The 62,578-nt window shown below is 43.1% G+C and overlaps 1 long non-coding RNA gene across 1 annotated transcript; it reads right to left on the reverse strand.

Moving 5' to 3' along the window:
• Positions 1 to 23,666: 23,666 nt before the first annotated feature.
• Positions 23,667 to 60,310, reverse strand: LOC137622971 (uncharacterized). Its single transcript, XR_011040536.1, has 3 exons — positions 60,158 to 60,310; positions 32,077 to 32,228; positions 23,667 to 24,325 (listed from the first exon to the last, which is right to left on the reverse strand). It is a non-coding gene; the product is annotated as an uncharacterized lncRNA (long non-coding RNA).
• Between the last annotated feature and the right edge of the window lie 2,268 nt (positions 60,311 to 62,578).

Consider the following 62,578-nt stretch of genomic DNA (forward strand, 5'->3'; position numbering starts at 1 on the left):
CATGAGACCACTATCTTGTCTGCTACAAAGTGAATGTTTAGAAAAATTTAAGGGGATGCCAACATCAATCTACCTATCAGTTTTTTTTATTACCTGTTTAAACATAAGCTTGACTAAATATATTAGCTATAGGAGAAATTTGAAATGAAGAGGGGGAAGGGGGAAATATTACATAGGAGCGAGAGATAATCAGGCAATTGAGAAGGGAGTTTTGTGGTTAGACAGGCAACAAAAGCATTGTGGGTAGCTAGGAGACAGACAAGCTGGGGAGGAGGGGATTAAGGGTAAATAAGAAACAGCCAAATTAAGTTAGGGAGAAGGATAAAGGTAGATAAACAGTCAAATCAATTTAGGTAGATAGAGAGAGATAGAGATAGCCATGGTGGGAATGAGGGAGGAGACAGCCATGGTGAGAGAGAGAGAGGAGACAGCCATGGTGAGAGAGAGGGGAGGAGACAGCCAGGTGAGAGAGAGGGGAGGAGACAGCCAAGGTGAGAGAGACGATAATAGGGAGGTGAGAGACGATAAGAGGGAGGGGAGGAGACAGCCATGGTGAGAGAGGGACGAGACAGCCAAGGAGAGAGACGATAAGAGGGAGGGGAGGAGACAGCCATGGTGAGAGAGGAAGGAGACAGCCATGGTGAGAGAGAGAGAGAGAGACAGCCATGGTGAGAGAGAAGGGAGGAGACAGCCAGGTGTGAGAGAGGGACGAGACAGCCAAGGTGAGAGACGATAAGAGGGAGGGGAGGAGACAGCCATGGTGAGAGAGAGAGAGACAGCCATGGTGAGAGAGAAGCCAGGTGAGAGAGGGACGAGACAGCCAAGGTGAGAGACGATAAGAGGGAGGGGAGGAGACAGCCATGGTGAGAGAGGGACGAGACAGCCAAGGTGAGAGACGATAAGAGGGAGGGGAGGAGACAGCCATGGTGAGAGAGGGAAGAGACAGCCATGGTGAGAGAGAGAGAAACAGCCATGGTGAGAGAGAAGGGAGGAGACAGCCAGGTGAGAGAGAGGGGAGGAGACAGACAAGGTGAGAGAGACGATAAGAGGGAGGGGAGGAGACAGCCAAGGTGAGAGACGATAAGAGGGAGGGGAGGAGACAGCCAAGGTGAGAGACGATAAGAGGGAGGGGAGGAGACAGCCAAGGTGAGAGACGATAAGAGGGAGGGGAGGAGACAGCCAAGGTGAGAGACGATAAGAGGGAGGGGAGGAGACAGCCAAGGTGAGAGACGATAAGAGGGAGGGGAGGAGACAGCCAAGGTGAGAGACGATAAGAGGGAGGGGAGGAGACAGCCAAGGTGAGAGACGATAAGAGGGAGGGGAGGAGACAGCCAAGGTGAGAGACGATAAGAGGGAGGGGAGGAGACAGCCAAGGTGAGAGACGATAAGAGGGAGGGGAGGAGACAGCCAAGGTGAGAGACGATAAGAGGGAGGGGAGGAGACAGCCAAGGTGAGAGACGATAAGAGGGAGGGGAGGAGACAGCCAAGGTGAGAGACGATAAGAGGGAGGGGAGGAGACAGCCAAGGTGAGAGACGATAAGAGGGAGGGGAGGAGAAAGGCAAGGTGAGAGAGAAGACAGCAAAGCTAAGTATGACAAAGAGAGGGAGATAGAGTTTGGTTAAGGGTAAATAGGAAACAGCCAAGAGAGAGAGAAAGAGATGGTGAGAAAAGACAGGGAAGGAGACAGCCATGGTGAGAGTGAGAGATATGATAAGAGGGATGGAAGGAGACAGCAAAGGTGACAAAGGAGAGAGAGAGAGAGAGAGAGAGAGAGAGAGAGAGAGAGGATAATTTTGATTAATAATTTGAGTGAGTTCAACATTTTTTGGTTGTACATGAAAGAGAGAGAGAGAGAGAGAGAGAGAGAGAGAGAGAGAGTTAGAGAGGAGAGATAAGAAACAACTCAGACGAGAGAGAGAGAGAGAGAGAGAGACTCGTATACCAAAATAGCTTTAAAAAATCAGAGAAAAGATAAACTACACAAATGAACTTGACTATCCTTAGAAGTGTCAATGTCTATACTATACTGAAATACAAAACTAAAAAATAATTTCTAACAATCTAGATACTAAACTCTGTAACATAATTCTTATCTACTTTATACCTCTCTAATAAAGTAATATCCAAATTATGATAATACCCAAGCTGTGTATGCAATATACCATGAAAGGAATTCCAACAAGTTATCAGTAGTTTGTCGTTTCATAAAACATACAGTACTACAAATATGTCGATTGACAATAATTGCCTTTCATAACTTTTAGATGTTGGTTCTGGCATGAACTGAAAGTTATCTAGAAATATTAGAAATAAAAATGATCTTCCTAGGCTTAATTATATGGCTGCCAACTAGTATAGTTGCTCATTATAATCTAGCCTTCTATAGAAAGATGGCACAATTTTACTTTAGTGCTTCTTCTTTGTAGAGGCAAGTTTATCCTACATTTCCCGATTCTACATAAAAGCTTCATCGATGGCTTTGAAACCTCAGCTTTTGCCTCATCAGACTGTTATTTTCTTAGCTTCCCAAATGACAAGTTTGAAACCAGTGTCAACCAACATTTAACGAACGAACGAACGAGAGAGAGAGAGAGAGAGAGAGAGAGAGAGAGAGAGAGAGAGAGAGAGAGAGAGAGAGAAGAGAGAGAGAGAGAGAGAGAGAGAAAGAGAGAATTTTCTCTAAATTAAATGCAGTCACAACTCTTCTTAGATGAATGTTTATACTTGCTTCTTCCTAAAAGTCTTAATCCCATTTTCTAGTTTTAGGGTAACTTAATAAAATATCTTGACAAAATAATTCTGTTCCCCAATATACATCCACACCCCTGTAATTAGCAATGTTGTACACCAAAGTCCCTGTAAGTAGCTACATCTTAATTCATGGGGCTGTAACAGCAAAAGACTTTCAATGTTATGTTCACATCTCCTTCTGCTATGCACATCTGACTTCTTGCTTTAATATTATGATCCAATTTAACCCTATTAAGAAGTCAGCCTATTAGAGAGTCCCCCACTTACTAGTAACTGTATATTTATTATTAGTTCTGCTTCATAATAGTGCCAAGACCTTCACGAAATCAATTGCCGTAAATCAATCTAACTATCGGTTTTACAGTTTAGTATATTGAAATCACTGTACAGTAGTCTTCAAGCATTTCTGCAATTATAGTTTTTCTCTGGTGCGAATGCAAATCTCTTGTAAACATTACTACGTCATCAATGTCTTTCTTATACCTTAAAGATTTATATAATGTATTTTGAATGTTTTACGGAAGTTTCTAGCCTTAAGAATAAATTCTGAAACCCTGATTACAACCCCTTCTTCCTTCTCCATCTTTAATCAAGACTTCAAAAATTTACAACAAATAAAGAATTTTTTCTTTGATCCTGGATATACAAAAAATATTCCCTGAATGCTGACATTAATACAACTCTTGGCAAAACTTTGGCTGAAGATTTTTTATTACCATTTTATTTAAAAAATGAAATGTCACTGAAGCCACTCTAGAGCGTATTCACTGGAAATTTATTCAAGTCGATAAAACCTACTGTATAACTGTTTCAAACATACCTTGCAATAACAAGTAGATAATTCTATTATATTGAGAGAGAGAGAGAGAGAGAGAGAGAGAGAGAGAGAGAGACCAACTTTAGTCTTAATAAGATGTTCACAATTCTTTTTGTTATCTAAAGTTAAGGGTAAAATTCTATACATAAAGTCGATCTATATCTATACCAGCAATGTTAGAACTACGAAAAGCAAAAAATACAGTATATCAATTAGTTAGCATAATCTTAAAACTCTAGAACTTCTTAAATGGTATATTGCATGCACATTTTCCAATTTATAGATAAAAGATAAGTAGGAGTTAAGTTGTCCTCTAGATAATTAACTTTTTTCTTTAAATTCCCAACCAAAAGATTAAAGTCTCAAGCCTGTCAATTATTCTAAATTCTATCTGACCAGAGGTAAACTTTCTACAATATTCTCTACCAACAAACCCTTTCTTCCTTACTTGTCGACTTCCCATGTCACACGATTGTTTGCTTTATCATAGAAAGAATGTCTAAAGTGATCATCGTGATGCTTTAGCCCTTCTACTATTTCAGATACAAGGTATGACTGAAGCCCAAAGACCAATTGGACGTTTGCGAAACAAGCTGGTACCCCCCCTTTAAAGAGGCACAAGGATCCTTTGATGTAATAAAAGAATATCGCAATGGAAGACCAAGAGTGACATTTCAAGAAACTAAGATTATTGATTTCAAAGTTGACTTGGTTATCTTTTCCTCAAGAATTACTTTACTACTTGAATAGTTGAAATACAATATCATGGACTTTTCTTTTATTATATTTACTGTACTTATTTATGGTAAATTAAATGAAGCTCAGTAAGATCCACATTCTGTATACTTAAATCTGTAGCCCACACATGACCACCAAATAATCATCCTTACCTGTTTTGTGCTGATTCAATTGTATTACACAACTTACATTCATGATGAACTAACTATAATAGTATGAAAACCGTAGAATCAATGTAATATACTGTGTTACCTGTCTCGTTAAACTAGTCATGGAAACGTAAAATGTTACACTAATTATTCACGTGATTCCTGACTTGTCTACTCAGTTCCACAAGATTACAAAAATCATTCCACTAACAAATCTGTCACAGAAAACACGAAAGAGCTTTTGCATTGTCAAGTGAACAAGAATACATCAAATGGAATAAACATGAAAACACAGATCTCTCCCATTGAACAACTGATTTCCTCAGAAAATCCTGTTACAAACATCATGAACTGAACCTTTACCCTAATGACAACATCTGCTCAGCTGCCTTACGCTGAGAACACTCACTCGTCCTCCTTCAGCCAAAGCAATGCTGGCTTTGAAGAGTTCTCTTTCTCTTTATTAAATCTTTCCAATTTTATTTATCTACAATACACAAGACAAAAGTATGAAAATGAACATCAGTAGTTATGCAATGAATTCAATTTTAGGACGTTCTGTACATACAGATTATCTTTACATGACATTTAGTTCTCATTTAACCCTCAAAACATAAAAATTCAACAGAAAAAATATAATTCAAAAGTTTTCACTTAGCATTCAGGAAATAATTACTTAATGCACAAAAAAAAAAAAAAAAACATATTACAAAATTTGTATGGTCTTCAATTGGGACCAATAATCATAAAATACAAATAACCAGTTTCTAAAAATAAAGCATTTGCTTTTACTTTGAATGATTAACGTGTGGCCTAGTTTCAAACTGGAAAAAAAATTTGATTTTCTTCATCCTATAACTTATTAAAAATAACAAATAGGTTAACTCCAATTCTGATCATATCTGGTAATGTTTGGATGAGGATAGTTCTCGTGATTATAACAGGCTACTCTTCATTCACAAGATCATTACTCTCACTTAAAACTATGAAAAAACTGCTTGAAAATTGCTCTACTTCATTGGAATTGCTGTCTGATCCTCTATTGGTGCTTGCATGCATGGATGGTTGAACAAAACTTGAAACTAGTGGTTATTCAAATAATAAAAAATTGGTTGAAATCACAGCTTACATTGATAATTTATATCATTCAAAAATAATTGGGGTTTCAAATTAATGCAGTTAAAACAAGTGTGAGAGATTTGTTACAGCTACCTTTAAATGAATTAAAATACAGTATACTGTTTCTAAAACTAACCTGATTCTTCCATATAATACCATTACTTACAATTAACCCCTTTTTTTGTGGTTTCAAAAATCACCTCTAGATGCTTCCATCCTCAAAAGTGAGTGATCGAGTTCACCACTGTCTTCAACCATCTCAAGTGACCAATTATGCTTTTTTTATACAGATTTTGCAAGAAATACAAGGGCCAAGATGTCGGAATTATAGAGTATTAGTTCCACACCAAACCAACAACTTATATTAGCCACAGATATTGATGTAGATGGGATAGATCATACTGATAAGTAAGATTCTATAATCACGACCTATGAGATACCAAGTTTCTCAGGTTTCATGCTCATCATCAGCATTGTCTTTCAAAAACATACAGGGGATTCTATGACAGAAAACTTGATATGCAAAACTATCTTTAGATTCTATACTCTGAGCTAAGATCAGACCTGTTGGAATATGCAGCAGGTTAGGAGACCAGTACCGTACTGTCATATGACTTTCCCAGGACTGACTAATGGAGCTAAAGGCAGGAGTTATCCAAGATGTAAAGAATGCCAATACAGATAAAAAGAGGTAAAATAAGGTGATAAAAGATCCAGAACCTCTCCTGAAATGAGCTCCAATGGTCATGTGACCACCCTCAGACATAACCACTACTAGTTATTCATGTGTATGTTATTTCTTTGGGATAAAACCTTGCTGACTTTGTTTGGTAATTCTAGATGCAATGTATGAAAGCTGGTAAACAGTCTGGTAAAGTTAAAAACCTCGCCCCAGAGATAAGCAACATCTATCATTTCTTACGGGCCCTTAGAAATAGCTGTCAATGTCAAATTGGGTTAATTACAATATATTTACTTCTAATACAGCTCTTGGACTGATTTAGAAATGATGGACTTTAAAAATAAATGTCCATGCTATACTGGGATATATCTCTTGGACAAGTAGTCTGTGAATATTTATATTATCTGGAGATTAAGTTTCCCTGCAGATATCAAAGAACAGCTATAAAAAAGCAGAGCAGACACTTCAAGTACAGCAGTGGGAATCTGGCTTCCAAGACTTCATCCCCTACTAAAATAAGGTGTGGTAGTGAACACTGGTTCTTTCAAGTTAGGTTCAAGTACCACATCATTCAGGAAAGGCTTCCATTATGGCTCCTGTCAATGGTGGTGGAAATGAAGCTGGAGTGGCTTTGCTCATTGGAGTGCCTTTAAAAATTAGAGAAAAGGGACTTGTGACAGTTCTATTAATTTCTATGGACAAAGTTGGACCAGGTTTGTCACTGCTACGAGCGCTAGCAATGGCATAGATGAAAACGAGGAAATGGTGAAGCAAGGAATCCTTTACCCTAAATGATTACACAGCTCCAAAACATATAGAATCTTTATACACTTATTATAATATGTACCTGCCACATAGCAAAGATGAACACACCTCTTTACCTACATCCTCATGTTGCCTCGACAGAAGTATGGAACAGAGCCTTTAGTAATTGCCTGTCCGGCAATGGAAGCTCCAGAAATTAAAGTGACTAAAGAAAGGCCTGGAACAGAAATCCAGACAATGTGCCAAAGCAGAAATGGGAGAAACATCCATTTTTTTGCAAAATACATTCACATGAGCTCATTACTTAATATGTGAGCAATAGGTTGACATTATCAAAGCAAATTTATCAGTAGAAATGTATATGCTTTGAAATGATGCCATATACTTCAATGCTCAGGCACATTACTTGCTGGGTGATGCAATACATTAATATACTGAATAAACAAACTACTAATGCTCTGGTGACTATTGGAAAAATGAAGAGCACAATAATTACTCAAATATTGCACATATCACTTATAAGATTGGCTCAAGATAAAGAGAAGAAAGACAGAGATGAGGAGAATGGAAGATGAAATATCATTGGAAGGAGAAAGGATTAATGAGGTGGAATAATTTGAATATTTAGGAACTATGATCTCTAATACAGGATCTTTAGAACTTGAGTTTAATGAAAGATTGAAAAAAGCAAATCAGATAATGGCTAGGTTAAGTAAAATTTGGAAATCAAATTGGCTGAAGTTACCTTTAAAAAATCAGGCTTTAGATCAGTTTAGTGAGATCAGTGTTACTGTATGGACATGAATCGTGGTATGACAATGACAAAGCCCTCAGAAGAATATTGGGGATAAATGGCAGGACAAGATTAGAAATTAAACTAAGAGATCACTCGAGTGCCATACGTAGATGAGATCATGGTGAGGGGTAGGTGGAGATGGTTTGGACTCCACAAGGCACTAGAAGAGTTGGAAGACCCAGGCCTACATGGCCGAGGACTATGAAGCATGAAGTAGAGGATGATGAATGGAGAAATGGATTTTCATTATAAAATGAAATTTCATTGCATACTTACCGAACAATTATATAGCAGTAGGTTCCCTACGACGGCAGACAATAGATTCAAAACTACCGCGGTGGCGCCGCCATCGCTGATGTGGGTGACGTCATCTCCCTCCAATCGAGGGAGCTACAGGTACAACTGTCCAGGTAACATCAATTCGTTCTGCCCAGCCATCCACTAGTGGGGAGGACGGAGGGCTTTAATTAATAATTGTTTGGTAAGTATGCAATAAAATTTCATTTTATAATGAAAATCCATTTATATTGCAGTGTCTTACCGAACAATTATATAGCTGATTACCCATTGCAAGGATGGGGGCTGTGAATGTAAGTTTTACTTCAACAATCGTATACAATTCTTGAAAATAAAGTATACCCAAAAGCACTGTTGGTGCCTGTTGTACCTTACCTTGTAAGAGAGCTACTGCAGGAGAATACGGCCTCTGGTCGGTGCTCATCTTACATATTAGAAGGCTTGGAATATGACCAATGGGTGCCTCTACAGGGAGTGGAAGATCCTCATAGTCATAGTGTTCACTGCTGACTGAACGAAGATACAAGAAAATATCGCCCTTGCCTTGGGCTAAGACCAGAAATAACCAACACGAAAAAACTGTCACCTACATCGAAATAAAAACCTTTACCCACCAAAACTAACACTAAAATGATTGGCGAGTACTCCAGGTGCATTGTACCCCAGACTTCCCTTTAACTCGCCAACCTTGGTACAAGGCGAAACATAGGCTAACAGAGGGAGCAACCCCCTATGTTGTTCATCCCAACATCATGCCAGCTACCGAATGCGGACTGAGAAACTTACAATCTTCAAACACTGTTTCGATTTCTTTCAAATAAAGCATAGCAAACATATTTAGACCTCCCAAAGGGTACTTTGTAGGATAGCGGATAGAGACTAGTTGTGTCGAAAAGTGAGAGAAGTTGCTACCCGCTCGAACTTCGTACGCTTTCACTCTCTAAGGAAACACTGCGTTGTTAGCTAGAGAATGTGCTTCTACAATCAACCCTCTCAGAACACTTTGTTCTGAGGAGATAATATCTTAATGCCCGCACGGGACATAGGAGTCGTTCTTCTTCTTCCTGGCCTATCAAGTCTTGTCAGGTTTTTGAGAACAAATTTTCGTGGCCACGGATTAGAAAAGTTGCATGAATAATGTATGTGCGACGAATCGCAACATTATTGCTGAAAGAATTTTGATCGTTGATTAACTGTAATATTTTCTTGAAAGAAAGTGAACATGTTCTCAAGCAAAATATACAGTTAAAGAGGCGATCATTTCACCTTTGGTTTACCCCTCCTCTACCTCGCGGTTTTGTCTTGGCTAGAGCGCATGCTCCAGGACGGCCTACGGCCTTCATGAATTTTAAACAACACCCATTGAAGTTCTGCAAACACTTCTCAGGAACGAGTTTCCCGAAAAGGGTGAAGTCTCGTATGTGGGAGTTTGCTTCAAGAATGCCAGACAATTGCCATCGACCGCTTACCCGAAGGGGTTGCCATCGAACGCTTTCTCGCTAGTGAGAAAAACTACTTACTTTTACTTTTATTTTAGGGGTTTATTTCTTGCCCTCCATCAGACACTATGAGTCTGTTCAGGCGGGCCTTGATGTGTGAAAATAATTTCTTTCCAGTTTATATTTCGCTCTGTATCTTTTCAGTTATTCGCTAGCATTTGTATTCAGGCTTAATAGTTTTCAGATCACTTTTATAACACTTTCCAAAGAGATAAGTCCTCAGGTTTTTCTTGAAAGTTGCTACCGTCTAAATCACGCAAATCCTGTCAGGGAAATGAACTGGAATGTAAAGAATTTTTTATTCCTCGCTCATTTCCGTCTGCTAACCAAACCACTTGAAGTGGGAAGGTGGAGGAAAAAAATAACGGTGGTTCGTTCGAAAATGAAAGGATCGGTGCTGGCGAAACCAGACTAGCTGATATAGTAATCAGCTGGGAACGTAGAGTGACGTAACAAGTCACACCTTTGGAAGGCCCATCCCATAGAGGGGGGGAGGTCGACCCATAGTTTTCAGAAACCTCTGGATCGCGGAAACCGAGAGATTCGGACGAGAACCTAGGGGTTCAGAATCTATTTGTGAATACCATTCTCACGACCTTAAGGAACGTTGTGCCGAGAACCCGCTGATTCCTGACGGAATTTTCAGGAATCGTGATATGTGACCAGGACCCAAAGGAACTGTGTCATAGTTACCAGTAGAGATTTGTAAACCCTTAGGCAGCAGGCATCCCTCTGTCATCAGAGTAAAACTCTTGATGACGATGGGCGCGCGCGAACAATTCACGTTATGAGAGTTCGAAAACTCTGTCTTAAGAGTAAAACTCTTGTGCACTCATGAACACTTCGAGAATTCAAACAACCCTGTTATAAGAGTTGTTCGCGCATTTCACTGATTGCGTGCGCCTAGTTGTTCGTGCGCACCAAGTTGTTCGTGCGCACCACGTTGGTCGTGTGAGCCAATATGGTCCTGCATGTCACATATCCATTCTAACGGCAGTACTTGAAGAAGGCGACTTAGTCCGTTCTCCAACACGTTCATTTTCCATTGAACAAATCGAGGGATCAGCGTAACCTGACCAGGTGAAACCACTTTCCAAGAGGAGTTAATGCTCGCGTAAATACTTGCGGTGCTGTCGAGAGGCCGAGGCAGAGATCGAAACTGGTAGGTCTTGCCCATGAACACAAACCGAAGGTATTTCCTGGAGTCCTGTTGAATTAGAATGTAGAAGTATGCGTCCTGCATATCTAGGACTACCATCCAGTCCCCTTGACGAAGGGATTCCAACACTGAACGAGTCGTTTCCATATTGAATTTGGTCTCCAGGGCTCTGCCCCTCTGCGACTCCATTCCTCCCAAAAAAGGCTCATTCTGCCCCATATCGGAGCATGAAGGATTGAAAAATCACTTGGATGATTTCGTGACGGGTTTGGTTGAGGACTTGGTTGGGTGTCGTAAATTCGATCGAGGCCTGACGCACAGTCTAGACCTACCCCCTCGAAAGGGTTTCTTCTGCAAGGGTGATTCCGAGGCGGTAGTCGTCACAGTCGAGGTTTTAACCCGCTTAGAAGACTGGGCAAGCAAGTCATTAGTAGACTTCTTTTCCAGTGCGGACAGAATTTTGGCCACCATTTCTTCGGGAAACAGATGATCCTTGTCGAGAGGAGAAAACATAAGTGCGGACTTCTGAGGCGAAGCGACTCCTTTCGAAACAAAAGAACACCAGAGTGTCTTTTCTTGAGAGTTCCGAATGCAAAGAGAGAGGCCAGCTCATCGCAACCATCCTGAACTGATTTGTTGGCACATGACAAAACCCCAAGCCAGTCCGATGCCAGGTCTTCCTGAAGAGTAGGGCAATCCTCTATTTTCGCAGCGAGGACTCCGATCGTCCAGTCCAGGAAACTCATAATTTTTAAAATCTTGAAAATATTCTTTACCAAATGGTCCAACTAGGGTGATGTAAAGAATATTTTAGCTGCTGCAAATGCGGACCTTCTAGTTGCATCCACCAAGCCAGAGAAGTCCCCCTGGCAGGAGGCAGAAAATCCCATAGGTTCCTGGTTACTTATTGCTCACTCTGCAAAATAAGTTTGCGGGCACTATCACTTTATAGATAGGTGAAAAGCTTCTAAGCTTATTCTTATTATTGTTATTGAGTTTAGATTACCGTAGAACGTATACCTCTTCTTAATAAGCTTCGACAAAGGATAGGCGAAAGTTGCTTTCCTGAGTTCTCTCTTGACCTTCAACCAATCTTCTATATCACGAAGCGAATGTTTAGCAGCCTTGGAAAGAACGAGCTTCAGGAGAAGAGGATTGAAATTATTCCTTCTCATCAGGAAGATGGAAGCAGTTGGGAGCGGCTGCTACGAAGTAATCTGGATACATGTCGAGAAGGTAGCGTAAAAGTTTCGAATAACACGAGAGAGGGATAGAGTCCGTTCTAAGTCCTCATCGTCATCCGAAGAGATAGACGACAGAGATGGTTCTTGATTCGACTCATTATTCTTCGTACATTGTTTGTTTTCTTTCATCCAGCTCATCAGCTCTTGCAACTGACGACGTAACGGAATTAAATTCTCGTCTTCTTGAGTTGAAGTCGACGTAACTGGGGTCATGGATTTCGACACGATCGCCACCGAATTATCTGTTGCATGCGAAGTCGAAGGAAATGTTTTGACAGCTTGATGAGTCGAAGATCTCGACGAACTCTGACTCGGTCGCTCCACAACCGAGTCGAAGGCAGCTGTCGCTGTCATAAGAATACGAGGCGAAGTTCATGTAGCTACGCTACACGACAGGCAAGAGAAATCTACTTCTCTGTACCCCTTCACAAGGGGCGGAGATAGCACCTCTTCAGTTGAACGTCTCTTCAACGGACGTGAGACTGAAGAATCACGCCACTTACGACGTTTAACCAGCTCTGAATCACTCGACTCTGTCGATAACTGATTACCTAACTACACACCTTTTCAATGGTGTTAAGTCAAATCCTGCTGTCGCACCACATGATCGACGGAGGAAGCGACAGTCTGTGGGCAAACCCCGATAGTCTCCCTTGGACCTCCGGTATGTCTTCTCCCCGGGGCGGGGGAGTGGGACAGTGACCTTCGTTTAGGAGAATTATCGGGACAAACAGCCACCCCCTCAAATAGCACTGTACTGACACTTTTCACTTTACTAGAAGTCTTTCCTATGAAAGACTTTACAGATAAACCTAACAGCATCACCGTATTAGCTAATACATCAAATTTCTTTTCAAATTTAGACTCGAGGCAGGCAATGGCGTCAGGAGAAACTCTACGGGAAGTTGGCAAAGGAGTTACAGGAGCAGGAGTAGGAGAACTCAAGATCGAAGACATAATAAGAGGAGAAGGAGAAGGAATAGGAGCAGGAGCTTTGATAGAAGAAGCCGAAGAAGCTAAACTAGTCTTACTTTCAGCTCTGAGAGCTGCCTTCCTCTTCCTATCCTTAATTATCTTCCCTGAGTAAGAAACAAAAACTTTTCACTGTTGTTCACTCCAATCCTTGCATTCATCACAAGTAGATTCTCTAGAGCACTCACAACCCCTACACTTAATGCACTTAGTGTGCGAATCATAAATTAATTTAACTAACCTAGTTTTGCCCCTACCGGCGCAGGGTTGCCAGTTTTTTTTTTCCCAGGCCAAAAGACATCAATTTGGCCTTTTTTTTTTTTTTTTAATTGGTTGGCTGTTAGCAATATGAGAAAAGGCGAGTCAAATAATACTGTATATTTGTCCTTTTTCTACAAATGGGTTGGCCTTTTAAAGCTTCTGCTGATGAGAAGTTGGCCTTTCCTTGTAGAAAACCTGGCAACTCTGTACCGGCGCAAAACCCAACTACTGAAGGACTGAGTCCGACATGATGGTATGACCACAAAATTGTAGAAAAGAAAAACTCGGCTTCAATCCTACAACACGGAGTTTGAATACTTCACCGATATTGGAGAGATAATACTCCCCAACAAATGAAGAAAAAAATCTGTACCGACCACCGATGTTCACCGGAAGCCAGCAGAGAACGAATTGATGTTACCTGGACACTTGTACCTGCAGCTCCCTCGAGTGGAGGGGAAGACGTCACCTACATCAGCGATGGCGGCGCCACCGCAGTAGTTTTGAATCTATTGTCTGCCGTCGTAGGGAACCTACAGCTATATAATTGTTTGGTAAGACACTGCAATAAAAGTATCGATTTAAAAGCTCAATCTAACCAAGGCCCTTTGCGTCAATAGGCGTAGGAGGAGATGATGGTGGAAGATTAACCAAACCACAAAAAGGTGAAGTAAACCCAAGTAAAAGATACAGAACACTTCACACAAGCTTTAAAGGCTGCTCATGAAAGGCTGGCCAATGCCATAGAGACTGACCATATACAGTATACAGTACATATGATCAGCACTCAAGCCTTCTCCACCCAAGCTAGGACCAAAGAGGGTCAGGCAATGGCTGCTGATGACTCAGCAGATAGACATATAGGCTCTCCCCAAACATCCCATGGTTAGCTCACAAGGAGGGTGAGATTGCAGCGACCAAAGGAACTAACATGTTTGAGCGGGACACAAACCCCAGTCTGGCATCCACCAGTCAGGCACGTTACCACATCAGCCACTACAACGGACATTTTCTTTTCAAGAGGGTTTGATACATCTCAGACAAACTTGAAACCACAAAATGGGGAAATTATAGGTAATAGATTTGTTGTAAGAAATATACAGTATGTTTCATAATTAACTTAACAAAAACATTTATGTCCCCTGCGAGGACCATGTTATCCAGTATTAATTACAATTTACATTTTATCAATTTGGAATAAAGCCATCCTTTGCTAATGTAAAATCTCTGCCACCTAAAACCTAAATAATCTTCACTGTATATGTATGGCTAAGAGTTTCCTTATAAAACTTACTCAAGACCATAAAATAATCTATTGATGTATGGTACCAGAGATAAAAATGGAATCTGATGCCATTTAACTTTGTGCTATTTAATCACTAGTCTTCATCAATGAAGGAGAAATATGAAGATGGTAAAGTTTTGCAACTTGAAAGTCTTTTGTAAACATTTTGATCATAATTCAAAATATGGCTAGCCACAACTACAAGAATTCAAAAATGGTATAAATCTTTTACAATGAAGTCATACCTCATGTTAAATGGTTAATTGCTTCAAAGACTTATGCTGTAACCCAAAATATTTACTCAAATTGACCATTACAAATAAAGAACTCGAAACCTTATAAACACCAATGTGCAACCTCAACTCAAATTGTTGCTAATGCAGTAAGTAGATTGAAAATTAAATTTTGTAATATTTCTAATCAACATACAGTACAATCTAATACTGTAGCAATTAATGTAAAAAGAATACATTGATTCAAGGCAGCATAACATGAGGTACGACACTACTGACATACAATCATTTCAACAAGAGTCAATAAATAACTTCAGTACACACTACTGGTGAATTACCTGAGGGTTAAATGAGAAATACAAATTGAAAACATTGCAAGAAATACCTGAAATTATCATATATAAATAAAGACATACATGAAATATATTATAAAAACTGTACGTACATATCCACTCTTTCAAAACATTTTAGTAAACGTAAAAAAAGTACAATAAAGTAACGTGGCATTTATCTGTAATTTATCAAGCTCAGATTAGAATGTAAAGCAAATGGTATAAAATTTTTTCAAATTATTTGTTGGAGAAATAATGAAAATACAGCATAATACATTGAAGACTGGATAGGAATTATAGATTATGATTAATTTAGCCAGGCAAGGTCATTCGGCTACCAAGCCCATCAAGGGTAAAACTTTAAATATTTACAGAGGTAAAAGAACAGCAAGAATTGAAGCGAGGAGGAGGATATAAAGGAAGTATACTAGGACTCTCACAGGAACATTGCAAAGACCACAAGTAACACCTACAGTGGATCGCAAGAGGTTCCCTAACAGCACTAACTGCCTACAATTGACTGAATTCAAGATAATTTTAAATGTTAATGCAATACTAATTTAAATATGAAAACTGATACATTTGTTTATACTGTACAGTATTTGCAAATAAACTTCTCCAGTGAAAAAATATGAATAACTTGTTATGCTTAATACTGTAGCTGCAACAGACTAATTCAAATAATTGAAAACACAGGCAATTGTAAAGTGAGAGATTGACTTCAATCTTGTAACTTCTCATCTAAAGTTATTTTACTTATAGTATACTTCGGAGCAAATAGCTTCAGAAAGAAAATGCTCTTTAAAAAAAAATCGGGGAAGATTTCTATAAGAATCTAAATTGGAAAACAAATTATCTTGATATTGCCTCAAAATCTAATTCATAGCTATTTCCTATTCCTATAATAAAAATTTCATTAAAATATATAAACTAGAATTTTCTTTTTTGAAAAATTATGAATCCTGTGTGAAAATAGAGTACTTGAAATTAATCACTAACATTCCCTGACAAATCAGTCCTCTACGAAACAAAAACAGACAGATCAACCTCAAAACAAAATCAGGGGAAAATGATACAGTAAAGGCAGATACTTCACAGTATATAAATGATCAAGCAAATTTCGTAGTGGGTTTTCTTTTCCCCTCCCACTTTTACTGACCTTGCAATGCTAATACTGTCTACTGAACTTCCAAGATTTATAGATAATGATTTATTACTTATGATTCATAACTTTTTTCAGGGTTACTAAACATCATAATACAATAATTATCCTTTCAGATGTAGTAAATATAGAATTTACAACCAATTATAAGTTTTTCAACATTTACATTGCAAGATTTCGTAAAAATTTAGTAGGTTAGGGAAAGTAAGCCAGTCAAAATGTAGAGGCTGTGTGAATTTCTGATTTCCATTTGCAAGTAAACAAGCTTGGTAAATTACAGATGCCAGTTAAACAAATCTTTTATCTTTACAGTTCTCTGTATCTTGTTACTATAATGTTACAGTGATATTTCAGAATATTCATAAAACTTGATGGTGTTAGTTTTGATGAAGTAAAAGCATACAATAATAGAAAAAATGCAGAATTCAAATGTTTTGGAATAACACAAAAGTTTACATTACAAAAACGTTTCAGTTCTTAATTCCTTTGGTTTTTCTAAACATATCACAACTTTCTACAGACCTTCTTAAAACATTGGCAAAATGATCTAAAACTCTACTAGAAATGCTAAGGTTAGGGCACTGCAGTTTCAAATTCCTCCTCCTTATGACACAAGGTGCAACCCAAACTGGATAAACTGAATACTATATGGCCAAGGGCCCAAACAAGGAATGCATCCCAATAACGTAATGAAACTAAGAATAATCATCTATATAAAGAGAATAACTGAAGTCAAACAAATTATAAATGAAATTAAAAACTAAATAACAGGTAAACTATGAAATGACAAAGTCAACCTAATTAACAAAATGTTAGCAAACAGCTTAAATTTCTAAAGATCTGCCAATTCAAATATAGTATGTACAGCTATATTAGCAACATGATTCAAAATTCAATTAGAATGGAACTAAACCTCAAGAGAATAGTGTAAAAGCGAGTGTTACTATAAAAAATGTTATTTTCATTAGTAAAATAAATTTTTGAATATACTTACCCGATGATCATGTAGCTGTCAACTCTGTTGCCCGACAGAAATCTACGGTCGGGATACGCCAGCGATCGCTATACAGGTGGGGGTGTACACAACAGCGCCATCTGTGAGTAGGTACTCAAGTACTTCTTGTCAACAAGAACTCAATTTTCTCCTCGGTCCACTGGTTCTCTATGGGGAGGAAGGGCGGGTCCTTAAATTCATGATCATCGGGTAAGTATATTCAAAAATTTATTTTACTAATGAAAATAACATTTTTCAATATTAATCTTACCCGATGATCATGTAGCTGATTCACACCCAGGGTGGTGGGTGGAGACCAGCATACATGTTAACAAAGAAGCTAAGTATCCCGTATCTTATTTTAGCCGTTATTCAAAATAACAAACATAAAATAAATAAGTACCTGGTAAGGAAGTCGACTTGAACCATTACTCTGCCTTTTTAAGTACGTCTTCCTTACTGAGCCTAGCGATCCTCTTAGGATGCTGAGCCACTCCTAGGTGCTGAAGTATGAAGGGCTGCAACCCATACTAAAGGACCTCATCACAACCTCTAATCTAGGCGCTTCTCAAGAAAGAATTTGAACACCCGCCAAATCAACCAGGATGCGGAAGGCTTCTTAGCCTTCCGGACAACCCAGAAATATTTCAAGAGAAAGATTAAAAAGGTTCTGGAATTAGGGAATTGTAGTGGTGGAGCCCCCACCACTACTGCACTCGTTGCTACGAATGGTCCCAGAGTGTAGCAGTTCTCGTAAAGAGACTGGACATTCTTAAGATAAAAGACGCGAACACTGATTAGCTTTTCCAAAAGGTTGCGTCGAAAATATTTTGCAGAGATCTATTTTATTAAAAGGTCACGGAAGTTGTGATAGCTCTAACTTCGTGTGTCCTTACCTTCAGCCAAGCTTGGTCTTCCTCATTCAGAAGGGAATGAGCTTCTCGTATTAACAGTCTGAAAATACAGTAATAGGATAAAGAATTCTCTGACATAGGCAAAGATGAATTCTTAACTGAACACCATAAAGCTTCAGACGGGCCTCGTAAAGGTTTTTAAAATAGAACTTAAGAGCTCTACAGGACATAATACTCTTTCTAGTTCATTTCCAACCATATCGATAAGTTTGGAATAACGAACGATATTGGTCAAGGCCGAGAAGGCAGCTCGTGTTTGGCTAGAAAACAAAGATGTAGAACATGTAGCCGTTTCGGATGAAAATCCGATGTTCTTGCTGAAGGCATGAATCTCACTGACTCTTTTAGCTGGTAAAGCATATCAGGAAAAGAGTCTTAAAGGCGAGATCTTTCAGGGAGGCTGATTGAAGTGGTTCGAACCTGTCTAACATAAGGAATCTTAGAACCACGTCTAAATTCCAACCAGGTGTAACCAAACGACGCTCCTTCGTGGTCTCAAAAGACTTAAGGAGGTCCTGTAGATCTTTATTGTTAAAAAGATCTAAGCCTCTGTGACGGAAGACTGATGCCAACATGCTTCTGTAACCCTTGAAAGTGGGAGCTGAAAGAGATCGCTCTTTTCTCAGATATAAGAGGAAGTCAGCTATTTGAGTTACAGAGGTACTGGTCGAGGATACGGATACTGACTTGCACCAGTTTAGGAAGATTCCCCACTTCGATTGGTAGACTCTAAGGGTGGATGTTCTCCTTGCTCTAACAATCGCTCTGGTTGCCTCCTTCGAAAAACCTCTAGTTCTCGAGAGTCTTTCGATACTCTGAAGGCAGTGAGACGAAGAGCGTGGAGGCCTTGGAGTACCTTCTTACGCGTGGCAGACGTAGCAGGTCCACCCTTAGGGGAAGAGTTCTGGGAACGTCTACTAGCCATCGAAGTACCTCGGTAAGTTATTCTCTCGCGGGCCAGAGGGAAGCAACTAGTGTCAACTTGTCCCAACGTGAGAGGCGAACTTCTGCAGTACCTTGTTGACAATCTAGAACGGAGGGAATGCATATAGATCTAGATGAGACTAATCTAGTAGAAAGGCATCTAAAAGAACCACTGCTGGGTCCGGGATAGGTGAGCAAAGTATTGAGAGCCTCTTGGACATCGAGGTTGCGAAGAGAACTATGGTTGGCTGGCCCCAGGTGACCCAAAGTCTCTTGCATACATCTCTGTGGAGGGTCCAATATGTTGGAATTATTGTCCCTTCCTACTGAGACAAACTGCTAAGACATTCAAGTTGCCTTGGAAGAAATTTGTTACTAGTGAAAAGTCTAGACCTGATGAACAGGAGAGGAGGTCACTAGCGAACTCGCACCATGTCAGAGATTAGGTCCCTCCTTGCTAGGAGATGAACATCAAAGCAGGGAGTTGTCCGTGTTGACCTCCATTACTTTGTCTTGAAGGAGAGACCTGAAGCTTTTCCAGGTCAGACGTACTGCCAGAAGCTTCTTGCAGTGAAAATGCATTGTCCTTTGACTCGAGTTCCATAATCCCGAGCATTCCCTACCGCCTAAGGTCGCACCCCAGCCTACGTCCGATGCGTCTGAGAAGAGAACGTGGTTGGGAGTCTGAACAGTAAGGGAAGACCCTATAAAAGGTTGATAAAGTCCTTTCCTCAGGTTAGACCAGACTTATCTTCCGGAAACCGGGCTCGAGACCGCTTCTAGCGTCTTGTCCTTTTCCAGTGAAGAGCTAGATGAAACCGAAGAGGACGGAGGTGTAGTCTTCCAAGTGACACCAATTGCACCACGGATGACAGTGTCCTAACCAGACTCATCCACAGCCTGACAGGGCCGTATTCCTTCTTCAGCATCTTCTGGATGGATAGCAGGGCTGGGGATTGATCTTCTTGTTCAGCCATGTCCTCATCAGAGGGTTCCTCATCCGAAACTGATGAGGAAACGGCAACGGAGTGGGCAACGTCTGACTCGCTGAATCCGGTCGCACTGGTGGATGCGTGACGGAGCCGGACACAAGATCATGGTACTGCTGCACAGTCTGTGAACTGTCAACCATGGGGAAGCGAGGAAGTACAGCGACAACCCGAAACTGTCTAGACTGTCTGGGTAGTACAGACAACCCCTTATCGGGTTGCTGAGGTTGCCGCACTGCGTCACAAGTCACCTCTGCTGGTTGTTGAACGTCTTCCCAGTGACACACTGAACGTCCACAACCACCTCCGAGAGTAGCATAACATCAACGTGCGACTGGCAACCCACACTGGGTCGCACCGGTGGAGGAACCATCTCAACTGGCGGACGTGAGTAGGATACCTCAGCGTCAACAGGGCGTACAACCAACCGGTAGGAAGGTCGTTGGCAAGAAGGGTCTTCTCCGTAAAAAATCCTCTATCAAGGACTAAGCTTGGACTGCATGTCTTGCAACAAAGCCCAAGGTCTATGGGAGCAGGTGTGGCAACAGACGGGGTTAGCGACTGAAGCGGAACCATTTACCCTCCCTGGAAGCATATTATGCTTAAATAAAAGTCCATAGGAGGCTAAGCAGCTTAAGGCTCCTCTCCAAATGACAGAGTCCTCAAGGGAATATCAGAAGGAGGGAGAACAGCACTTTCTCATCTACAGGAACCATATCCGAGAAAAGCTAGGTTCTCTCAGTGAGGGTTTCACTGGTGCAAAAGCAGCAGACCAGAAGGCAACGTTATGAAACTGCTTGACAGTCTGTGAACTGTCAAAAACTGAACTGTCAACCACAACAGGAGCGTGAGGACATACAGCACTGGTGTATAAGTAGCAGACCAGAAGGCAACGTCATGTAACTGTTTGACAGTCTGTGAGTTGGCAACAACCAAAGTTGTGTGGGGAAGCCTCAACTCCTGACTGACTAGTTTGCTGCGGGCGAGTGGCGGTAACCACAGTGTGTTGCGGAGGCTGACACACCGTGTCAAAACACGGCAGCTTGTAGTAGCTCACGCACGGCAACGGAGTGCTCTGTGTGTGGGAGTCATCATACATCTGGCAGGGTTGACAGTGCATGGGTGGAGGAGCTCTCACAACAAGAGTGTGAGAGCAGGAAGCCATGCCGGGCGCACAACCGTGGGAGGTGTAGGCCCACGGGTGCATCGTCAACCTTCTCCGCAGTCGGAGTGTGGGAGCTAGCAACAACAAAAGCAGAGTGCTGGTGCGTGGGAGGGGCTGTGGTGGGTTGAGGAGCATGCGGTATGGTATGCGGAGCATGCTGTAAGGTATGCGGCTCATGCTGCATGGTATGCGGAGCATGCTGTAAGGTATGCAGAGCATGCTGCATGGGCTGCGGAGAATGCCGCACAGTGCTGGAACCCGGCAGCTCTACAGAACCTTCCCACTGCTGATGCGGTACGCATGTTAGCAGATGGTGCAGCAAGAACATGCGTCTGGCAGGGTGGACTGCGCATCGGTGGTGGAGCTCTCACAGGTGGAGTGTGGGAGCAGGCAGCCGCAGTATCTGCTGAGCGCACAACCTCGGCGGGTTGTAGGTTAACAGGTGCATTGTCAACCTTCCAGCACGATACTCCTGCATGAAGGAGCAAGCTGAGACTGTATAGTCTGCAGCATGGACCACTAGGGTCTATGAAAGACAACAACAAACGGAGCTACTGTCCGTTGTGACTGAGGATTTAAAACAGCTGGTGCGGAAACAGACGGAGTTACTGCCTGTTGCGGTACCACCTTGCCTCTCTTGGGAGGTGTGCAGTTGTAGTACTGCAGCGAGTCCGAACTGACCCAGTGGCTACACCTAGGCCGTTGGACTTGCGCGGAAGGGACCGACTTGCACTTAAAAGCTGCAAGATTTGGTCCATGGTTTCTGCGAGAAACCTCTTCCGCAGACGAGGAATAAATGGGCTCTCTCGTCTTTGTGTGGGTGGGGTGATCACGTCGGCAACGTGTGTAGATACACCCGAAACCACTGAGGGAAACGTTTGTTCGTCGATCAAGACCTGTGGAACCCATAAGTCCTTCGACATTACTTCTCCCCTGGGCTTGGGAGCTTGTAAGAGGTATCGGACAAGGTGAACAACTGGCACGAACAAACGAACCCTCGAACGCAACACTGTAACACTTTGCGCATATCACTTTATCACTTTTGATTTTCTGTTTGCACTTATTTCACTGAACTCGAAACTTTAAGTGGTTTGTACCTGAAACACGCAATCCTATCCTTCATTAAAAGGTAGTAATTGCGAAAACAGTTTTACAATGTAACAGAAAAACATAATGAAAGATAAAGAATTCAGTGGCTGGAAAAGAGACTAAACACTAGATCAAATAAACTACGTTTAAAATCTCTCACCGCATAAAGCCTGGGAACAAGAATAAAACTTTAGAAACGTTTTACCTTCTTCCCCTATAGCGACTAGGGAGAAGAGTAAAAAAACGAGAACAACGTTACCCGCTTGAACGAAACGTTTATCCTCCTCTCTCTCCCTCCGTCTCTATCTCTCTCTCTCTCTCTCTTGACTTAGAACCTGAGAGATGAGCCCAATTATATATCGTTAAAACATATTATTTGTTAAAGGAAAAAAACTGAAAGGTTTCCCAAATAAAAAGTTCCTTTATTAGAATTAAAACCATTTAAGCTAAGAAAGAATGAACGAAACGCTAGAATCGGTTTACTCTTACTGCAACGTGAAACCGTGAAATACTCTCTCTCTATCGTAACGATAGAGCGCAAGTTGAACGTTCTGAACGTCAACAACTGCGGAGACTAAACTAAACGTTAGTTCAACTTTGAAAACAGTACGAGACTATCAAAGAAATTCTTTCAAAAACATTAAAATTAAAATAGCATAAATTCTTAACAGGAAAAACGATATGACGGGCTCAATGTTAATTAACTTCGTTTCCAAGTAAGGACCGCCTACTATTAGGAAAGGTCGCATATAAACAAACATAAAAATTAATTTTTATAAGTTTATAATAAATGGAAAGTTAATCGAAGAGGCCTATAAATGGCGGAGAGATATAAAATAAATCTATAACTTTGTTAAGCAAAATTACCAAAAACCTAAACACACTTCCGTCTAAGGGAAGGGTGGGTCATAAAAAGTGAAAGAGAGTCTATACTCTCTTCGACACCAACACTTCCGTCTAGGGGAAGGGTCGGCCATTTAAAAGTGAAAGTGTCCATACTCTCTTCGTCACCATAATAAAATCTATCCAAAACGAGTTCAAGTTTTGAAATGAAGATAAAACCCCTGCATAGCGAAAGCTCAAAACTGGAATAGTGTACTTCACCAAAAAGTTGTGAAAACAAATCCAGTTAGGGACGGCGTATTAGTAGGTCTTGCCGGTGGCACGACAGAGGAAAAATTGAGTTCTTGTTGACAAGAAGTACTTGAGTACCTACTCACAGATGGCGCTGTTGTGTACACCCCCACCTGTATAGCGATCGCTGGCGTATCCCGACCGTAGATTTCTGTCGGGCAACAGAGTTGACAGCTACATGATCATCGGGTAAGATTAATATTGAAAAATTAAGATTTAAAGTAAACTCCGTACCTCGTAAGGTAACACGGTGGATGTGATCTCAGAAGTTGGAAGTACCCAAGCCACCTATATCTAATCACGGTTCAATAAATAACGTAAAGTTTGTTAGTATGGGAACAAATGATGGATAAAAGATCTGATAGTGAAATTTTTGTCTAACAATGTAAAAGGAGGCAGTTATTGAAGATAGGTCAAGAGATCAGTTTTAATAAAAATGGCAAAACTAAAGAATCACATTTCATCTGAGTAGCCAAGTTTCCAAAAATCTTAGGACTTCTTCAATAATGTACTATTTTCTATTTGTAACTGAAGAAAAGGTCAACTGGTTATGTTTCTAACAAAGGAATTTTCTATTTTAATAAAATGGAGAGCTAGAATGAAAAGATCTCTGAAATGAGAGGATTCAATGTTCTAGAACCTCATGACTAAGGGAATTATAGTAATTTGTTGGTATTGGAACACATCAACATTACCAATTCTCTGACATGAGCAAAATTAACCTCTTCCAGCTTAACTTGCAAAACATAATGGAACTATGGAGTTAGCAGGTCTGCACCCTCAACAAAAGCCAAGATCTGCAGGATCCTCTTCTGAGATTATATTCACTTCTGTACTTGCTCATCCAGCTCCTCCTGTAATATAAATTATGTAGCTATTTAAATCCAATCATATACTAATTAAAATATCTTATTCTTATATGTTAAGAATTTAAATTAAAGTACTGTATTTATAAATCAAACATATGAAACTAGCTTTACTCAAGTTACCAAGCGGTTAAGTTCAAATAATTTTAGATTTTTGTACATTTAAACTCATTACAAAAGTTACACAAATATTATTACGAATCCTCATCATCTTCCCCGCCCCCCCCTTTATCTCTACATAAAGGGGTCTGTTGCCTGATGCGCCCTATCCAATGCCTTCGATCAAAGGCATCCTCTTCTCTCCATATCATCCTTCACCTTATATCGCCACCTAATTCTCTGCCTCCCTCTTGATCTTCCCTTATAGGTTCCTCCCAAGCCCTCCTCACTCCCTCCCTACCATTCATCCTTAACACTTGCCCACACCATCTCAGTCATGACACTCTAATTAGCTTGGTAATCTTTACTACACCAGCTATTCTTCTTACCTCATCATTCACCAATCTTTCAAACAGTGATATTTCCACAATCCACCTCGGCATTCTCATCCCTGTTCTCTCTAGTTTTGCTTCCTCTTTTCGTCTTAAAAGCCCAAAGTTTCTGACCCATAATTAACACTGGTCTTATTACTGTGCTGTAGATCTTGACTTTTACCTCGATTGGCCTTTTCCAATCACATACCACCCCTGTTACCTCCCCTCCACTTTCCCCATGCTGCTTTTATCCTATTCTCGACTTCAGCAGTTAAAAGTCAAATAATTTTGGATTTTTGTATAATCAGACTCACAACAAAAGTTATACAAATGTTATCAAGAATGAATCAATAAAATCAAGGTACATTAGAAGTAGATTCAAGATTTTGATATCCTCATCTTCATTTCTTAAGCTTCATATTTCAACCAAACACTCCAAACCTGATGGCATGGAAAAAAATTAGAATTTTAAGTCCACAACTATAACATTAAAGTTACTGTACTACAAGAGTAAACAACAGAAGTATGCCTTTTTTTCAAATGTAGTGTAATACCCGACTAGAATCATACTAAAATATTTTTAACTTTACATGTTTTAAAAAATTATATTACTTTGGAAATGCAATAATTTTTTTTATTTTATATTTTGATTTAATAATTCCAAGACAAATAAATAAAAATGATATTTTAATTATAAAATAAATTTTTGAATATACTTACCCGGTGAATATATAATAGCTGCAACTCTGCGGCTCGACAGAAAACACACTCAAAAACTCGCGAGCGATCGCTATGAAGGTTGCGGGTGTGCCCACCAGCGCCACTATCGGCCAGATACCACTCTTGCATGTAAACACACCCTTCAATTCTTCTCGTCCCGCTGCGTCTCTATTGGGGAGGAAGGGAGGGCCTTTAATTTATATATTCACCGGGTAAGTATATTCAAAAATTTATTTTATAATTAAAATATCATTTTTAAATATTTAACTTAGCCGGTGAATATATAATAGCTGATTCACACCCAAGGCGGTGGGTAGAGACCAGAGTTAATTAAGTTTACAGCGTATAAGCTAAGAGTTTTTGACAGTTATCAATATAACAAAACCAAAATATATAGGTACCTGGTAAGGAAGTTGACTTAGACGATTACTCTGCCTTATAAGTCTGTCTTCCTCACGAAGCCCAGCGATCCTCTTAGGATGCTGAAAGACTCCCAGGAGCTGAAGTATTAAGGGCTGCAACCCATACAACAGGACCTCATCAAACCCTTAATCTGGGCGCTCTCAAGAAATGACTTTGACCACCCGCCAAATCAATCAGGATGCGAAAGGCTTCTTAGCCTTCCGTACAACCCAAAAAAACAATATTAAAAACATTTCAAGAGACAGATTAAAAAGGATATTGGAATTAGGGTAATGTAGTGGTAGAACCCTCACCCACTACTGCACTCGCTGCAACGAATGGACCCAGTGTGTAGCAGTCCTCGTAAAGAGTCTGGACATCTTTTAAGTAAAATGACGCGAACACTGACTTGCTTCTCCAAAAAGTCGCGTCCATAATACTTTGCAGAGATTTATTTTGCTTGAAGGCCACGGAGGTTGCTATATCTCTAACTTCGTGCGTCTTAACCTTAAGCAAACATCGGTCTTTCTCATTCAAGTGAGAATGAGCTTCTCGTATTAAAAAAATCTGATAAAATATGACAAAGCATTCTTTGACATAGGCAATGAAGGTTTCTTAACTGAGCACCATAATGCCTCAGATTTACCTCGTAATGACTTGGTACGAGCTAAATCGAACTTAAGAGCTCTAACAGGACATAATACTCTTTCCAGTTCGTTGCCTACGATCTCTGATAAGCAAGGAATATCAAAAGATTTAGGCCAAGGACGAGAAGGCAGTTCATTTTTGGCCAGGAAACCAAGTTGAAGTGAACAAGTGGCTTTTTTCTGTAGAAAAGCCGATGTTCTTACTGAAGGTATGAAGTTCACTGACCCTTTTAGCCGAAGCCAAGCACACTAGGAAAAGTGTCTTGAGGGCGAGATCCTTCAGGGAGGCTGAATGTAATGGCTCAAACCTGTCTGACATGAGGAACCTTAGGACCACGTCTAAGTTCCATCCAGGAGTTGCCAAACGACGTTCCTTAGAGGTCTCGAAAGACTTAAGGAGATCTTGGAGATCTTTATTGTTGGAAAGATCTAAGCCTCTATGTCGAAAGACCGAAGCCAACATGCTCCTGTAGCCCTTAATCGTGGGAGCTGAAAGGGAGTGAACCTTTCTCAGATGTAAAAGAAAATCTGCGATTTGGGCTACAGAGGTACTGGACGAGGACACAGATGCTGACTTGCACCAGTCTCGAAAGACTTCCCACTTCGACTGGTATACTCTAATGGTAGAAGCTCTCCTCGCTCTTGCAATCGCACTGGCTGCCTACTTCGAAAAGCCTCGAGCTCTTGAGAGTCTTTCGATAGTCTGAAGGAAGTCAGACGAAGAGCGGGGAGGCTTTGATGGACATTCTTTACGTGGGGCTGACGTAACAGATCTACCGTTAGAGGAAGACTTCTTGGAAAGTCTACCAGCCATTGAAGTACCTCGGTGCACCACTCTCTCGCGGGCCAGAGGGTAGCAACCAACGTCAACCTTGTCCCTTCGTGAGAGGCGAACTTCTGCAGTACCTTGTTGACTATCTTGAATGGTGGGAATGCATATAAGTCCAGAAAAGACCAATCCAGTAGAAACGCGTCTATGTAGATTGCTTCTGTATCTAGGACTGGAGAGCAATAGATTGGTAACCTTTTGGTCAAAGAGGAGGCAAAGAGGTCTATGGTGGGTTGACCCCAAGTAGCCCAAAGACTCTTGCCCACGTCCTTGTGGAGGGTCCATTCCGTGGGTATCGCCTGACCCCTCAGACTGAGACAGTCTGCCAAGACGTTCAAGTCCCCCTGGATGAATCTCGTCAACAGGGAGATGCCTCGAATTCTTGACCATAAGAGAAGGTCCCTTGCGATCTCAAGCAGCGTGAAGGAGTGTGTGCCTCCTTGCTTGGAGATGTACGCCAAAGTTGTGGGGTTGTCTGAGTTGACCTCTACCACTTAGTTTCGAAGAAGCTTTCTAATATCATCAAGGCCAAGTGGACTGCTAATAGCTCCTTGCCGTTGATGTGCATGCTCTTCTGACTTGAGGTCCACAGACCCGAGCATTCCCGACCGTCCAGGGTCGCACCCCAACCCAAATCCGACGCGTCTGAGGACAACACGTGGTTTGGGTTCTTGACTGCTAGGGATAGTCCCTCTCTCAGACTGATATTGCTGTCCCCCCATTTCAGGCATGCCTTTACTGGTTCGGAGACTGGGAATGATACCGTCTCTAATGTCTTGTCCTAGTTCCAGTGAGAGGCTAGATGGAACCGGAGAGGCAGAAGGTGTAGTCTCCCTAGTGAGACAAACTGCTCCAGGGATGAGAGAGTCCCTACGAGACTGTTCCAACTCCTGACTGAATAAACGTTTCGTTTCAGCATTAGTTGGACTTCGAGCAGGGCTTGACTGCGAATCTCCATCCCCAAATATAGAATAATCTGGGATGGGATCAGTTGGGACTTTTAGGTTGATCAAAAGTCCCAACTCCCTGGCCAGACTCAACGTCCAATGTAGATCCTGCAGACAGCGAAGACTGGACGATGCTCTGAGAAGCCAGTCGTCCAAGTACAGGGAGGCTCGGATCCCCGATAGATGGAGGGATTTTGCCACATTCCTCATGAGCCTCGTAAACACGAGAGGCGCAGGACTGAGGCCAAAGCACAGGGCTCAAAACTGGTACCCCACATTCCTGTAAACAAACCTCAGAAACGGTTGGGAATCCGGGTGTATAGGAACGTGGAAGTATGCCTCCTGAAGGTCGAGAGAGACCATCCAGTCGCCTTCCATAAATGCTGTCAAGACAGCCTGGTAGACTTCATCGTGAAGTTTGTCTTGACAATGAACACATTGAGCGCACTTGCCTCTTACGTACTCCTGCAGTGAACATGGCTGCCAAATCATTGGAGCCATCCCTGAGGGACTTGTTCCTGCAGAGAACGTGGCTGTCAGATCATTGGAGCCATCCCTGAAAGCCTTGTTTATGCATGACATAATTGTACAGCAAAACTTCAAAGGCTCGAAAATAGCTCTGAAGTCGACCTGTAAAATCTTGGAGCGTCTCATGGCCAGGCGCCAGGGAGAGTCTATGAGGTTTGAGAAGTCTATCTGGGCAGAGGCAGGAACTCCCAAGCCGAGAACTTCTCTCGTGTCATATCAGACTCTCACTCTATAAGCCAGCTTAAAAGAAGGGAAAGCAAAGGCTGTCTCCCCAAAACTCCGCCTGGTGATAAACCAGTCGCCTAGCAAACGTAAAGCTCTCTTAGAAGAGCGAGAGAGCACTAGCTTATAAAACAACGGCTTCGAAGTAGCTAGGCCTAGTGTAAGCTCTGACGTTTAGGCGAACGAGGAGCAGCAGTTACAAAAAGATCCGGACAAAGATCCTTAAAAATCAGCATGATTTATTTAAAGTCCATAGAGGGCTAAGTAGCTTTAGGCTCCTCTCCGTCTGACAGAGTCCTCAAGGGAATATCAGTAGGAGGGGGAACAGCAACTTCCTCATCTGAAGGAACCTTGTCCGACAATAGCCGAGTCTCAAGCAAGGGAGAGACCTACCGTGGTGGCAATGCTTTACAAGCAGAGTCCACACGCACTGGTGCATTAGTAGCGGACCAGGACGTAACGTCACGTAACTGCTTGACAGTCTGTGAACTGTCAACAACAACAGGTGCGTGAGGACGCACAGCGTCCACTCGAGACTGCTTTGACCGCCTAGATTGAGCAGTCAAAACAACTCTAAAATGCGGAGGTTGACGCTCAGCGTCAAAACAAGTCAACTCCGATTGTTGGCGAACGTCCTGAATGTCAATAGGAGCATCAGCAAGTGGCCTAACGTCCAAATGTGGCTGAAAATCCACACGAGACCGCATCGAGTGTGGTTCTAAACAACCTGACTGACGTGACTTGGCTACGCCAATGTCAACAGGACGCACAAAGGAACGTTAGGGTGGCTGAAGGCCAGGATCTCGATGAGATAAACGGCTAGGCTCAACGGACTTATCGGCAGAATAGTCTTCCATAAGGGAGGCAAGCTTATTCTGCATGTCTTGCCGTACAACCCATTTAGGATCAACGGGAATGGTTGCGGTAAGAGACGAGGGTAACGTCTGTGACTGCAAAACCTTGCCTACAAAAAGACTCTCGGAGTCTGTGTTACGCTTTTGTTTAGGCGGCGAGCAGTCTTCCGATGACTGCATAGGGTCAGAGCTGTCCTAATAGTTAAAACCAGGACGCTGGACCTGTCCTGAAAGGACTGACTTTCGCTTAAAGGGCCTCGAAACCTTGTTCCACGGTTTCTTATGCGAAAAGCCTTCGGATGACGAGGAGAAAATCGTCTCTCTCGCCTTATGGTAGGGGTGATCTTGGTAAGATACACCCGATACCATAGAGGGAACGTCTGTTCGCTGATCAAGGCCTCTCGAACCCATAAGTCGTACGACATTACTTCTCCCCTGGGCTTGGGAGCTTGCAAGAGGTCCCGGACTAGGCGAACGACAGGCACGAACAGACGAACCCTCGGTCGCAACACTGATAACACTTTGCGCAATATCACTTTATCACTACGATTTTCTGTTTTGCACTTATTTCACTGAAATCGAATTTTTTAACAATTCACATTAGGTATGAATAAAACTGATTTCTACCTGAAGCACGCAATTCTACCCTCATCAAAAGGTTGTAATTGCGAAATCAGTCGTATAATGTAAGCACATTAATACCAGCAAAAAACAGTAAACATATTTTAAGATAAAAAAAAATCAGTGGCTGGGGAAGAGACTAAACACTAGTTCATTCAAAACTACATTTTCAATCTCTCACCGTACAATTCCTTGGGACGAGAATAAAAACTAAAAAAGTTTTATCCTTTCTCCCCGTACAGAGACTAGGGACGAGAGTAACTCGAGAACAACGTTACTCGCTTGGGACGAGATAAAGATCGGAACGTTCTCTCTCCGTCTCTATCTCTCTTGATTTCGCACCGAAGAGAAGAGCCCACTTACCTTTCGTCAATAAACAGGTTATTTGACCAAAGGAAAAAACTGAAAGGTTTTTCAATTAAAAGTTCCTTTAAAATAGTCTTTAAAACATTTAAGCTTTGAAAGAAAAAAGAACAAAACGTCAGAATCGATTTACTCTTTCGGCAAAGTGAAACCGTGATACTCTCTCTCTCTATCGTAACGATAGAGCGCAAACTGCGTAGCATAAATAAACTAAACGTTAGTTCACCTATGAAACAGTACGAAGACTATTCAAAGAAAAAAACTATCATAAAATATTTACTAAAAATATTTCATTTAATAAGTTTTAAATCATTAGCTCTGTAAAAGTTATTTACGATTGAAAAGGGCTCAACGTTGTTTAACTTCGGTTTCCAAGTTAGGACCGCCTACTCTCAGGAAAGGTCGCATATAAACAAATCATTAAAATTCATTTTGATGTTTATTATAAATGGAAAGCTAATCGAAGAGGCCTAATAAAGGCGGTTGAGATATAAAATATATAGAGGAAAATCTATAATTAATTTATAACGTGATAAGATAATTGCTAAAAGCCTAAAACACACTTCCGTCTAAGGGAAGGGTCGGCCATTTAAAAGTCAAAGAAAGTCCATACTCTCTCTCTTGTCATCAAAAATTAAATCTATCCAAAAACGAGTTCAAGATTTAAGATGAAGATAAAACACCTGCACTGCGAAAGCTCAAACCAAAATGAAGTACTTCACCAAATATGTTGAGAAAACTCCAGGTTCTACAGCGAGTATTGATACGTCTTGTCGTCAACGTCGACAGAGAAGAATTGAAGGGTTTGTTTACATGCAAGAGTGGTATCTGGCCGATAGTGGCGCTGGTGGGCACACCCGCAACCTTCATAGCGATCGCTCGCGAGTTTTAGAGTGTGTTTTCTGTCGAGCCGCAGAGTTGCAGCTATTATATATTCACCGGCTAAGTTAAATATTTAAAAATTTCCTATATATCAAAATTCTTGAAATCAATAAACCATCTAATTTTTTAAAGTTCAGTAGTCTAAACATTTACAGTACTGTATAGTACTGTACAATACAGTAGTTAAAAACAAAAACAAAAAACATACAACTTACATTATTTTACTGAATTAAAAAAAACATACAACTTACATTATTTTACTGCATTATATCACATCTTCAGTTCCAGTTGGGATAATACATATATCGTAGTAAGCGTTGTGGCTCATAGCAAATGAAGAACATCCAATTTCATAAATTTGTGGCTTTTGGAAGGCAAATCTCTGGGTCCCAAACAATGTCATCTGAGGAAAGTCACCCGAAATTATAGACAATTACAAAACTTTAACTATTAATTGCCTCAATAGTTTAACTTCCATCATAAAACCTTATCCCACAGAAATCTCTCAAGCAAACTAATACAAATGGCTCCTTTGCAAAAGAGGACTAATATTAATCTATCTCGTTTTGAAAAATTTGTCTCGTTTTTATCATATAATAGATTCTCCCTTTAGCTATACAGTATTGATTCTTACTATTCTGACAAAAATGTTTCTTACTTTTTGAATATGCTATTGATGCCCTTAGTCGCAAAATGCATGCCCGAGAAAAACTAAGTTTCCTTTCCTAGTCATTAGCTTTCCAGAAAACCTAAGAGCCTTAGAAACAGAACACGGCAATTATCATGGGCATGCAACACTTAAAACATTGTCATCCAAAATGACTAAATGCAGAGGGGCTATAACCACACAATCACTTAATAACTAATATGAAGACAACCTCCAGCCACCGTAAGACAAGATGCTATCAACCTACGCACAAATTATACCACTAAACCATGACCATTGAACAACAGATTCCAACACCATACAATCAATGCAAGACAAAGATGGAGACATTATTAAAAGTCATAGATGCTGGCAATCTACCCAATGACAGTGCCAAGAAAAATGATATTTTAATTATAAAATAAATTTTTGAATATACTTACCCGGTGAATATATAATAGCTGCAACTCTGTTGCTCGAGAGACACATACAATAAAAACTCGCCAGCGATCGCTATACAGGTTGCGGGTGTGCCCACCAGCGCCAACTGTCGGCCAGATACCACTCTCGATGTAAACAAAGACTCAATTTCTTCTCATCCCACTGCGTCTCTATTGGGGAGGAAGGGAGGGTCGTTAAATTTATATATTCACCGGGTAAGTATATTCAAAAATTTATTTTATAATTAAAATATCATTTTTAAATATTTAACTTAGCTGGTGAATATATAATAGCTGATTCACACCCAAGGAGGTGGGTAGAGACCAGAGTTAAATATGTTTACATCGTATAAGCTAAGAGTTTTTTATTTCATTTTGGCAGTTATCAATATAACAAAACCAAAATAAAAAGGTACCTGGTAAGGAAGTCGACTTAGACGATTACTCTGCCTTGTAAGTACGTCTTCCTTACGGAGCCCAGCGATCCTCTTAGGATGCTGACAGACCCCAGGAGCTGAAGTATCAAGGGCTGCAACCCATACAACAGGACCTCATCAAACCCCTAATCTGGGCGCTCTCAAGAAATGACTTTGACCACCCGCCAAATCAACCAGGATGCGAAAGGCTTCTTAGCCTTCCGGACAACCCATAAAAACAACATTAAAACATTTCAAGAGACAGATTAAAAGGGTATGGAATTAGGGAATTGTAGTGGTTGAGCCCTCACCCACTACTGCACTCGCTGCTACGAATGGTCCCAGTGTGTAGCAGTTCTCGTAAAGAGACTGGACATCTTTCAAGTAAAATGACGCGAACACTGACTTGCTTCTCCAATAGGTTGCGTCCATGATACTTTGCAGAGATCTATTTTGCTTAAAGGCCACGAAAGTTGCTACAGCTCTAACCTCGTGCGTCTTAACCTTAAGCAAAGATCGGTCTTCCTCACTCAAGTGTGAATGAGCTTCTCGTATTAACAATCTGATAAAATATGACAAAGCATTCTTTGACATAGGCAAGGATGGTTTCTTAACCGAACACCATAACGTTTCAGATTGGCCTCGTAAAGGTTTAGTACGAGCTAAGTAGAACTTAAGAGCTCTAACAGGGCATAAGACTCTTTCTAGTTCATTGCCTACGATCTCCGATAAGCTAGGAATATCAAAAGATTTAGGCCAAGGACGAGAAGGTAGCTCAGTTTTGGCTGGGAAACAAAGTTGCAGAGAACAAGTAGCTTTTTCTGACGAAAACCCGATGTTCTTGCTGAAGGCATGAAGCTCACCGACTCTTTTAGCCGAGGCTAAGCATACCAGGAAAAGTGTCTTAAGAGTGAGATCTTTCAGGGAGGCTGACTGTAAAGGCTCAAACCTGTCTGACATGAGGAATCTTAGGACCACGTCTAAATTCCACCCAGGAGTAGCCAAATGACGCTCCTTAGAGGTCTCGAAAGACTTAAGGAGGTCTTGCAGATCTTTATTGTTGGAAAGATCTAAGCCTCTATGCCGGAAGACCGAGGCCAACATGCTTCTGTAGCCCTTGATAGTAGGAGCTGAAAGGGATCGTACTTTTCTCAGGTATAAGAGAAAATCAGCTATTTGGGCTACAGAGGTACTGGTCGAGGATACGGAAACTGACTTGCACCAGTCTCGGAAGACTTCCCACTTCGATTGGTAGACTCTAATGGTAGACGCTCTCCTTGCTCTAGCAATCGCACTGGCTGCCTCCTTCGAAAAGCCTCTAGCTCTCGAGAGTCTTTCGATAGTCTGAAGGCAGTCAGACGAAGAGCGTGGAGGCTTTGGTGTACCTTCTTTACGTGTGGTTGACGAAGAAGGTCTACTCTTAGAGGAAGACTTCTGGGAACGTCTACTAGCCATCGAAGTACCTCGGTGAACCATTCTCTCGCGGGCCAGAGGGGAGCAACTAACGTCAACCTTGTCCCTTCGTGAGAGGCGAATTTCTGCAGTACCTTGTTGACAATCTTGAATGGTGGGAATGCGTAAAGATCTAGATGTGACCAATCTAGGAGGAAGGCATCTATATGTATTGCTGCTGGGTCCGGGACTGGAGAGCAATAGATTGGAAGCCTCTTGGTCAGCGAGGTTGCAAAGAGATCTATGGTGGGTTGACCCCAAGTCGTCCAAAGTCTCTTGCACACATCCTTGTGGAGGGTCCATTCGGTTGGAATTACTTGACCTTTCCGACTGAGACAATCTGCTAGGACGTTCAAGTCGCCCTGGATGAACCTCGTTACTAGGGAGATGCCTCGATCTTTTGACCAGATGAGCAGGTCCCTTGCGATCTCGTACAAAGTCAGTGAGTGGGTACCTCCCTGTTTGGAAATGTACGCCAAGGCCGTGGTGTTGTCCGAGTTTACCTCCACCACCTTGCCTCGAAGGAGATTCTCGAAGCTTATCAAGGCCAGATGAACCGCCAAAAGCTCCTTGCTGTTGATATGCATGCTCCTCTGACTCGAGTTCCACAGACCTGAGCATTCCCGACCGTCCAGCGTCGCGCCCCAGCCCAAGTCCGATGCGTCCGAGAAGAGAACGTGGTTGGGTATCTGAACTGCCAGGGGAAGACCCTCTCGTAGGCTGATATTGTCCTTCCACCAAGTGAGACAAGACTTCTTTTCGGAAATCGGGATCGAGACCGCCTCTAGCGTCTTGTCCTTTTTCCAGTGAAAAGCCAGATGGAATTGAAGAGGACGGAGGTGTAGCCTTCCTAGCGAGACAAAGTGCTCCAGGGATGACAGCGTCCCTACCAGACTCATCCACAGCCTGACTGAGCAGCGTTCTTTCTTCAGCATCTTCTGGATGGAGAGCAGGGCTTGATCTATTCTGGGGGCCGACGGAAAAGCCCGAAAAACTTGACTGTGAATCTCCATCCCTAAATACAGAATAGTTTGGGATGGGACCAGCTGTGACTTTTCCAAATTGACTAGGAGTCCCAATTCCTTGGTCAGATCTAGAGTCCAATTGAGATCCTTCAGACAGCGATGACTGGAAGAGGCTCTGAGAAGCCAGTCGTCCAAGTACAGGGAGGCTCTGATCTCCGATAGCTCGAAACTGGTACCCCACATTCCTGTAAACAAACCTCAGAAACGGTTGGGAATCCGGGTGTATAGGAATGTGGAAGTATGCCTCCTGAAGGTCGAGAGAGACCATCCAGTCGCCTTCCATAAATGCTGTCAAGACAGCCTGGTAGACTTCATCGTGAAGTTTGTCTTGACAATGAATACATTGAGCGCACTTGCCTCTTATGTACTCCTGCAGTGAACATGGCTGCCAAATCATGGAGCCATCCCTGAGGGACTTGTCCCTGCAGAGAACGTGGCTGTCAGATCATTGGAGCCATCCCTGAAAGCCTTGTTTATGCATGACATAATTGTACAGCAAAACTTCAAAGGCTCGAAAACAGCTGTGAAGTTGACCTGTAAAATCTAGGAGCGTCTCCTGGCCAGGCGCCAGGGAGAGTCTACGACATTTTAGAAGTCTATCTGGGCAGAGGCAGGAACTCCCAAGCCGAGAACTTCTCTCGTGTCATATCAGACTCTCGCTCTATAAGCCAGTTTAAAAGAAGGGAAAGCAAAGGCTGTATCCCCCAAACTCCTCCTGGTGATAAACCAGTCGCCTAGCAAACGTAATGCTCTCTAGGAGAGCGAGAGAGCACTAGCTTATAAAACAAACGGCTTCGAAGTAGCTAGGCCTAGTGTAAGCTCTGACGTTTAGGCGAACGAGGAGCAGCAGTTACAAAAAGATCCGGACAAAGATCCTTAAAAATCAGCATGATTTATTTAAAGTCCATAGAGGGCTAAGCAGCTTTAGGCTCCTCTCCGTCTGACAGAGTCCTCAAGGGAATATCAGTAGGAGGGGGAACAGCAACTTCCTCATCTAAAGGAACCTTGTCCGATAAAAGCTGAGTCTCAAGCAAGGGAGAGACCTACCGTGGTGGCAATGAATGGTCCCAGTGTGTAGCAGTTCTCGTAAAGAGACTGGACATCTTTCAAGTAAAATGACGCGAACACTGACTTGCTTCTCCAATAGGTTGCGTCCATGATACTTTGCAGAGATCTATTTTGCTTAAAGGCCACGAAAGTTGCTACAGCTCTAACCTCGTGCGTCTTAACCTTAAGCAAAGATCGGTCTTCCTCACTCAAGTGTGAATGAGCTTCTCGTATTAACAATCTGATAAAATATGACAAAGCATTCTTTGACATAGGCAAGGATGGTTTCTTAACCGAACACCATAACGTTTCAGATTGGCCTCGTAAAGGTTTAGTACGAGCTAAGTAGAACTTAAGAGCTCTAACAGGGCATAAGACTCTTTCTAGTTCATTGCCTACGATCTCCGATAAGCTAGGAATATCGAAAGATTTAGGCCAAGGACGAGAAGGTAGCTCAGTTTTGGCTGGGAAACAAAGTTGCAGAGAACAAGTAGCTTTTTCTGACGAAAACCCGATGTTCTTGCTGAAGGCATGAAGCTCACCGACTCTTTTAGCCGAGGCTAAGCATACCAGGAAAAGTGTCTTAAGAGTGAGATCTTTCAGGGAGGCTGACTGTAAAGGCTCAAACCTGTCTGACATGAGGAATCTTAGGACCACGTCTAAATTCCACCCAGGAGTAGCCAAATGACGCTCCTTAGAGGTCTCGAAAGACTTAAGGAGGTCTTGCAGATCTTTATTGTTGGAAAGATCTAAGCCTCTATGCCGGAAGACCGAGGCCAACATGCTTCTGTAGCCCTTGATAGTAGGAGCTGAAAGGGATCGTACTTTTCTCAGGTATAAGAGAAAATCAGCTATTTGGGCTACAGAGGTACTGGTCGAGGATACGGAAACTGACTTGCACCAGTCTCGGAAGACTTCCCACTTCGATTGGTAGACTCTAATGGTAGACGCTCTCCTTGCTCTAGCAATCGCACTGGCTGCCTCCTTCGAAAAGCCTCTAGCTCTCGAGAGTCTTTCGATAGTCTGAAGGCAGTCAGACGAAGAGCGTGGAGGCTTTGGTGTACCTTCTTTACGTGTGGTTGACGAAGAAGGTCTACTCTTAGAGGAAGACTTCTGGGAACGTCTACTAGCCATCGAAGTACCTCGGTGAACCATTCTCTCGCGGGCCAGAGGGGAGCAACTAACGTCAACCTTGTCCCTTCGTGAGAGGCGAATTTCTGCAGTACCTTGTTGACAATCTTGAATGGTGGGAATGCGTAAAGATCTAGATGTGACCAATCTAGGAGGAAGGCATCTATATGTATTGCTGCTGGGTCCGGGACTGGAGAGCAATAGATTGGAAGCCTCTTGGTCAGCGAGGTTGCAAAGAGATCTATGGTGGGTTGACCCCAAGTCGTCCAAAGTCTCTTGCACACATCCTTGTGGAGGGTCCATTCGGTTGGAATTACTTGACCTTTCCGACTGAGACAATCTGCTAGGACGTTCAAGTCGCCCTGGATGAACCTCGTTACTAGGGAGATGCCTCGATCTTTTGACCAGATGAGCAGGTCCCTTGCGATCTCGTACAAAGTCAGTGAGTGGGTACCTCCCTGTTTGGAAATGTACGCCAAGGCCGTGGTGTTGTCCGAGTTTACCTCCACCACCTTGCCTCGAAGGAGATTCTCGAAGCTTATCAAGGCCAGATGAACCGCCAAAAGCTCCTTGCTGTTGATATGCATGCTCCTCTGACTCGAGTTCCACAGACCTGAGCATTCCCGACCGTCCAGCGTCGCGCCCCAGCCCAAGTCCGATGCGTCCGAGAAGAGAACGTGGTTGGGTATCTGAACTGCCAGGGGAAGACCCTCTCGTAGGCTGATACTGTCCTTCCACCAAGTGAGACAAGACTTCTTTTCGGAAATCGGGATCGAGACCGCCTCTAGCGTCTTGTCCTTTTTCCAGTGAAAAGCCAGATGGAATTGAAGAGGACGGAGGTGTAGCCTTCCTAGCGAGACAAAGTGCTCCAGGGATGACAGCGTCCCTACCAGACTCATCCACAGCCTGACTGAGCAGCGTTCTTTCTTCAGCATCTTCTGGATGGAGAGCAGGGCTTGATCTATTCTGGGGGCCGACGGAAAAGCCCGAAAAACTTGACTGTGAATCTCCATCCCTAAATACAGAATAGTTTGGGATGGGACCAGCTGTGACTTTTCCAAATTGACTAGGAGTCCCAATTCCTTGGTCAGATCTAGAGTCCAATTGAGATCCTTCAGACAGCGATGACTGGAAGAGGCTCTGAGAAGCCAGTCGTCCAAGTACAGGGAGGCTCTGATCTCCGATAGCTCGAAACTGGTACCCCACATTCCTGTAAACAAACCTCAGAAACGGTTGGGAATCCGGGTGTATAGGAATGTGGAAGTATGCCTCCTGAAGGTCGAGAGAGACCATCCAGTCGCCTTCCATAAATGCTGTCAAGACAGCCTGGTAGACTTCATCGTGAAGTTTGTCTTGACAATGAATACATTGAGCGCACTTGCCTCTTATGTACTCCTGCAGTGAACATGGCTGCCAAATCATGGAGCCATCCCTGAGGGACTTGTCCCTGCAGAGAACGTGGCTGTCAGATCATTGGAGCCATCCCTGAAAGCCTTGTTTATGCATGACATAATTGTACAGCAAAACTTCAAAGGCTCGAAAACAGCTGTGAAGTTGACCTGTAAAATCTAGGAGCGTCTCCTGGCCAGGCGCCAGGGAGAGTCTACGACATTTTAGAAGTCTATCTGGGCAGAGGCAGGAACTCCCAAGCCGAGAACTTCTCTCGTGTCATATCAGACTCTCGCTCTATAAGCCAGTTTAAAAGAAGGGAAAGCAAAGGCTGTATCCCCCAAACTCCTCCTGGTGATAAACCAGTCGCCTAGCAAACGTAATGCTCTCTAGGAGAGCGAGAGAGCACTAGCTTATAAAACAAACGGCTTCGAAGTAGCTGCTTCGAAGTAGCTAGGCCTAGTGTAAGCTCTGACGTTTAGGCGAACGAGGAGCAGCAGTTACAAAAAGATCCGGACAAAGATCCTTAAAAATCAGCATGATTTATTTAAAGTCCATAGAGGGCTAAGCAGCTTTAGGCTCCTCTCCGTCTGACAGAGTCCTCAAGGGAATATCAGTAGGAGGGGGAACAGCAACTTCCTCATCTAAAGGAACCTTGTCCGATAAAAGCTGAGTCTCAAGCAAGGGAGAGACCTACCGTGGTGGCAATGCTTTACAAGCAGAGTCCACACGCACTGGTGCATTAGTAGCGGACCAGGACGCAACGTCATGTAACTGCTTGACAGTCTGTGAACTGTCAACAACAACAGGTGCGAGAGACCAGGACGCAACGTCATGTAACTGCTTGACAGTCTGTGAACTGTCAACAACAACAGGTGCGTGAGGACGCACAGCGTCCACTCGAGACTGCTTTGACCGCCTAGACTGAGCAGTCAAAACAACTCTAGAATGCGGAGGTTGACGCACAGCATCAAAACAAGTCAACTCCGATTGTTAGCGAACGTCCTGAACGTCAACAGGAGCATCAGCAAGTGGCCTAACGTCCAAATGTGGCTGAAAATCCACACGAGACCGCATCGAGTGTGGTTCTAAACAACCTGACTGACGTGACTTAGCTACGCCAACGTCAACAGGACGCACAAAGGAACGTTAGGTTGGCTGAAAGCCAGGATCTCGATGAGATAAACGGCTAGGCTCAACGGACTAATCGGCAGAATAGTCTTCCATAAGGGAGGCAAGCTTATTCTGCATGTCTTGCCGTACAACCCATTTAGGATCAACGGAAAAGGTTGCGGTAAGAGACGAGGGTAACGTCTGTGACCGCAAAACCTTGCCAACAAAAAGACTCTCGGAGTCTGTGTTACGCTTTTGTTAGGCGGCGAGCAGTCTTCCGATGACTGCATAGGGTCAGAGCTGTCCTAATGGCTACAACCAGGACGCTGGACCTGTCCTGAAAGGACTGACTTTCGCTTAAGGGCCTCGAAACCTTGTTTCAGGTTTCTTATGCGAAAAGCCTTCGGATGACGGAGAAAAACGTCTCTCTCGCCTTATGGTAGGGGTGATCTTGGTAAGATACACCCGATACCATAGAGGGAACGTCTGTTCGCTGATCAAGGCCTCTCGAACCCATAAGTCGTACGACATTACTTCTCCCCTGGGCTTGGGAGCTTGCAAGAGGTCCCGGACTAGGCGAACGACAGGCACGAACAGACGAACCCTCGGTCGCAACACTGATAACACTTTGCGCAATATCACTTTATCACTACGATTTTCTGTTTAGCACTTATTTCACTGAAATCGAAACTTTTACTGATTTCTACCTGAAGCACGCAATTCTAACCTCATCAAAAGGTAGTAATAGCGAAATCAGTCGTATAATGCAAGCACATTAATACCAGCAAAAAACAGTAAACATATTTTAAGATAAAAAATTCAGTGGATGGGGAAGAGACTAAACACTAGTTCATTCAAAACTACGTTTTCAATCTCTCACCGTACATTGCCTGGGGACGAGAATAAAAAACTAAAAACATTTTATCCTTTCTCCCCGTACAAAGACTAGGGACGAGAGTAACTCGAGAACTCGAGAACAACGTTACCCGCTTGAACGGAACGTTTTCTCCCCTCTCTCTCCCTCCGTCTCTATCTCTCTCTCTCTCTTGATTACGCACCTAAGAGAAGAGCCCACTTACGTTTCGTCAAAAAAACATGTTATTTGACCAAAGGAAAAAAACTGAAAGGTTTTTCAATTAAAAAGTTCCTTTAAAATGACAAATTCGAAGATAATTTGTATTTTTCCTAACCATACAAACCTTAGCTATTTACAAAGGGTTACCTTTTAGCGTAGCTGAAATGGCGAGCCATTAGAATTTAACGAGGGTGTATTACCCCCGCGCTAGTTAGCGGGGGGGTAGGGGAGTGGTAGCTAGCTACCCCTCCTCCCCCTCACACACAGGTGAATACTCACTTTCACTTAGAGGTAGGACTTGTCTTGGGGGACAGGGCTGGCGGGCAAATATGTGTAAATAGCTAAGGTTTGTATGGTTAGGAAAAATACAAATTATCTTCGAATTTGTCATTTGTTCCGTAACCGAAATACAAACCACGCTATTTACAAAGGGTGACTTATCCCTTAGGAAGGGTGGAAAGTCCCCAGCCATACTGGCTTTGGCTTTACCCGGGGACTCAGAATCCGAGTGAGTCGCACTCGAGAAAAGGAGTCCCTGCACCTCACAAGTTCCTTGCACCGCAAGGAACCATGTGGCCTACGTAAGCTTGTGTGTGAAGGAAGAAGTGTGACCCGTCTTAGGCAGTTGACCTGGAGTTCCAGAAGGAACTCTGGGTTAGGACGTTCCCAATACCACCTCGTCAGGGTATGGGGGACGCGACAGTATTGACTCAATACTCGGAACACAAGGAAGCATGGTTTACCTGCAGAGGTTCGAGGTCAGCTATGCAGAGACCAGGATGCTGCTTCCCCGTAGAGGGGATGATGAAGAAAGAAGTAAGGGCCAGACATACTTCTTTCGTTCATGCAGACTAAAACCTGATAACAATGCCCTCAACCTTCTGCTACCTGTCCAAAAAGGATCCTGAGGTTAGACCAGCTGTTGTGTAGCCACCACAGAGCGATAGAAAACGTATCGAGACTCCTGTGGGTCACGCCCTGCAGGAAGCGGGCTGCGAAGGTCATCAGACGCTTCCAGACTCCAGCTTGTAGCACCTGCGTCACAGAGTAGTATTACTCGAAGGCGAGGGACGTTGCGATGTATCCAACATCGTGCTGTAGGGCGACGTGACAGGGGAGGGTCTGAAGACAGGTCGAGATGAATGTCCTTGAGTCCGGGCTGAAGAGGTATACTGGTGACTCTCCCCCCATGTCCTCGTGTTCCCAAATCGGCTGCAACTGAGGCCAAACTGCAGCTGTTCCCAGCGCTAACCTCTCGATTCCTGTACTGGCAAGAAAGAGAAGGTCTTGGGACATCAGACACAGAATGGAGACTCAAAATCTTGAATGAATCGGACCGAAGGGTCGGGACCCTCAGATTCTGAGTCTAGCCAACAACTCAGGAGCGAGCCTGAATGTTGCCTTCCCCTCTTCCTTAGAAAGGGGGGGAGTAGTAAGAGACCAAGAAGATTGCTTACACACTGGCCGTGGCCAGAGTGAGCAGAAGACCCAAGGCGGAATACAATCCGAGGCCTGTCGTAAAAGGGTCTTGAGAAGATCTCTTAAAGGACTAAAAGTCCGAGCCATGCTCCAAGTTGGAGGTCTTCCTCCGACTAGGGCAGGGACGATCGTAGCTTCGCATGAGCGAGGATAGATCCAGCGGGCAGGAAAAAGTTATTCCTTTAAGCCTGAAGGTCAGGGAAAGGCTGAGCGACAGGCTTCATTGCCAAGAGCGGAAAGGAGTTTCCTCCCGCCGAAAGGCAATAAGACCGTTATTGCTGGAGAAGAGGCCTCACGGGAAGAGGTATATCTCCCACGGCACCAACCACCTTAGACTCTTCACTTTGCCTGGGAGACCCCTGTGGATGACTATCGCAGATGACGCGACCTCCGTACCGCGACTGTAGCGGGTTGTCTCTTCTAGAGGAGGAAGCGTAGTGTCTCCAGGCATGAAGCCGAAGCGACGCCCCAGTTCGGGAGAGATGTCGCAGTGTGGTTGCTTGAGTAGTCTGCGCCGTGGGAGAAGCTCTCCCGGGAGTTCCGTCAGGGGAAGCAGAGGGTCCAGAAACCGTTCTGCGCATAGTCCCAGTGGAGCTCTCCCATTGAAAGGTTGACAGACAACCTGGTTTTGTTGAGACCCATTGTCCGCAGACAAAAAGGAGGGAAGACGCAGGCGTCGAAGTTGTCCCACCATCACCGGAATGCATCTTGCCAGAGTCTCGGGGTCTGAGACTGGGGGGAAAACTAGCGGAAGCTTGAGGTTCCAAGCTGTCGCGATCAGGTCCCCCAGACCAGCACTTGCTGGTTACCCAAGGTCAAAGACCCCTAGGTACACTCTCTCTATGAGGCTCTGCTCGGATAGTCTGAGAGAAACATTCCCCTGCCTGGAATGAGAGAGCCGATGGTGGAATTGAGAGAATCTCAATCATCCCGGTATCTCTACTGCAAGATGTGAAGGTGTGAAAATGCGTCCCCTGCTGGTTAGCATGAAGTCGACACGCAACGGGGCGACTTGGCAGGAGCGGTAGGATCTGAAGAGGGGCCAGACTAAGGCCCTTAAGCCTGCCTGAATGATGGAGAGGTATCCTTCAGGTCTTGACCATAGGCCTGGACCGGAACATGCCCCCCCCCCTTTCCTTTGACGAGTCCGAGAACCGCATCAAGAATGTGGGGAAAGGACGAGAATATCCACTACCATCAAGAGGCTCCATAGGTCAACACCCATTGCAGGTTTAATAGTTCCGCTGGTCCCATAGGGCCAGGGAGTCCGGTTAAACATTGCCTGAAGCCACCGGAACTTGGATCGCCCCACATGGAACTTATCCTGAGGCGACCGTTCGGACTATAAACGGGTCAATGAGGAAAGAAGAACTAGGAAACGTTCCAAGGTAGGGCTGAAAACTCTGCTTGACTGAGAACAGGTACTGCGACTCTCCTCAGTCTTGCCACAGTCAACCGAAAGGAAGGCTCGGAGGATGTGGTAACAGAATCTGGCGTCCCCAGGTGGTCACCCATCCAAGTACCGACGTTGCTTAACCTCGCTGGACGGACGAGAAGCGGGGTTTCCAACGTGGTAAGGCGGTTGACTCAATATCATGGCCAGATACTCCAGATGTTGAGGCAGAGGAAGAGAAGGCTCCAAGCAAAATACCATGAGCCCACACTCATGGTCAGCATTCGGAAGCTTTTCCCGGCGCTGAAGAAGGTCGAAACCCGAGCCTACCGGAGTTGACCAGCCCTCCAAACAGCAGAGGAGGCGGAAGTCTGCACCTGAGCGGCCAAGAGGAAGGCAGGGAGAGTTCTCTGGGGAAACAAACCTGCTATGCCACGGCGGGATAGCCACACTGCATCATAAGCAGGAATACTTGCAGTTTAGGCTGAATTCGACGAGCACCCTGGAAGATGGATGGAATGGAAACTGAAAGTACCCGTCCTTCCGATCCAGGGTTAAAGGAGTCCTGTCGCCTCGTTACCAGTCTGATCGATTCTGCTGGTCTACGCTGGCCGAAGTTTGTTCGACAAACTTGATCAGGGCTGAGAGGTCGACTATGGACATCCCCTCTCAGATCCTTCCTTACAAGAAAGGATCGACTGAGGGGGCCGGGGGTGAAGCCGTCGATGATCCTAAGGAAGACCTTCGCCTAAGGTATGGATCATTCTGCCCAACCGGGCAACTCTGCTGATGCTATGGCATAGAGGTTCAGAGACACTGAATTCGCTGACAGAGACGGCAGGCGCGATATCCTTGGCTACTCACAGAGATTGTGCGGGAATGGGCATCGGGAAGCTGTCATTCGGATGAGTAACCTTAAGCATCCTCCCAGCGAAAAAACCTGCAATCCTAGAGTTCGTGAACTCCTTTTAGGACTATGCCCCCCCGGGGGAGTCTCCCGTGCCATCTGTTCCTGACAGGAGGAAACTGCAATTGGACACCTTGTCCCAGTTGTCGTAGCCGATAACTTAGGCCGACGTGGTTGAAAGAAAAGGGAGCTGGAGCCCTGCAGAGTCTGGAAGAAAGCGCCTTGGAGGAGTGAAACCGGAAGTCGATTTACTCCGCACAGCAGATGTTTAAGTCTCTGTCCTTGGGCAAAGACAAAACTCTTCTCAAGGATGGAAGGGTGTCTGAGGTCGTTGACCTCCACAGATGAGACACCCGAAGGAAGCCTTCAGTCAGTGCGTCCAGATGGTACAACATCGAGCTTGTCCGCAAGTAGATACTTAACGACGAAAGGCCAAGGTGCCTGAGCTCGAGAGGAGGAAAGTACCCTTGATCTTCCTGTAGCTTCCTTGAACCAAACCTCGGGCCGTAACCGAGGAGGGAAAGAACCTGGTAAGCTCCCAGAGGAAGAGGTAAGCAGTCACCCCTTGTCCGATGGAGAAATCTTCAACGGAAAGCCCCCCCGCCAAAAATCCTTCCAGGGCGGGAGAAGGAGAGAGTACTCGTGCAGGAGAGGGGACCCTCGAGACCGACCTCTTGGGAACCAACTTCGCCCTGGGGGAAGTCACCACGAAGTCCACTCCTCTCTTTCTCTTCAGCGTAGGAGAGACAGCCGCTGGTTTGTTACCCTGGCCGGTGAGTGCTGGTTTCATAACCCTCATTAACGCCCGTGCCAGCGGATCAAACCATGTCTGCTGCTCCAAGGACACAGAGTCCGAAATCCTCGCTAAGGTGAAAGGGATCGGGCGATCCTTTGGAGAGGACACGACGGTTCCTGCCTGAAAAGAAGGTGGGAAGAATGCTGTACTGACCTGTCTTCGTCCTGCACTACCAACCTGTGCTTGGATGGAGGTGATCCCGAGTGCCGCCTAGGAGCACGCGTCCCTGCTGCTACCGCCGGCTGTGGAATTCGCCGCGAACTATGGTCGCGCGAGGGCGAACGGTCGCGCAAAGGCGAATGGTCGCGCGGGCGCACAGGCGAGTGGTCGCGCGGGCGCGCAGGCGAGTGGTCGCGCGGGCGCGCAGGCGAGCGGTCGCGAGGGCGCGCAGGCGAGCGATCGCGCGGGCGCGCAGGCGAGCGATCGCGCGGGCGCGCAGGCGAGCGATCGCGCGGGCGCGCAGGCGAGCGATCAGGCGAGCGATCGCGCGGGCGCGCAGGCGAGCGATCGCGTGGGCGCGCAGGCGAATGGGCGTGACGGCGAGGGATCGTGCTGCCGCGTAGGTGAAGAAGATCGCTGGCGGTAAGCGATGGCGAGCAGCATGTGTAGGTGAATGATCGCGTGATAGGGTGCGATGGTGATCAGCATCCGCAAGAGGGCGAGCGTTCAGGGTTGTGCGATGAGGAGCAGCATGCGTAAGCGGGCAATCGTGCAGGGTTGTGCGATGGCGAGCAGCATGTGCAGGTGAATGATCGCGTGAAAGGGTGCGATGGTGATCAGCATCTGCAGGAGGGCGATCGTTCAGGGTGGTGCGATGAGGAGCAGCATGCGTAAGCGGGCAATCGTTCAGGGTTGTGCGATGGCGAGCAGCATGCGCAGGTGAATGATCGCGTGAAAGGGTGCGATGGTGATCAGCATCCGCAAGAGGGCGATCGTTCAGGGTTGTGCGATGAGGAGCAGCATGCGTAAGCGTGCAATCGTTCAGGGTTGTGCGATGGCGAGCAGCATGCGCAGGTGAATGATCGCGTGAAAGGGTGCGATGGTGATCAGCATCCGCAAGAGGGCGATCGTTCAGGGTTGTGCGATGAGGAGCAGCATGCGTAAGCGGGCAATCGTTCAGGGTTGTGCGATGGCGAGCAGCATGCGCAGGTGAATGATCGCGTGAAAGGGTGCGATGGCGATCAGCATCCGCAGTTGAGGGTCGCGCGATGGCGATCAGCATCCGCAGTTGAGGGTCGCGCGATGGCGATCAGCATCCGCAGTTGAGGGTCGCGCGATGGCGATCAGCATCCGCAGTTGAGGGTCGCGCGATGGCGATCAGCATCCGCAGTTGAGGGTCGCGCGATGACGATCAGCATCCGCAGTTGAGGGTCGCGCGATGACGATCAGCATCCGCAGTTGAGGGTCGCGCGATGACGATCAGCATCCGCAGTTGAGGGTCGCGCGATGACGATCAGCATCCGCAGTTGAGGGTCGCGCGATGGCGATCAGCATCCGCAGTTGAGGGTCGCGCGATGGCGATCAGCATCCGCAGTTGAGGGTCGCGCGATGGCGATCAGCATCTGCAGTTGAGGGTCGCGCGATGGCGATCAGCATCCGCAGTTGAGCTAGTAGCTGGCGAACCATGTTCCTTCAGAAGTGTTGGAGAACGTTGGCGTGCCAGCTGTAACACACGTGGGCGATCCGGAGATCGCTGGCGAGCTGATGATCGCTGACGAGCTGACGATCGCTGGCGAGCTGATGATCGCTGACGAGCTGATGATCGCTGACGAGCAGAAGGCTACGCGTGGAAGCCTGCGCAAAGAAGAAGAGTCCTTGACCCCGACCTGAACCGAAGTTCTAGATCGCGAGGGCGAACGTGGGCGCACAGGGCACGTAACAGGAACCGCAGGGAAGATCATCTTGAAAGCGCTGACGAACAGGAGAGCGCTGACGAACAGAAGGGCGCGCAGGGAAACCCAGACACGCAAGGGAAGAACCCCCGTGGGGGCAACCCTTTGCCCCGAAGGGATCGTTGTCCGCCGGGAGACTGATGTCCGTCGGAAGACCGCTGTCCGTCGGGAAGACCGTTGTCCGTCGGGAAGACCGTTGCCCGTCGGAAGACGAGATTAGACTGCTGTCCATCTGCACCAAGACGGAAGATCGAGAAAAAGAAGTTGTAGGCTGCAAACGGAGATTCAAAAAGGCGCCTCAAGCACCCTTATAGGGAGATGAGAGGCCCTTACGACGAGGCGGACGGAGGGCCTTACGGCGAGGGAGGCCAACAGCAACAGCAACAGAAGAAACCTCCGAAGAGGAGTCTCTATGAGTGTACTCTCTCGCGAACGAAAGAGAAACACTTCGTGGAAGAGACTGGTCAGCCAGTGACCTAAAAGGGGCAATCCTCCGAAGAGGAGCTCCTGCAGTTGCCCAGCCCCTTGAGCGAAACTGCAGGTGCGACCGCTCAGCACCAAGAGCATAGTCGCACGAAAAAAAGGCAAGAGAAGAACCCCCCAAAAGAGGAAAAGCTCAAGCCTGGACAGGAAAAAACTTCCCTCGGAAGGAAAGTTATCCGCCCAAGGAGGCAAGCCTCCTGACTGTTCTAAAATGAACTGGAGAGCTGTCCGTCGACACGGGAGTACTACCAGTAAAAGGAGACACGCCCCTGACGACAATACAAGGGGGGAGGCAGCAACAGCCGAATCCCCAGGACTCAACCAGACAGCTCACACCGTTGCTATATTACAGAAACGAACTAGATCGGTAACTGTAAAAAAATAAAACAAATAATATTAGTACACATTCATTCCCCCGGGAAGGCTCCGAAGAGGAATCCCGAGGAAAAGGAACAAGAATTACACAACAGGCACGTGCCCTCACAACCACTTACACTCGCGGAAGGAGAGCTGTAACCAAAACAGAATTATAACAATTATAATTATGTAACTATGTAATTATGTAATTTAAAAATGAATGAACACTAAAGAAAAAAACGAAAACCCCGAAAGGAATCGTTCTACAAGCTGAAAAATTAACAACTACAATTAGATTCATAAACTAATTGAGACAAAATGTACGGCGTAGCAACCCCACCCACACGGGAAGGAAGCTACAAGGGCGTAGTAAAACATAGTAAAAGGGTGAACGACCTCAAGAGAGAGAGAGAGAGAAAGACCGAAGTCAAACTCGATCGCAACCCATAAAATTAGGCCGTGGTGGCCTAACTGCCGAGGCCTCCACGTAGATATCGTACACTACACACACACATCTGAAAAGGAAACTTACTTATTTCTATACTCAAATATATATACAAACATGAAAACATGTTTACATATATATTGAGTAAAAGAAAAGTAAGCGATTAAGTAAAGACAAAACAGACAATGGCTGCCAAGCGAGGACCAAGACAGAGACGTCTGTCACAGTCCGAGCCAAAAGTGAAAGTGAGTATTCACCTGTGTGTGAGGGGGAGGAGGGGTAGCTAGCTACCACTCCCCTACCCCCCCGCTAACTAGCGCGGGGGTAATACACCCTCGTTAAATTCTAATGGCTCGCCATTTCAGCTACGCTAAAAGGTAACCCTTTGTAAATAGCGTGGTTTGTATTTCGGTTACGGAACAAATATAATTTAAAACATTTACGCTTTGAAAGAAGAATGAACAAAACGTCAGAATCGATTTACTCTTTCTGCAAAGTGAAACCGTGATGATCTCTCTCTCTATCGTAACGATAGAGCGCAAACTGCGTAGCATAAATAAACTAAACGTTAGTTCATCTTTGAAACAGTACGAAGACTATTCAAAGAAAATCTTTCATAAAATATCTATTAAAAAATATTCATTTAAAAAGTTTTAAATCATTAGCTCTTTAAAAGCTATTTACGATTGAAAGGGCTCAACGTTGTTTAACTTCAGTTTCCAAGTTAGGACCGCCTACTCTCAGGAAGGTCGCATATAAACAAATCATTAAAATTTATTTTTATGTTTATTATAAATGGAAAGTTAATCGAAGAGGCCTAATAAAGGCGGTGAGATATAAAATATATAGAGGAAAATCTATAATTAATTTATAACGTGATAAGATAATTGTTAAAAGCCTAAACACACTTCCGTCTAAGGGAAGGGTCGGCCATTTAAAAGTCAAAGAAAGTCCATACTCTCTTTGTCATCAAAAAATTAAATCTATCCATAACTAGTTCAAGATTTAAGATGAAGATAAAACACCTGCACTGCGAAAGCTCAAACCAAATTAAAGTACTTCACCAAATATGATGGGAAAAATGATATTTTAATTATAAAATAAATTTTTGAATATACTTACCCGGTGAATATATAATAGCTGCAACTCTGTTGCTCGACAGACACATACAATAAAAACTCGCCAGCGATCGCTATACAGGTTGCGGGTGTGCCCACCAGCGCCAACTGTCGGCCAGATACCACTCTCGATGTAAACAAAGACTCAATTTCTTCTCATCCCACTGCGTCTCTATTGGGGAGGAAGGGAGGGTCGTTTAATTTATATATTCACCGGGTAAGTATATTCAAAAACTTATTATATAATTAAAATATCATTTTTAAATATTTAACTTAGCTGGTGAATATATAATAGCTGATTCACACCAAGGAGGTGGGTAGAGACCAGAGTTAAATATGTTTACATCGTATAAGCTAAGAGTTTTTTATTTCATTTTGGCAGTTATCAATATAACAAAACCAAAATAAAAAGGTACCTGGTAAGGAAGTCGACTTAGACGATTACTCTGCCTTGTAAGTACGTCTTCCTTACGGAGCCCAGCGATCCTCTTAGGATGCTGACAGACCCCCAGGAGCTGAAGTATCAAGGGCTGCAACCCATACAACAGGACCTCATCAAACCCCTAATCTGGGCGCTCTCAAGAAATGACTTTGACCACCCGCCAAATCAACCAGGATGCGAAAGGCTTCTTAGCCTTCCGGACAACCCATAAAAACAACATTAAAACATTTCAAGAGACAGATTAAAAGGGTATGGAATTAGGGAATTGTAGTGGTTGAGCCCTCACCCACTACTGCACTCGCTGCTACGAATGGTCCCAGTGTGTAGCAGTTCTCGTAAAGAGACTGGACATCTTTCAAGTAAAATGACGCGAACACTGACTTGCTTCTCCAATAGGTTGCGTCCATGATACTTTGCAGAGATCTATTTTGCTTAAAGGCCACGAAAGTTGCTACAGCTCTAACCTCGTGCGTCTTAACCTTAAGCAAAGATCGGTCTTCCTCACTCAAGTGTGAATGAGCTTCTCGTATTAACAATCTGATAAAATATGACAAAGCATTCTTTGACATAGGCAAGGATGGTTTCTTAACCGAACACCATAACGTTTCAGATTGGCCTCGTAAAGGTTTAGTACGAGCTAAGTAGAACTTAAGAGCTCTAACAGGGCATAAGACTCTTTCTAGTTCATTGCCTACGATCTCCGATAAGCTAGGAATATCGAAAGATTTAGGCCAAGGACGAGAAGGTAGCTCATTTTTGGCTAGGAAACCAAGTTGCAGAGAACAAGTAGCTTTTTCTGACGAAAACCCGATGTTCTTGCTGAAGGCATGAAGCTCACCGACTCTTTTAGCCGAGGCTAAGCATACCAGGAAAAGAGTCTTAAGAGTGAGATCTTTCAGGGAGGCTGACTGTAAAGGCTCAAACCTGTCTGACATGAGGAATCTTAGGACCACGTCTAAATTCCACCCAGGAGTAGCCAAACGACGCTCCTTAGAGGTCTCGAAAGACTTAAGGAGGTCTTGCAGATCTTTATTGTTGGAAAGATCTAAGCCTCTATGCCGGAAGACCGAGGCCAACATGCTTCTGTAGCCCTTGATAGTAGGAGCTGAAAGGGATCGTACTTTTCTCAGATATAAGAGAAAATCAGCTATTTGGGCTACAGAGGTACTGGTCGAGGATACGGAAACTGACTTGCACCAGTCTCGGAAGACTTCCCACTTCGATTGGTAGACTCTAATGGTAGACGCTCTCCTTGCTCTAGCAATCGCACTGGCTGCCTCCTTCAAAAAGCCTCTAGCTCTCGAGAGTCTTTCGATAGTCTGAAGGCAGTCAGACGAAGAGCGTGGAGGCTTTGGTGTTCCTTCTTTACGTGTGGTTGACGTAGAAGGTCTACTCTTAGAGGAAGACTTCTGGGAACGTCTACTAGCCATCGAAGTACCTCGGTGAACCATTCTCTCGCGGGCCAGAGGGGAGCAACTAACGTCAACCTTGTCCCTTCGTGAGAGGCGAATTTCTGCAGTACCTTGTTGACAATCTTGAATGGTGGGAATGCGTAAAGATCTAGATGTGACCAATCTAGGAGGAAGGCATCTATATGTATTGCTGCTGGGTCCGGGACTGGAGAGCAATAGATTGGAAGCCTCTTGGTCAGCGAGGTTGCAAAGAGATCTATGGTGGGTTGACCCCAAGTCGTCCAAAGTCTCTTGCACACATCCTTGTGGAGAGTCCATTCGGTTGGAATTACTTGACCTTTCCGACTGAGACAATCTGCTAGGACGTTCAAGTCGCCCTGGATGAACCTCGTTACTAGGGAGATGCCTCGATCTTTTGACCAGATGAGCAGGTCCCTTGCGATCTCGTACAAAGTCAGTGAGTGGGTACCTCCCTGTTTGGAAATGTACGCCAAGGCCGTGGTGTTGTCCGAGTTTACCTCCACCACCTTGCCTCGAAGGAGATTCTCGAAGCTTATCAAGGCCAGATGAACCGCCAAAAGCTCCTTGCTGTTGATATGCATGCTCCTCTGACTCGAGTTCCACAGACCTGAGCATTCCCGACCGTCCAGCGTCGCGCCCCAGCCCAAGTCCGATGCGTCCGAGAAGAGAACGTGGTTGGGTATCTGAACTGCCAGGGGAAGACCCTCTCGTAGGCTGATATTGTCCTTCCACCAAGTCAGACAAGACTTTATCTTTTCGGAAATCGGGATCGAGACCGCCTCTAGCGTCTTGTCCTTTTTCCAGTGAAAAGCCAGATGGAATTGAAGAGGACGGAGGTGTAGCCTTCCTAGCGAGACAAATTGCTCCAGGGATGACAGCGTCCCTACCAGACTCATCCACAGCCTGACTGAGCAGCGTTCTTTCTTCAGCATCTTCTGGATGGAGAGCAGGGCTTGATCTATTCTGGGGGCGACGGAAAAGCCCGAAAAACTTGACTGTGAATCTCCATCCCTAAATACAGAATAGTTTGGGATGGGACCAGCTGTGACTTTTCCAAATTGACTAGGAGTCCCAATTCCTTGGTCAGATCTAGAGTCCAATTGAGATCCTTCAGACAGCGATGACTGGAAGAGGCTCTGAGAAGCCAGTCGTCCAAGTACAGGGAGGCTCTGATCTCCGATAGCTCGAAACTGGTACCCCACATTCCTGTAAACAAACCTCAGAAACGGTTGGGAATCTGGGTGTATAGGAATGTGGAAGTATGCCTCCTGAAGGTCGAGAGAGACCATCCAGTCGCCTTCCATAAATGCTGTCAAGACAGCCTGGTAGACTTCATCGTGAAGTTTGTCTTGACAATGAATACATTGAGCGCACTTGCCTCTTATGTACTCCTGCAGTGAACATGGCTGCCAAATCATGGAGCCATCCCTGAGGGACTTGTCCCTGCAGAGAACGTGGCTGTCAGATCATTGGAGCCATCCCTGAAAGCCTTGTTTATGCATGACATAATTGTACAGCAAAACTTCAAAGGCTCGAAAACAGCTGTGAAGTTGACCTGTAAAATCTAGGAGCGTCTCATGGCCAGGCGCCAGGGAGAGTCTACGACATTTTAGAAGTCTATCTGGGCAGAGGCAGGAACTCTCAAGCCGAGAACTTCTCTCGTGTCATATCAGACTCTCGCTCTATAAGCCAGTTTAAAAGAAGGGAAAGCAAAGGCTGTATCCCCCAAACTCCTCCTGGTGATAAACCAGTCGCCTAGCAAACGTAAAGCTCTCTAGGAGAGCGAGAGAGCACTAGCTTATAAAACAAACGGCTTCGAAGTAGCTAGGCCTAGTGTAAGCTCTGACGTTTAGGCGAACGAGGAGCAGCAGTTACAAAAAGATCCGGACAAAGATCCTTAAAAATCAGCATGATTTATTTAAAGTCCATAGAGGGCTAAGCAGCTTTAGGTTCCTCTCCGTCTGACAGAGTCCTCAAGGGAATATCAGTAGGAGGGGGAACAGCAACTTCCTCATCTAAAGGAACCTTGTCCGATAAAAGCCGAGTCTCAAGCAAGGGAGAGACCTACCGTGGTGGCAATGCTTTACAAGCAGAGTCCACACGCACTGGTGCATTAGTAGCGGACCAGGACGCAACGTCATGTAACTGCTTGACAGTCTGTGAACTGTCAACAACAACAGGTGCGAGAGACCAGGACACAACGTCATGTAACTGCTTGACAGTCTGTGAACTGTCAACAACAACAGGTGCGAGAGACCAGGACGCAACGTCATGTAACTGCTTGACAGTCTGTGAACTGTCAACAACAACAGGTGCGTGAGGACGCACAGCGTCCACTCGAGACTGCTTTGACCGCCTAGACTGAGCAGTCAAAACAACTCTAGAATGTGGAGGTTGACGCACAGCATCAAAACAAGTCAACTCCGATTGTTAGCGAACGTCCTGAATGTCAACAGGAGCATCAGCAAGTGGCCTAACGTCCAAATGTGGCTGAAAATCCACACGAGACCGCATCGAGTGTGGTTCTAAACAACCTGACTGACGTGACTTAGCTACGCCAACGTCAACAGGACGCACAAAGGAACGTTAGGGTGGCTGAAAGCCAGGATCTCGATGAGATAAACGGCTAGGCTCAACGGACTAATCGGCAGAATAGTCTTCCATAAGGGAGGCAAGCTTATTCTGCATGTCTTTCCGTACAACCCATTTAGGATCAACGGAAAAGGTTGCGGTAAGAGACGAGGGTAACGTCTGTGACCGCAAAACCTTGCCAACAAAAAGACTCTCGGAGTCTGTGTTACGCTTTTGTTAGGCGGCGAGCAGTCTTCCGATGACTGCATAGGGTCAGAGCTGTCCTAATGGCTACAACCAGGACGCTGGACCTGTCCTGAAAGGACTGACTTTCGCTTAAGGGCCTCGAAACCTTGTTTCAGGTTTCTTATGCGAAAAGCCTTCGGATGACGAGGAGAAAAACGTCTCTCTCGCCTTATGGTAGGGGTGATCTTGGTAAGATACACCCGATACCATAGAGGGAACGTCTGTTCGCTGATCAAGGCCTCTCGACCCCATAAGTCGTACGACATTACTTCTCCCCTGGGCTTGGGAGCTTGCAAGAGGTCCCGGACTAGGCGAACGACAGGCATGAACAGACGAACCCTCGGTCGCAACACTGATAACACTTTGCGCAATATCACTTTATCACTACGATTTTCTGTTTAGCACTTATTTCACTGAAATCGAAACTTTTACTGATTTCTACCTGAAGCACGCAATTCTAACCTCATCAAAAGGTAGTAATAGCGAAATCAGTCGTATAATGCAAGCACATTAATACCAGCAAAAAACAGTAAACATATTTTAAGATAAAAAATTCAGTGGATGGGGAAGAGACTAAACACTAGTTCATTCAAAACTACGTTTTCAATCTCTCACCGTACATTGCCTGGGGACGAGAATAAAAAACTAAAAACGTTTTATCCTTTCTCCCCGTACAGAGACTAGGGACGAGAGTAACTCGAGAACAACGTTACCCGCTTGAACGGAACGTTTTCTCCCCTCTCTCTCCCTCCGTCTCTATCTCTCTCTCTCTCTCTCTCTCTCTCTCTCTTGATTACGCACCTAAGAGAAGAGCCCACTTACGTTTCGTCAAAAAAACATGTTATTTGACCAAAGGAAAAAAACTGAAAGGTTTTTCAATTAAAAAGTTCCTTTAAAATATAATTTAAAACATTTACGCTTTGAAAGAAGAATGAACAAAACGTCAGAATCGATTTACTCTTTCTGCAAAGTGAAACCGTGATACTCTCTCTCTCTATCGTAACGATAGAGCGCAAACTGCGTAGCATAAATAAACTAAACGTTAGTTCATCTTTGAAACAGTACGAAGACTATTCAAAGAAAATCTTTCATAAAATATCTATTAAAAAATATTCATTTAAAAAGTTTTAAATCATTAGCTCTTTAAAAGCTATTTACGATTGAAAGGGCTCAACGTTGTTTAACTTCAGTTTCCAAGTTAGGACTGCCTACTCTCAGGAAGGTCGCATATAAACAAATCATTAAAATTTATTTTTATGTTTATTATAAATGGAAAGTTAATCGAAGAGGCCTAATAAAGGCGGTGAGATATAAAATATATAGAGGAAAATCTATAATTAATTTATAACGTGATAAGATAATTGTTAAAAGCCTAAACACACTTCCGTCTAAGGGAAGGGTCGGCCATTTAAAAGTCAAAGAAAGTCCATACTCTCTTTGTCATCAAAAAATTAAATCTATCCAAAACTAGTTCAAGATTTAAGATGAAGATAAAACACCTGCACTGCGAAAGCTCAAACCAAATTGAAGTACTTCACCAAATATGATGGGAAAAACTCCAGGTTCTACAGCGAGTAAAAGTACGTCTTGTCGACACGTCGACAGAGAAGAAATTGAGTCTTTGTTTACATCGAGAGTGGTATCTGGCCGACAGTTGGCGCTGGTGGGCACACCCGCAACCTGTATAGCGATCGCTGGCGAGTTTTTATTGTATGTGTCTGTCGAGCAACAGAGTTGCGGCTATTATATATTCACCGGCTAAGTTAAATATTTAAAAACTCCAGGTTCTACAGCGAGTAAAAGTACGTCTTGTCGACACGTCGACAGAGAAGAAATTGAGTCTTTGTTTACATCGAGAGTGGTATCTGGCCGACAGTTGGTGCTGGTGGGCACACCCGCAACCTGTATAGCGATCGCTGGCGAGTTTTTATTGTATGTGTCTGTCGAGCAACAGAGTTGCAGCTATTATATATTCACCGGCTAAGTTAAATATTTAAAAAAATCCTGATTAGTTGTCAATCCTGGTAATACTAAGCAAGTTCCAACTTATACAGTATCCAACAAATGGGGTTTACAGTAGTGCAAGTTTACATTTGTATTAATACTTCAATTTGCTTATTTTCATAATACAACTCAACTACAGTAACCAATAAGAAGAATCTTTCCTAGTTCCTTAATTCACCAGACTTCTTGCTTTTTAACTTCACCCACACAATGATGTCCGATGCAATCAGTCAACTGAAATCAATACCGTACATACTTATAATTTGATTAACCCCCATACCAGCACATTTACAAAACAGGTCCTTCAGTTCTCTGTTTTCACTGCATGAGAAATTTACTTTTAATACCTGTAAGTTTGACATAACACCAGGATATGCTGTAACTATGGCCCACACTTCACAGAACCCAAAAAGGGCCCAGAGGTGTAGCCATGGGAGGAAAGAGGGGACACTTTCTGAAAATGTCCCCGGGCCTCCAGGAAAGGGGGACCTACAATAAAGCAGAATCAGAAAATAAAAGTATAAAAGTAAAGTTTTTTAATTACCACCAGTGTATTACAGAGTAAGGGAGATGAGGGTTCAGACACCCAGCCTCCAAATCCCTAACTACAGTACACCCAAGAGGACCCTTAGTTTTCGACCTACAAATCTAACAAGATGCACATGGGATCAAAGTACATGCACAGCTGTGTCAAGCTGTACTTAGAGGGTTATAAACATTGAGTTATATACATTGTTCATCATTCATTCTCAATATGTTTTATGTTCATTTGGGTTATATACATTGTTCATCATTTATTCTAAATATGTTTTATGTTCATTTCAGATTGACCGTGGTCATTGTTCAATAATAAAGACATTTGAATAAATGGACCAAGCTCTTATCTATGACCACGGTCAATCTCATGTTTAGCGTACTTGAGTGTCACCTCGTCACCATCATTATGACGATAGGCAAGCAGCATTAAGGTTTTGACGGAGCGAATACCACACTTTGCGTCAATTTCACTTTCAACTCGCAAAAAAAAAAAAAAAAAAAAATGAAATGGAAAAACTATATACATTGTTCATAACCCTCTAGTACTGTCCTAGTTGCGTGTGTTTTGATTTTAGGTGACTTTTCAAAGAATTTTATTTTGGTAATGAAAATTTGGCATTCATTACTACAACTACTTTTTTATTTTTACTCCAGGTCTGTATCACTATTACTGCATGACAACTTGCTCAACCTATAATGAAAATACTATACTAAACTTGCTTCCACGGACCACTAAAATGATTAGGGAGCTGTGGTAAAGTAAGTGTGGATTTCACTATTAGGAAATATACTAACCAATAAACTCAAGTCAGTCCAGTGTAGCAATGACAATATCTAATGTACCACATGTGAAATCTTTCATAAGAGGATGGTGGCTTAGTTAAGGGCCTAAACTTACAGTCTTGACAGAGCCATCCCAAGTCAGATGGCATGGGAAACCTTCAATGACCTTACTCAAACCACAATACAGTACAGTATATGAACATTGAGGAAGTCTATATTTCACTTATTGTTCCTAGTCTTAAAACAGCTTTCTGCTACAAGTTGACAAGATTCCTAACCATTACCAAGATTATGCAGAAAACATCTAAGCAACTACTATACTTTGATAAAAAACCAAACTCTAAAACTGTGATGACAAGATACAAAGGGTTGTGAACCATACAAGTATTTTTTCTAATCATTGATCCAAACGAGTCATTGCTGGCATTTCCTTACCCAAAAACCAAAATTTCTCAATGTGACCCCTCATTATTGCTGCTCTTTAAAGGGGGGTCAATATGCTGTAGCTAAAATAACTTATTTGTGACAGAACTCTAGTCAAATTCCTTTGATTGATTGATTGATTGATTTCAAGTTTTCAGGTATCCTGTAAATTCCTTCGAAACACACCACTATATTAAGGTTAAAATTGTCTGGTTTTAGTTCGTTTCATCAGAATAGATGCACATCAGAACATTAGCTGGGCAGGCCCAGCCTTTGTGGTGCCTGAACACAGCAGCGACCTCCCCAGTAAACAGTTTAAACCCAATCTCCCAGGCGGGGATCGATCTGCCACCACGTGAATGCTTGGCAAACATACTACCACTGTACTAGCCAGGAGGCTACATATAAGGTATATATAATTTAATTCTAGATCCAGAATCCATTCCTAGTTGAAACTATAATTTTATCAATCTACAGTACCAATAACCATAGAATGCAAATTGGCAACCCAAGAACTTTTAATTGTTCATTATGCCAAACATAAACTTAAAACAATGGCAGACTAACCTGTGAGTATCTACCCGTGTGGTGTCACTACAAAACACCGAAATACTGTATCATGTTTCACATGATCTAACCTTGAATGCTGTCCTTATCAAGAATGCTTCACCAATAGCAACAATCCAATAATTTCCTTAAACTAATCTAGGACACTAACTAACCTAAACTTTCCCACCCCTAATCTTACCTACAAGCCATGTCCATACCTATTTACCTAAACAGGGGGTCTAACGCCCACTACGATCACCCTTACACTTCCATATTCTTAGTCAGCCGTCATCATTCATAAAGGTGGCCGCTATCATACATACACCACGAGCCAACAGCTGAAGTCATATTATGGCCGGAACAAATGTAAAATTTGAGACAGAAACTAAAGTTGGCTAATGTTGGAGATAGGGACTAAAGTAAAGTTGGTGCTGGGGAACCAAAGTAAATTTAAGGTATCAAACGTAGGTAGCCTATCTAGAATGCTAAAAACACTGAAATACTGGCAAAGACAAAGTATCATATGATCTGTATTAAAGGCACTATGATACCCTTAGACAGAGTTATATCAAATATGGAAAGGTTAAATCATATACTTTACCAAGTACTTCAGGTCTAGGCCCTACATAGAACACTCGTCCTAACACAGATTACCAAACTGTCAATACAGCCAATGGCCTGCCATTCTACTCCCAGTAGACATATTTAAACTTAATTAACTAAAACAAAATTATTCTCACCACAAGTTCATTGCAGACACAAGAACATTTAAATATATTTCGTCCTTAATTAGTGATAAAACGTGACTTCGTAGAGTTTTCATGAGACATATCACTAACCCTTTGTTAGAGAATGTTAACCAAACCAAAAATAATGGCGGAATGTAATGTAAACAATGACACTTGACACAGGGTCTTGTTTTAAGAAACTGGGAAATTGAACTCACCAAAGAAAATGAGAATGCCAAAACGTATAAATGCTTAATTCGTCTTTATTTGAACTATAAAAAATCCTTATATCAATAAAAGAAACATATACATGTGTAATAGAATCAATTATGATAGGACATATTGTGTTTCAAATTATGTTTTGGAGAAAATTTTACAAATTTAAATTTTTATTTTTAGGCTAATAGTGCAGGTTAAGGCCATCTATTTGTAAATATTGGAAACAAGAGACACTTAAACTATGATAATGAAAAACTTTTGTTAATTTTCCAAAAATATTGTAATATAGATAATAAAGCATTAACAATACTTAAATATAAAAAAAATAACTATAATTATTTGTTTTTAATGGAAAAATATTACTAAACTTTAATATGATAGATATTTTAAAAGAGCGCTGGAATATCTATTTTGGCAATAACAAAAACTACGGGGTCTACACAGTGAAAGAGAACCAAAATTACCACAAGCTACAGAATAACTTCTAACAAACTGAATAAATGAAAGAATACAATATACTAGGATGTAATTATAACATATTTTAAGATGAATAAATCTTTTTCTTTTATATAACATCAAAGAAAGGGTTTGAATACAATTTATTTATTTTTACCAAATCTTAGTGTTGGTTTTCCTGACTGGGAAATTGCTGCTAAATTTGAAAATGTCTTTAGTCTGCTCAGAAATTTCTTTTAGTTTATTTTTACGACTTTGAACCTGATATCAACATGTTCACAGTATTCCCCTATTCTGTTCATACAATTCTTTTATAAATTTGCAACATTTTATAGCATATAAATACATAATGGTAGCATGTTTAGCCTCTATTAATAGCCAAATATATAATATAATTAACCTAAAAGAATTCAAAATAATGGCCAAAGTTTATAGGGAAACTATTATTTTTTCCGTCAAAACTTTATTTAGAAATATGGTTTTAACCAAATTATTATTTAATAAAAAATATAATCAATTTCAAAATATAAATATATCTATTTTTTTCAAATTTTGTATTTAGGATATAAAAAAAATCTTAGAACGCTCCTCGTTTACTTTGGCAATACATAAAAGGCGTCGCTTATATACGGAATATAGTTACAGAGGCAATGGAATTATGAAAGATTTTCATCAAGGCTTATACTGATACCAAACTCGACTGTATATATATATATATATATATATATATATATATATATATATATATATATATATATATATATATATATATATATATATATATATATATATATATATATATATATATACTTCACATACCCTTTTAAAACGGTAAATTCCTGGCAAAATCAAATTAATCAAACTTCCACATAATAATATCAAAATCATCTTTCAGTTTTTCATCACTATCAACTTTTGTACTTTCTTTTATGTTGAAAATTACTATATTGTTTTTCTTTTTCTCCTTTTCCCTTATTTCTATCATCTCCCGCCTTAACTTCCTCCCTAACTTCTTCTCTTGTCAGCTGACCCGTTCCTATCATATCATTATCCACTAAGACTCATTTGTTGTTTAATAATGTGATCGTAAAGACTTTTGGGCTCTCCGAGCACTTGATATTCCGCCATTTCCTCACGAGTTACGAACTTACGAGGTGAAAGTTTATCATCAAAATTGTGTGATTTAAAATGGTTTTGCCCTTTTTAACATTTTAATAATTTTATCTTTTTTTCGATAATTAATTATGAGAAACAAATATAAGTGCTATTTTTTTGTAACACAGAAAAATAGTAAAATTTTACATAAATAGTGGTAGAAAGAGGATTCAAGTTAAAAAAAAGTGTTGGGTCAAGTTTAATGATCAGACAATTATCAAAAATATTAGGTGGTCAAACAGCTAAATAATTTTTGAATACATCTGTATTCATTAAATAAAACTTACATGGCTTTGGCCGCATTTTAATATAATTTCTTAAGGTATTTTTTACGCCTTAGATTCTCATATTTTACTCTCAAAACCTGCAAAATCTACAGATTATTGCTGAAGATATGCACTAATTCAGTTCAAGACCTCAACTATGTTAAAAGTAACCAAATACAACAAGAATCCACTGACTCCTCCTATTATATTCCTTAATGTGTAGGAATATTAAAGCGGCAAAGTCGACAGTATTTGTTTCATGCCAGTATTCATGTGCTGTACTAAGATAGGTAAATACAATGGTATATATATGAATCATCTATTTTAATTTCATTAC

The sequence above is a fragment of the Palaemon carinicauda genome, chromosome 2 (assembly GCF_036898095.1).
Source record: "Palaemon carinicauda isolate YSFRI2023 chromosome 2, ASM3689809v2, whole genome shotgun sequence".
Lineage (NCBI taxonomy): Eukaryota > Metazoa > Arthropoda > Malacostraca > Decapoda > Palaemonidae > Palaemon > Palaemon carinicauda.